The sequence below is a fragment of the Podarcis bocagei genome (genome assembly GCF_964188305.1).
Source record: "Podarcis bocagei genome assembly, chromosome: 10".
Taxonomy (NCBI): domain Eukaryota; kingdom Metazoa; phylum Chordata; class Lepidosauria; order Squamata; family Lacertidae; genus Podarcis; species Podarcis bocagei.
The window spans coordinates 70,901,221-70,973,150 of NC_138135.1; the positions used below are offsets into that span (position 1 = coordinate 70,901,221).

Below are 71,930 nucleotides of genomic sequence, written 5' to 3' on the forward strand. Positions count from 1 at the left end.
GTCCAGGAGTCAACCTGAGCATTTTTGCCTGGATGAAATGTGTCACTGAACCCTGATAATGCTTTTTGCTTGCCAGGACTGAGGACAGAGTGTGCATGGAAATTAGCCTGCATAGAGGAGAAATTTACATTAACTGCTCCACCCACTTTTGTTTCTGGCCCCACCCACCCTTGGCATGTCCCCCCTAGAAGGCTGTTCAGAACAGAATGTGCACCTCAAGCTGAAAAAGATTCCTCATTCCAACTGAGTGGGACCTGAAAGGCAATATGATCAGTTCACACATTCAGGTGCACCAGGCAATAGATGTATGCCCATCATGCTGCCCAAAGCATTTCATGTTCCCTTAAAAAGATAAGAAAAAATGGAATGAATATCCATCATACCTGAACTAGCTGCAAGAGATAATGAAGAACATCATCATCTTCTAAACCCTCCAGTTTTTGCACCGCCATCGCTCTCACGTTTTCATCGGAAAAGTTGCAGTCTAGAAGTTGCATTGTCAATCCAACATCCAAGGTGCTTTGATCCCAAGCATCTCTCTTGGATAATAATTGGTATGTTTCAGCTACTATTTCTTGCTGTCCCCATTTCACAGAGCTAAGCAGCTTAGGGTATGCCTTTGGGTGCTTTATACTTTCATATCGGAAATGCCACAGTAACTCTTTGTCTTCAGGGGTAAGTGGATTAAGCAGGTCAGTGGCTATGATCTCTTCAAGCTGTTTGCGCAGTTGGTTGGGCATTTCAGCTCTGGCCCTGTCCGCTTGTGGATCAGATGCTATCTTGTGCTTGGGCAAGGCTATGGGGTGGCAGTATTTGTCCAGGACAATGGAGACAGCCATGGAATTGTCTTTATCTGGATTTGTGGCTGAAGTAAGCTTATCAGCATTTATACTTCCCTGCTCTTCCCCTTTGCCTGGAAATTTCCACATATGAAGCACGTAGTCACCAGTCCGGAGCAGGGACCGGTGGTCTATCAACAAAATGTTTACATAATAGAGAAGCTGGGTTTTGCATTTAGCGTCAGAACTTGGGGAATCATGCAAATGGAGATTAGCCTTTGCAGACGAAGCTGGTGCTTTGCCACAATATACCTGCAGGGTCAGAAGTGCCCCTTTGGGCAAGTCTTTAATCTTGATATCAAACTCAAGCCAAGTATTCCACAGGACTTCTTCAGTAAATGGTTTAGCTGTAGTTCTTTTCTGTGAAAGGAGCTGCTGGCCATGTTGAATATTAGCCTCAACAAATACAGTAAGGTCTGTGTTTCTTGGAAGCACAGGGATATCAATGCCAATTATTTTGACCCTGAATTTCCTGTTGCAATCCCACAATGATATAGTGAATACTCTCTCATGATCCTTGCCATCTATTGTCAGCTGTTCATGGTATCCTGACACTCCAGTGCAATCATCCACTAAGGGCCACTCCTCTTTTTGCACCTCATCCTGGTTTGGGTCAGGCGGCTCATCCAGGACCAGGTGAATTTCATCCTCATTCTTGAGGCACTGCCTTATCCAGTGGAAGTTTTTGAGAGGTGTGTCTCCTACAATATACTCATCCCTGCCACTCACCCTCAGAACAAAGTTCAGCTCACTGTAATCTTCAGGAATATTCATCAAAGATTTCTTCTTTGCCATTTTGGTGAAAAAACTCTGAAGGATGAGATCTGGACTGTCATCAATAGGTACTTTAATCTTTTGGCTAGTTGTTCCTCTGTGTATATTTATTAAAATATTATTATTGACAATTTTACTAAGCAAGTAGTCTGGGAGTGGTTTGGATGTAATCCAAGGGTGCATTGAATACAATTTTGGATCTCTGCAGGTTACTTCAATTGTCCGTGGAGTGACTAACCTGCGTCGAGCAAATTCCAGCTCGTCATCATGAACATTACTGACATCAGTAACATCATAGCCAATCAAATAATTGAGTTGCTTTTGAAACTTCTGAACGTCCTCTGTGGGCTTCTGCTTTTGGATCACATGAATTTTGCCCACTTTCTTCTGTAGCACTTTCCAATACAATATACAGTCAAGTGTCTGTATTATTTGATGTTTGTCGTAAATTTCATACCACTGTCCCTTCTTTTGGTACTGAAGAACAAATTGATCTGGAGTGAATTTATGGTAGAAATCCGAGGTCTGATTCCTCTCTATTGCTCGCATCCAAACTTGTGCTTTCATCTGCTCTACTGTACAGTTGCTGGCTATATCTATTAGCATGTTGCTTGTAGGGAGAATGAACTCAATGGATATCAATTCAGTTGAAGACAAGTTGCTTGCTGTGGAGTGTGGCTTCATCCTTCTCCTTCTTCGTTTGTTGTCGTCTCTCATAACAACAGGTTGTTCACTGCTCACCAACTCCATACCACAGGAAGACTAGGAACACAAGAGAAAAGAGCAGGTCATTTTTAGTCCTTTGTTATCAGCATAGTTCTGCTTAATTTTCAGTTAATTTTTTTCTGCTGCATTTTCATTGAATTCAATAATCACCATCAGGTTTACATAAATGACAGCAGGCATTAGCCAGCCAAAGTTAAAGCATTTTTAAGTCCCTTTGAGTGCCTTCAATAGTATTTAAAACAGCTTAAGTTCAGGAAAAATTGGATGCAACCCAGCCAAAAAGGCTGGATAGAATGGGTTGTATCCGCACTAATCACAAGTGGAGTTCCACTAATGGATTTCTCCTCTTAGCAGCAGAGGACACAACTCTTCCTGATTTCACCTTCCCCTGCAGCCACCCCATGCCCTTCGGAAAGCATATCAGAGGGTGGGGTACCATCTGGCATAGGGTGGGAGTAGTACAAGGTGGGGTGGGGGCTAGCCAGGTTTTCTGCCCCAGATGAAGACTCCAGAGAGGTGCCATTGAGGTTCCCAGCCTGTGTGTGTATGCGAATGTGCATGGGGCGTGCCAAACTGGGTCTTTGTTTTGCCCCCTGGTGAAAGGGGCAGCTGAAAGGGAGCCTCTACTGAAGTCCCAATCTTTTTTTGGACCAACACCCCCTTGGTTCAATGCCCCCTATCCTATGAAATTTCCTATGAAAACCATTATTCCAAACAGCAGTTTGAACACCCTCCCCCCGAGGGAAGATAATAACCCAATAAAATTCAAACAGTAAACATTAATTTTACATTTATTGAAAATCCAGTGGAATTTTATATTTATTTTATCCAACAAAATTGAATTTAAACCAGTGAAACCAGCTCTTCAAAGTCTGGTAGTCATTTTTACTTACAGCACACACACACTTGCTTCCTAGTGCCTGGTAATCCCACTGCCCCCCACCTACTTTGGAAACCACTGATCTACTGAATCAGAATCCCTTCTGTCAATGAAAGGAGCTCTTCAATTTGCAGAAGGGCATGTCTAGATCCAACTCAAAGTAGGGTTTTTATATATAATCTATTGCCTCATAACGGCAGCAGATGACATATGGAAAAGCTTTCAGATTGTACCACAACACTACACTGATCTTCAAACTTCAGATTTGAGTCTGTGAACCCTAAACCTCAAGGTTAAAGAGATTGGTTGAGTGAATGCTTTCTATTTCATTTATATCATCAACAAACTCATATGTAGGCTTCTAAGCCATTTGCAAAGTATAAATGCAAGTTACAGAAACATTTAAATTGTTAAAATATATAGTAAAGCAAACTCATTAACACCACCACACAGCAACTAAAACAGAAATTCCAGATCAAGGAAAAGACTGTGTAAACAACGGAAGAACAGGATACTCATCCAGATATTGACCAGGCCAAAACCTGCTTAGCTTCAGGAATAGAACTTCATCTTGGAACCATTTTCTCTGCTATTCAGCAGCTTCAGTTATCTTTTTTTTTTAATTTTAGACTTTCTGCTTGGTTGGTTCTTAAATAAAACACAGTCAGCACTCAAAAAAGCACCCAAAAATGCCCCTTATAATAATGTTAAATTATAAATCGCAAGCCATTCATTCAAATAATGTTTGCTAGGCTACTGTGATAATTACCCAAAGTTAAAAAAAAATAATAATCCCCAGGGTTTGGTTGTGCTCAGCCACACAGTTTTTATTCTGGCTCCTAAAATACTAAAGCTGAAGCCTGGAAACTGAAAATATTTGTACAGCCCTGCATAAGAGATGATAATATTCTTTCCCATCCCATCAACACCACAATTTATGTCAGTTTTCTTTAATAGGAAATTAAGCACAACCTTTCCAAATATTTAAGTTGGCAACCTTTCCTAGATATGCCAAAACCCTAGAAGCACTCTTGAATTATCAGCCTCATGTTCCTGGATAACAATAATATTTAACAATGCCTTTACTCACTAATTGAATCAGTATGCAGATCAGAAAGTATGTACTTAATAATTTAGCTGTCCCATGTATATCTCTCTATTTTGACTACATTTACAATAAAACACAAGAATTGTCAAAACGATAACACAGGTTGTCAAAGAGAGGTAAAAAGACTCCACAGAAGATCGAAAAGCACAGGCAAGAGGGTTTTAAAACAACAACAACAACAACAATGTTAAGATCAGACCTAAAACCATCTAGTCCAGTATATTATTTTCAAGGAGCAGCCACAAGCAGAGAAGGTTGGATTCCGCCCCCCCCCCCCCGTTTGTCTCAAGTACATTCTGTCTTTCACCTTATCTGCTAATGTCCTTACTGTTTCAATACTGCTGCATCAAATGAAATGAAAGTTAACCAACCTAGACTATCCCTGGTTTAGTTTCCCCTTCTTATATAGAACTGTGTTGCTCAACAATAGCATTTTTTTCCAGAATGGATTTTAAATGCACAAACCTACCTGTCGGTAACCCCCTTCCCCGACTTTAACTCCCCAGAAAGCTTTCAAAAGAAAGATGGGAACACAACCAACCCAAATTGGGATGGCATAAATTACTGAACAGCATTCCTAGTTTTGTAAGAGCCAGCTGATAGGAAACACCATTTTAAAACACGGACGCAACATTTAACAAAACATTACCCCCAATTGAAAAACAGAAACTGAGCTCCTGGAAAAGACTCATCTGTACAGATTTTAAGTCTGGCTGCTTTAAAACGACAATCATTCACAACATGAAGAGTAGTTTGTGTAGGCTGTTCCGCTTTTCTTGTTTGTCTTCATAAGCAGATGCAAAGGAAGTGCTCTAGTAACCAGGAAGGAAGCTTTAACCCACTTGGTTATAGAGAGGATTGCAATATATATATATATATTTGATGCTTTTCCTGTTACGAGCCGTCAAATACATGCTTACCGTAATAGCAACTTTTAAAAGAGGAACCGGTTTTTCGCGCATACATGTGGAGACATATGCTAAAAGTTGCCCAAAAGAATAAATAGGAAATGAATTAATTCAGCATAAAGGAAAACAGCAGACTGTGAATCATATTTGGTAATAAACTATTCTAAGTTTAGTGGATCACCAACTGCACTGTGCCTTCCTGGGAGGCACAGAACACTTGGAGTGGATTCTATGAAGTTCCAGGGAGGGATTCGACTCTGAGGCAGGTGCAGCCTTCTTCCCAACAGCCACCAAGATTTAGCTGGGTTAAATGCCCCCTGACAGAGAGTCCTCCGTGATCCATGTTGGATCTAGAAGTCTGTCCCATCCCAATACATTTTGCAGAGTGCATCTGCTTTGTACTAATGGCACTTCCCTATGTGTGATTTAGGAGGGATCAGAGATACTCTGTCCTACTCTTTTTCTAATGCCAATGTTGGATTCATGAGCCCACCCATAGATCCTTGCACATAGCAGCAGGCTGAATGCACACAACATGCTTATGTGTAGAACAAATTATTGCTACTGGGTTGGGGAAGATAGATGTTAAATCAAGCTTAGAAGGGTGGGACCGAGCTCAAAAAGTCTGAGAAACACTGGCCTACTAGTAACTTGTTGATAATAACAACCAGTACAGTGGTACCTCGGTTTACAAACTTAATCCGTTCCAGAAGTCCGTTCTTAAACCAAAACCATTCTTAAACTGAGGCGCACTTTCCTGCCGCCAGTGCCCTTCCACCGTTCAGATTCCGTTCTTAGACCGAGGTAAAGTTCTCAAACCAAGACACTATTTCTGGTTTTGCAGAGTTTGTTAACCAATTCTTCTTAAACCGGACTCTTCTTAAACCAAGATACTACTGTAATTGGATAAACACACACCATGTTGTTTAAGCTGTAAAACTTTCTGGTTATTATTATTATTATTATTATTATTATTATTATTATCATTATTATTATTATTATACTAAACCAAAGCTGAGCATCACATTAATGAGCCTCAGCAAGCCTAACTGAGGTACATGCTCCTATCCCACACTGCTACTTATGCCCGAGCCAGGAATCCTGGTTTAAAACAAGCAATGGTTAGTTGCTAAACAAGCCTGCTTGATTACCCATACCTTTATGGCATGAAGCTGGCTTGGCTAGCAACTACTGTAACCACTGTTTGTTGCTAACCAGGACTCACTACACCAAGATTATTTGAAACTAAAAGCAAGCATGGCTCAGGGAGAGAGGAGCATGCAAGCCACTAGGGCTACATACAAACCATACATTTAAAGTACCGGTACATCTGCCCCACCCTCTTCCCAAAAAGAATCCTGGGAACGATAGTTTATCCTTCACAAAGCTACAGTTCCCAGGATTCCTTTAAGAAGCAATGTGCTTTAAATCTATGGTGCGTATGCAGCCTAAGTCATCCAAATAGTGTGCATGGTTTAGTGTTATATGAACCAATATTTCCTCTTTTAAGCAAGCAATCTAAGGAAGTCAACAAATGAAGGAACTGGGCTTGTTTTTGATATATGTTATTAGTAACAGAAGCGATGCAGAGCACCAAGATCATTGGAATAGTCTACAGACTACTGCTCTGGGAAATAAAAATGGAGGGAAGGTTTCGGGGCCTGCAAGAATACAGATGGTACACACCATCAATTGATGAGAAGATCTGCAGTCTTTTAATAAAACGATTACAGGTTCCAGACATGTGCTTTTTGATTGATGGGTACTAGTCTAGACCAAGACAGCTAGTCACCCACAATGACATGTACTGGGTTTTTGGTTATTCCCACCCAAATCTGAGTGCCCCCCCCCGAAATCTTGCAGAGGGCCCACTTGCAAGAAGATATTTTGCTGTCCCAAAATACTGCTGTCCTGAACTATGTAATTTGCTAATATCACTGAAACATTGTATTTTCCCAGAAGAAAAAAAGTGCTTGCTGTTAAGATGAACCAAGTCACCTCTAATGATTTTGTCAATTTGTACCTAATTCTGTCAGAGTCAAGAATGAGCTTTGAAGCTAACAAGCTCTGTTGGGGGGGGGGGGCAATCTTTGTGGTAGAAACAATTTGCCATATTCACAGAAAGTATTTTCTTGACATAAAAACCTGCAAGGGCAACTCTGTAAGGGAACAAAGCAAAACAAAACAAAAGACAATGTGCAGTCACAGCAGCGAATTCATTTGGATCCAGCCCACTTAGCAGGCACCTGACAGCAAGGGATTTCAGCCATGTTTTCTACCTTATAAGAGGTGGGGCAAGTAGCAACATCAGTAATTTAAAGCCACTCAACATCTCCCACTTCTCATTGAGCATGAACTCTGGCTGTGCCTTGAAGGAGGCAAGCATGTGGTGGAAAAGAAAATGAGTAGGTGATGATGAATGCTAAGTATCTCTTGCAATTGACAGGGATACAGAAAGATCCCGCGCTCAGCTACTAAGGCAGAACATCCACCTTCATCATATGAGTGATGCAATTCTTATCTAACCTGGGATGCTACTCTCATCACTGGTTAGCAGGTCCACACTATGCATCTGAAGCATATTCAATGCACCCAAAGGCCTGCTGGATCTCAAACACTGGAGGCTAGTTCTTTTCATCCTTGCAACCACCAAACTGCTGCACCAAGGCCAAGGAATCCTCACTGTCATAGCAATGCTTGTTTTCATCGTAAGGTGAGACAAGGCACTGACAAATCAATCAAGATACTCCATTGACAAGGGAACCTATAAACCAACATGTATTGTTTCCAGCTTTACCACCCAGGGCCCAACAATCTGGCACTTAAGCTGCTTTGGCTTTCAACCTGTTCATGCAATATTTGAATTGTTAAGATAATAGAACAGCGTGTAATAAAGAGAAGAGCCTTACTCATGGTTCTGGTTATATGAAACATTTGACAGTTTCACATGTGCCTGGAACAATAAGCCAGGGAATGGACGGACTTGCAACAAGCACACGGAACAAATTATTTATGTCAACATCCATCTCCCAAAAGCACTGTACAGTAATTGGAGATCCCTGGTAAAATAACTGCCTCCAATGAAAAACTAGATCTGTTCATCAAAAGAAGCTACTCCTCTCCTGCACTTCAATTCACAGGGCATCACCTTTATCAATTTCAATTTGCTTCGATTTGCTTTTTTGGTGACCTGAATCAACAGAGAAAAGCAAGGCCTTCAGGGAGTCCTTGCTCTAACTCAGAACACCTTGTTAAAACCACAGTTTGACTTAGGCAAGAAAAAGCACCTGCAAGGCACCTGTTTGAGTTGTGATAGCTTATACAGAGCCGCTGAACACCCCTATTAAACATGCTTTTTGCAAAACCACATTTCTCTTTTGTGCCTCTAATGTGCTATGAAAAACATTAATGAAGTTAGTATTGAACACTGGTAAGTGTGACAGACTGACCAAGGAGGAAACTGGTCTTCATTTGTAGAAATGAATGTTAAAGCACACAAATAACTTTGAATATGTTACAGCTCATTTGAATTTTTTTATTACTAAAATATACTTCCAAAAAACCTGCGCCTGACATCTCCTAAACACCAAGCAGGAGGAGAGTTGTGTTTCAAAAAGGCATTCGCCCATGCCCTAATGTATGCCACCTCTAGCCATGCAAATACTTATACACAGTCCCTTCGATAGAGCTTTTGCTTGTGTGAAGGCATTTCCAGGAACAGGAGCTTAAACCGGAGCCTAAAATAATGGGGTAGAGTTCGAGAAACTACCAAAGGCCTTAGAAACGCATGGCAAGAGTCTAAAACACTTTGTGCCCTTTACATTTGTAATAACTTCCAACACAAAAACACAGAACTACTCTCACAATCTATTTCTTACTCTCTTTGAGACCAGGGATAGCAGTGAAAAATGTGTGTGTTGGGGGGGGTGTGTCTTAATCAGCAAAAAGTTTCATTTACATCTACCAAAACCTCCGTGTGTGTGTGTGTGTCTTTTTGACACAATACCTTTCCAACTATTAATTTTTAGAACATCCATTTTTTTTATTTTCCCCCGAATTCCCTATTACAGCAGCAGCGCACCAGAATGAAACTAATTTTCAACACGAGACCAGCGAGAGGCCCAACCGATCATTCAACTTTCTAGCAAACTTTTCTCACTGCCGCGAGACGGAGAGACCCAACTACCCAAAGTTAGGGGGAGAGTTTTGCCTGCCGCTTTTCCTCCTCCAGGTGAGGAGCTGGATGAGCGGCAGGTACGACTTTATGGAGGAGGAGGAGGAGGAGGAAGTCGCCGCCAGAGAGAACCTCGGAGCAGGGCAACGAGCACACACGCGTCCACGCATCCACACATGCACGCTGCCCTCCTCCTCCTCCCGGGTTCCTCGCTCTACTTACTGAGGCCGCCAAGGGGAGAGCGAGGCCCGCCTGCCTTCCGCCGCGCACGCAGGTTGCCTGCCTGCTTGAGCCTCGCAGCGAGGGCTGCGCTTGTTTACATGGCCGGCGGCCGGCTCGGTTGCCCCCGCGTCCTCTCGTTGCCCCGGCAGGGCCCTTCCCAGAAACGCCTCTGAGGAGCCTCGGCTTCCTTCAGGCCGGAGGGCGGGAGCTGCCCAGCACCTGCCCAGGCGGCGGCGGCGGAGGCCTCTCTCTCGCCCCCTTCCTCCCGAAAGGCGAAAGGCAGCGCGGCCTAGGAAAGGCGGGAAGAGGGTAGGCCCGAGCCAGCGCCGGGCGGCTCGTTCTGAGGGGAAAGGATCCGCCAGAAGGGAGGCCGAGGCCGCAGGAGGGTCGCGTTCACCGGCCGGAGGCGAAGGCGCGGAGAGGCCGCCCAGGGCCACGGACAAGTTCGGCAGGAGTTTTCTTCCTCACCGGCCCACAACTGTCTGTCGCGGGGCGAAAAGCAAAGTTTGGCCCCCTGAAGAGTCCAGGGCAGAGTAAGGGCCGCCAGTCTGAGGCCCAGATGAAGAAACGAGCTAAATAAAAATGCGAACCCGTCGGAGAGCCAGGAACGGGTCCTCTCTTAAACAGAGGTTAAAAGGCAAAACGTTAGAAAGGGAACCGAATAAAGTTATGTGAGGCCTAAATAATAATAAAAACGCATAAAAACAAACTGAAGATTCCGACTCTTCCCTAGGAAGACACAGCACTCTTTCTTAGGGAACATCCTCACAATTGCCTATTTATCTTGTCCACATAACACATAAAACACATAAGTTGGCCTGTTTACCAGAAGTTATGCTTCTAAACTGTACAATTGTCTTAAGTTCTCTGGGCGGTTTACAATAAAGGGTTAAAATCCCCAAAAAACAAAAGAGGCAAAAACAAGGCAGGTTTCAAGTTAGTGGTCTCCGCACTGCAGCCTGGAGATGCCCTTCCTTGTCTCTTGAAACGGATGCAAACCAAATAATAATTAAAATTTATATGCCACCTTTTCAGCAGCCTGACCTTGTGCATGTTTAATCAGAAGTAAGCATTTCTACATTCCATTTCTTCCTCTTCTTCTTTGACGATCCCTCGTATCCAAGTAAGATTGTCTTCCATAAACATGGTTTTAACAATGAGTCCGTAAGTGACGGTGGAGGCCAATTCTGGATCCACACATCATTCCACAGTGGGGACGTTGGTTTCCGGGCAGGAGTTGATCACGGTGTGGATTTGCCAAGCGTGCCTTCTTGGCACGTTTCTCCCTTGCGTCCTGAGTTCGAGTGTCTTCAAAGCCCATGACACCTTCCATGTAACAACTTCCAGTCTAACCCGACTGATTTGGGAATAAAGCCCCTTTGAATGGGTATTCAGCCCAACCCATTGCATGGTTACTCAGAAATAAGTTTTTGTTGTGCTGAGTGGGACTTAGCAGTTGCGGATCTTGGGGCCTCAAATTTCAGTGGCACCTTGTGCAATGCCAAAATTTGGCGCACGCACACAAACACTGCCTCTTGCCTTCCATTCTACATCATAGTTGCAGGACCCCTTTAGTGGCCCTGAGGCTCCGCGCCCAGAGCCACTGAATCAGTAGCGCTCCACTAAATCCACCTCTAGACTTCTAACTAACGGCAAGATAATTTATTTTAGGATTGCAACCTTAGCTGCAACTAAATCTAAATGATTTCAATGAGACTTCATTCCAATGAAGGCTGCAGTCCTGTCCAAGTGCATACAGTGAGTCCCATTGAACATATATCTCCCTCCATCCATATACAGTGGTACCTTGGGTTACATACGCTTCAGGTTACAGACTCCTCTAACCCAGAAATATTACCTCGGGTTAAGAACTTTGCTTCAGGGTGAGAACAGAAATCGTGCTCCGGTGGCGTGGCAGCAGCAGGCGGCCCCATTAGCTAAAGTGGTGCTTCAGGTTAAGAACGGACCTCAGGAACAAATTAAGTATGGTACTTAACCTGAGGTACCACTGTATTCATTTAAATAGTACAGAAAAACACTGATCCCTCAATATGCTTGTTGAGTCAGTCTATACATATCTAATCAGTAGGGGCGAGTAAAGTCTTGTGCTGTAAGTGCATTGAAAGATCGGAAAGGTTTGTGGGGTTTTTTTACATAAGTTTGAAAAAGATTTAACTTAAGATGAAAATGACAGCTGTTGTTCAATGTTCAGCCATACTTGTGAATATTTGCTATGTGATTAATTGTTAAGTAACCGCAACTCTAATAGTGAAACTACTACAGTCAGTTGAGCAGTCTGCCCCATGGGGCCTTGCAAAGAAAAGGAATCCTGAGTAATTCCATCCCCCTCAATGACTGTGCAACTGGACAAATCAGTTGTAAGGTCTAAAAGGTCATTAATTCCATCAAGCTTCTGCAATAAGAGAATGTCTCAATCCCGCAATTTACGTGGGGGTTATGGGAATCACACCTAAAGCCAAAATCGCATATAATTAAAACACATTGGATTCAATGGCCAAAGTCTTTTTCCCGCTTTTTGCCCCCTTTCTTTTTATTTTATTTTTTATTTGCCAAGTGCATGAAGCTGAATGCACCCAAGCTAAATGGACTTGCAAGTTGTGGGCTTGCTGTGTTTCTTTTTGCTCTTGGTTTTAATGTATATATGGGGAGGCGGTTCTCTGTCTGTTAGTTTCTTTGTTGGTTGACAGGTCTCTTTGGATGGCCCTGGCCAAGATAAAGCGATAAGAAATTGAATGTATAATAACCTTACTGCTAGTATATTCACTGGGACACAACTGGTATATTCACTCTCAATCTCTACTAAACTCAGCTTATTTGCTGCCGAATTTGGCAGCAAACTTCAGTTTGCTTATCAACCCACTCTTACTGTATCTAATTTACACATGAACAATAAGTATAATGTGAATAATTTAAATTTTAGCAAGTAATAGCATATCTTATTTTAGTATTACAAATACAAATGATCAGACTTTAAAAATAGATACAAAGATACAGCACAGTGGAATTTGCAAGTAAGTACAGTGGTGCCTCAGGTTAAGAACTTAATTCGTTCTGGAGGTCCGTTCTTAACCTGAAACAGTTCTTAACCTGAGATACCACTTTAGCTAATGGGGCCGCCGCCACGTGATTTCTGTTCTCATCCTGAAGCAAAGTTCTTAACCCGAGGTACTATTTCTGGGTTAGCAGAGTCTGTAACCTGAAGCGTCTGTAACCTGAAGCGTCTGTAACCCAAGGTACCACTGTAATTACAAGTGGGTTCTACTATAACTATACAGTGTGTGGCTTGTCATACGTCAGGAAAATTCCTGATAGGTCCTGGTTTTTGGTGTAAAAATGGTGTTGGGGGGAATTTTGGCAGATCGGCAAAATGTCTAGGGAAAATTGGATGTATGGGAATGTGATGGAAAAAGCAGCGGAAACAGCAGTGAAAGCTGTTATGGGAGGAGATTTTCCCCAAAAAGCTCAATAATTTTACTTTTTGAAATATGGCAACCCTAATATATTGCAGTGTGGTATGCTTCAGTTCAGGATTCCTATTACTTCATTACATTGCCCCTCCTATCTGGTTTCCCATTCCACACACCCCAAACAGGCCATATGAATTCCAGAGGCTCAGTTCTAATTGCGGGGGAGGAAACCCTGAAAGGTGTTTTTTTTTTACTTCTGCAAAACTTGAGTCCCCCTCCACACCTATTGAGATCTCCCTCTTGTGTGTGGGTGCTGTCATTTTGGCTACGTAAGCCTAAACTGATGAAACAAAGTCTAAATGTCAGAAATTAGAGACAACATTATAACTTTTTTAAAAAAGATATTTATTAAAGTTTTTTAAAATATAACAATGAAAAAAATAAAAAGAAACAAAATACAACATAAAAACAGTTAAAAAACAAATAATTTTCCATAATATATCTTCCTTACGCTTATTTCCCCAGACCTCCTCATTCCTCCCTTCTTTGTATTCCACTTCAATTTGTTAGTTCAGCAAATCCTTACCATTAAGCTTTTACCCATTTATAAACCTTTTTTTCGTATCTCCTAAAGCATTACAGCTGGAAACCCCTTAGTTTCTATCCAACATCCTTCTAACATTCATTAATTTTACAATATTTCTGTAAATAGACTTTAAATTTCTTCCAGACAACATAATACCTTACTTGCGTCTCACTCTTGGGAGGTGCACATGATGTTCCTAAACAGTATCCAATTCCAAGTAATGACTCCGCCTCGGCCTACACATATTCACAGAGGAAAATGTTTGAGGCCTCTGTCCCTACGTTCAACCCATGCACACAAGAAATAGATCATAACAGTACAATATTGAGAAAAGTATAACTCCTCTGTTACCTTTTAAAGCTACTATTAATTTTAGTGCATATTGTTGTCTTGTTTTATGATAGAACATATGCCTAAACATAGCAGGGGGGAAATATAGCCAAATCTCCCCCATTTTATTATAGTCTGAATTCAATCAGCTGTGTGTTGTTGTTTTTTAAAAAAACACCTCCTATTAGTTTTTTTTAAAATAATCAATTTATAATCTTACTCAGGTCATAACATGGGAGCAGGCTTCTGGTCAGTTGGCACCTCAAACTCTTACAAAACTGCAATGGATTACTTCATATTTCTGTTGCCTTTTTTATCCAGTATTAAAATTTACTAGAATGATATTCACATGCTTTCTTAGAATTTTAAATAAATCCAATAGTGCTATCTAAATGCACAGATTAATGAAAGTGAAGGCCTCCGATTTGGTATTCAGATGAAGGAATTTTAATCAAAATTAGTCATGCACACAGGCAATCAATTTGCTAATATAAACCAAAGGAAGTGCAGTCAGGGTACAGTTATTTGCCCTGTATTTCTTTTGTGAGAATAATTACATGAGGCTTGTGATCATGAACTTAAATGGGAACAATGAATTGCAAGGAATGTGGCACTGTGATTTTCATTCTGGCAAATATTTATCCATCTCAGGCTCTCTCTCTTTAAAATGCATATTTAGCTCCCTAGCAGAAACATCACATTTGATGACATTTGCTGTAATGCAGTAGGGCTGCCAATTTTGTTTTTCTAACAAGGCTCTTGACAGGCAAAAATTTCAGCTGATTTTTTTCCATTAACAGACATCCAAGGCATGCAGTCCTGCCAGGGGAAAAAAGTTTTATTAATCCAGTGACGTGTAGCATCAACAATGAAGGCTTGATTTCCATTATTTTGTGTGTGTTTTTTCTAGCTTGTGCTCCTTACAATGCCAAATATATAAGTAGAGTTCCGCTAATATTATTACTAAAAACCAGAGGCAGATCTTACTCATAAAGAAACTATATGGTTTCTCCAGGGGTGTCACTTGATTAAAGAAACTGTACTGTGCAATTGTGTGCATGTCTGTGCAGAAATAAGTACCACTGAGTTAAATGGGGCTTACTCCCAGGTAAGTGTAATCCTATGCACATGTACCTGGGAGTAAGCTCCACTGAACTCAATAAGGTGTACTTCTGAGTAGATATGTATAGGACTGAACCATCAGGCTGAAAGCCTAACCGTGTCTACTTGGAAGTAAGGGACTTTGAAGTTGTATTTTGTTGGTTGATTACATTTCATACAAGTAAAAGCAATAGTTCTGAAGTCAAAAGCCTCATTTTGCTTTAAAATGGTAGACACATCTGCCTGCCTGAGAGCAAAAATCATAGAAGAGCCATTGATTTCTGTAGGAAATAAATTTGTAGGTGTTTTTTAAAATCAGCTACTTGATTAATAACTAATGAAACATTGTAGCCCTAGTTTTAATGGGAACATTTGCTCTTCTTCCAAGACAGAACAGTATCTGATTTCACTATTACTCATCCATGTTAAAACCATCCTCTTAAATTGCACTTCTACTTAATTATCATTTAAAATTGCACTTCTACCTCTTAAGTTTGATATTTTGTGTTCATAAAAGGGAGAAATCTACAATGTTGCCTGAGTAATGTAGAGCTTGCTTAACATATACTAGTTGCACAATTCCAATTTCTGAGCAGTGTGAGATTCCTGTGGGAGTTTCTGGCATTCACCCAATGTTCATGTTTCCTTTTGGGAATGAAGCACAGCAGGGAATGTGGAGTCTTTAGGATATACAGTTTATTTACACATATATACAACCTTAGCTATGATGAAGGGGTTCACGGCATCAACACCCGAAAAAGGTATTATTTCTCCCATAGCTGCAGCTCTGGATTCCAGCAGAAAAGCAAACACTGTGCCCTTCCTCTCCACCTTTTACAGCCTGTCATCTCTTCGCCCCTAGGCCACATCACAGCCAACTCTAAAACTCTACTTCAAACTCTGGCGTTTTCTTCTAACTAACTCATTTGCTGTCTGGGACAAACTCACTCTCTTTTTGGCTTTCCTAGACAGCATCATAAAAAGCAGAGACATCACCTTGCCAACAAAGGTCCGTATAGTTAAAGCTATGGTTTTCCCAGTAGTGATGTATGGAAGTGAGAGCTGGACCATAAAGAAGGCTGATCGCCGAAGAATTGATGCTTTTGAATTATGGTGCTGGAGGAGACTCTTGAGAGTCCCATGGACTGCAAGAAGATCAAACCTATCCATTCTTAAGGAAATCAGCCCTGAGTGCTCACTGGAAGGACAGATCCTGAAGCTGAGGCTCCGATACTTTGGCCACCTCATGAGAAGAGAAGACTCCCTGGAAAAGACCCTGATGCTGGTAAAGATGGAGAGCACAAGAAGAAGGGAATGGCAGAGGACGAGATGATTAGACAGTGTTTTCAAAGCTACCAGCATGAGTTTGACCAAACTGCGGGAGGCAGTGGAAGACAGGAGTGCCTGGCATGCTCTGGTCCATGGGGTCATGAAGAGTCAGACACGACTAAACGACTAAACAACAAGAATAAATGGTTCATCACCTTCATTTAATTTTCCTAATGGCCTATCAACCCTGGCCATTTTCTAAGCATGGGAGGCTGGGTTTTAGGATTATGAGTCTGGCATCCAGACCCTGAGCCCTGATTAGATGCTGACATCTACTGGACCCAGGAATTTAAGGGGAGTCTGGTAACCACAAACTCATAAAAATATATTGCAACAAAGATAGCTGCTGGCTTCTTGTTCCTTTTCACACTCTTATGACCAAAAGAAAGGCTGGGTCAAATCTATGCAGACAGGAATATGTTTAGCTTTCAGCAGCTGCTACTGGACTTCATTGAACTCTCTCCCTTTGCTATTGGAATATGTGGCATTGGGAGTACAGTCGTACCTTGGCTCCTGAATGCCTTGGGAGTCGAACGTTCCAGCTCCCAAATGATCAAAAACTGGAAGTGAGTGTTCCAGTTTTCAAACATTATTTTAGAAGCCAAACGTCTGACATGGAGCTTCCTGTAGCCAATCAGAAGCCACGCTTTGGAAGTCAACCATTCTGGAAGTTGAATGGACTTCCGGAACGGATTCTGTTCGACTTCCAAGGTACGGCTGTAATTCCCATAGATGAATCACAGTTGTGTCTTGATACAGCATGACCACAATTGCATGCCTCTGGCAGGTTCATGGTAGCTTTCTTTATTTTAGATCACCAGAGTTTGGGAGGCTTTTCACTAACTATGAAGTGTAAATGTGTGTGCAGTTGGCTGCTTTGTCCCATTTGCCTTTGAGAGAAAGCGACTGAAACTACAATCCTATACCTACATAGGGTAGAGATTCAATCCAATTTACAATAAAGGCACTATATAAAATTCACACTTGCTGAAACAATATGAGAACTAAAACACAGCGATTATTTAAAATTAATGCTAATCCAAATGTTGCAATGCAATTCCCCAACCAATGTTTTAACATATATATTTATTTGGTGTGCATAAAATGCATACATTAATGAAGATAACATACAAAAATACATTATATAAGAAGAAACTGGTTGCAAAACTGTGTTTGGATAAATTTGAACTAAAATGGTGAAGACTTTTCGTTCAGATTTTTTTAAAAATGGAATTGCTGCATAAATGTGGAGAATGGAATTAAAGATCTTAAAAATTAGAAACAGAAGAAAAAATGGCATTCCTACTTCTGAGTAATGTTCAGGACAAGGATGGGGAAGCTTTGGCTCTCCAGATGTTTGTGGACTACAAGTTCCATCTTCCATGACCATTGACCATGTTGGCTGGGCCTGATGGGAGGTGGAAACCAACAACCTATCCTTTGGGGTTACGCTTCTGGCCACCAAAGCAAAATGGGATTTTATAATATCAAGACATTCCTTTGGAATTCATTATTTCAGAACATTTTCATCAATGTTGATAGCTGTGAATATACACTTTTTTTAAAATCACACACTGACACCTGCTGGACAGGTAGAAAATAAATTTGCAGTTTCCTCCCTTATCTTTTAAAATCATCTATTTTTTAGATCTGAGATGTAAATAATGTTTGGGCATGTTACAACATTTGGGAGAGAATATTAATGGTGCAACTGCCATTTATTTTAATTCCTATAATTTTTTGTCTGATTTAAAGACTGTGGATGCTACACAATCCAGACTTGGTAACTATAGATTGCTTTTTAAAAACTGAAGTTTTAAATAAGTGTGGGTTGTATTTAATTAAGTGCCAAGCAAAAGAAAGTTAGCGCTGAACTTATTCGAGCCACTTCACTGTAGAGGATTTAAATTTATAAAGGATAGGAAAATAAAGGTAATTTAGCAACATGTCCAGAAGGCAAAGCTCTTGCATAATTGTTCTGCCATCGGATCTAGAATTACAGATGAACAGGAGAAGTTCTAGTGTTAAGATTGCTTCGCATTTACAAACTTAAAGAGTCTGGTTTAGTAAGACAACCAGATGTGATGCAAAAGCTTTCCCATCAATGCAAAATTCCATACTGAAGAGTCATTGATATTACTCCTCAATACTAGATTGTTTGGTGTTGTGCAGTCTCCATGTAAGCTGCCAGAAATAAAGAGGTGGTAAGATCTTTCTGAACGAACTGCCACATGCAATGAATTACTGGTAACTGGTTGTTTCAAAGCCTCATCAGCACAGAAGAGAAGGAATCTTGCAAATATTTTTGAGTTTGAGAGGTGTTAAGATGCTAACAAAGGGACGCGGGTGGCGCTGTGGGTTAAACCACAGCCCCTAGGGCTTGCCGATCAGAAGGTTGGCGGTTCGAATCCCCATGACGGGGTGAGCTCCCGTTGCTCGGTCCCTACTCTTTCCAACCTAACAGTTCGAAAGCACACAGTTCAAACAGATAAATAGGTACCATTCCGGCGGGAAGGTAAACGGCGTTTCCATGCACTGCTCTGGTTCGCCAGAAGCGGCTTAGTCATGCTGGCCACATGACCCGGAAGTTGTACGCCGGCTCCCTCGGCCAGTAAAGCGAGATGAGCGCCACAGCCCCAGAGTTGTAGGCGACTGGACCTAACAGTCAGGGGTCCCTTTACCTTTACCTTAAGATGCTAACAATAAAGTGAATTTAAGCTGGCCTCCCTAATTTCAGCCAAAATAGTTTAGTAGCTATTGCGCCAAAGGGCAGACTGCAGATCAGCTGAGATTGATCAGTGTTTTGCAACTGGGGGGGGGCATATGGCCCCCTGGGCCTCCCCAGGATATTCCATGGGGGCCACAGGTGAAAATCACATAAACAGGGGGCCACAGGACAAGACTAGGCAGCCACAGATAGACAGGCGTGAGAAGTGAGGCAGGAAGAAATTATTATTAAAAAAAAAATCCCGATTGACTGGCTATCTGTTTGGCCAATCACAAGTGGGTAAGGGGGCGGCCCACCAGGGCCTAATGGTCCTTTTTGCCACATACGTTTTCTTGGAGCAGTCCTGGATTGTTTCCAGTGGGAGAGGACAAGGGCTGAGGCTTCCATTTTGACCAGTAGAGCCTGCAATCCGAACTCCCCAGGTCAGGTAAGTGCGGTGGTGGGGTGGTAATAAATAAGTACGGTGGTACCTCTAGATACGCACACCTCTGGTTGTGTATCTTTCAGGATGCAAACATGGCAAACCTGGAAGTATTTTTTTATATATTCAGAGAATTATTATTATTATTATTATTATTATTATTATGTAATTAATTAATGCCCCGCCCTTCCCGCTTCAGAAAACCGGGCTCAGGGCAGCTAACAACAAATTTAAAACACTTAATTGATTCTACAAAAAACCCAGCATAAAATACAGTATCAAAACGTGAATAACAATAAAATCAAAAATCAAAAATCAATTTAGGGGGAAAATCCATCCAATAAACATTAGATGATCACCAGGGCTAGCTAGCTAAATTAGTCCTATTTGGGCCAGCGAGGAGAATTAGCTGTGGGATCCCAGAGTGGGTAATCTTCATAAAAAGGGGAGGGGGAGGGAAGGAAGGGAAATAAAAGATCAGGCTAGGTTCAAATTGAAAGCCAGGCGGAATAGTTCTTTCTTACAGGCCCTGCGAAAGGAAGTTAAATCCTGCAGGGCCCTGGTCTCATGGGACAGAGCATTCCACCAGGTTGGAGCCATCACTGAGAAGGCCCTGGCCCTGGTGGAGGATAGTCTAACTTCCTTAGGGCCAGGAACTATGATTATTCATGGACCTTAAGGTCCTCTGTGGGGCATACCAGAATGATGCAGATACTTCTGTTCTGATTTATCATGGCTGGTGTTTGGGCCAACCAAACTTCTGCATATTCCTTTAGCAGTTTCATTAGGGATTGCCTCCTTGCAATTCATCAGCAGGAATATGATATCATCTGAGAGGAGGTTTATAATATGAGACTGGCTGTAATTCCTTTAATTATAAAGTAGGCTTAGATGGCATTATCTGGAAGCTTTATTGAGATGGTTAGTAGAGTTGCCAAAATTTACTGCCTCCGAGTCCAGCACCTTAGCAGGAGCTCAGATCATACCTAGAAGATACCTGTGCTGTGAATAAATGTCACCTGCTGGTTTTTGCAGATCAAGCTGCTCTTAAATATATTGTTATCTAAGGAATTCTATCCTGCAATTCCTCTGGAAAGGTGTAAGAGGAAGTTTCAAGGTGAGTCCGATACTATCAAGATGAGTAATTCAGGAAGTATTGGGAGAACAGGAAACAAAGAAGCAGAAGGGCAAGAATTTGGAAGGAATAACCACCTCATGTACATAAGACAGAGTAGCTGAAAGCAATAATATCAGAGACTGCAATCTTCAGCATAGTTACCCAGAAGAAAATTATACTGAAATGAGCCTAATTTGTTTCTAGGTAATCCTGGTTTAGGATTAGTGCTAGAACCTGTGCCCCAAAGAAACATTGGTTTGAATGGGCTCCGTACAGTGGTGCCCCGCAAGACGAATGCCTCGCAAGACGGAAAACTCGCTAGACGAAAGGGTTTTCCGTTTTGGAGGTGCTTCGCAAAACGAATTTCCTATGGGCTTGCTTCGCAAGATGACAATGTCTTGCGAGTTCCTGCTGGTTTTTTTTCCTCCCCCCCTTTTTCTAAGCCGCTAAGCCACTTATCAGCTGATCCGATCAGCAGATAAGCCGCTAATAGCGCTAATAGCGCTAATCCGCTAATCCGTCAATGGGCTTGCTTCGCAAGACGAAAAAAACGCTAGACGAAGAGAATCACAGAACAGATTCTTTTCGTCTTGCGAGGCACCACTGTATTTGCTAATTTTCTGGGAAAGTCCATCTGTTTTCTGAGGCTGCATCCACACTAGTGTGTTCATGCGTACCTGGGTCACTGTTTCTGTGGGATGTGATACATAAGTAGCAGTCAAGTACAACATTCCTTGTTTTCCTAGAGTGGACATGCGAGGGAATGTTTGGTACAGCCAGTCGAAAACTTCCTGTTTCCTCCTGGCTGGGACATACTTCCTTTGCATGTGACTAGAGGGGGGCGTGACCTTACCTGTCCAGGTAAGAAAAAGACAGTGCATACAGCACTCTCTCCCATCTTTCTTTCGTCGTGTGAACTGCAGTGACTGGTAGCTTGCAGCCCCTGGGATTATTTCCCCATATGGGGTAGATCCACATGCGTATATTACTTATAACTAAGTCTGCATTGAGGGAGCCAATAGAAATCTTTTATTGACTTTAAATAAGATTGCTGTGTGTTTATTCTTTTAAGAGGGATATAAGGCATCTTAAAAGGTAAAGGTAAAGGGACCCCTGACCATTAGGTCCAGTCGTGACCGACTCTGGGGTTGCGCGCTCATCTCGCTTTACTGGCCAAGGGAGCCGGCGTACAGCTTCCGGGTCATGTGATCAGCATGACTAAGCCACTTCTGGCAAACCAGAGCAGCACACGGAAACGCCGTTTACCTTCCCGCCAGAGTGGTACCTATTTATCTACTTGCACTTTGACATGCTTTCAAACTGCTAGGTTGGCAGGAGCAGGGACCGAGCAACGGGAGCTCACCCCGTTGCAGGGATTCGAACTGCCAACCTTCTGATCGGCAAGCCCTAGGCTCTGTGGTTTAACCTACAGCGCCACCCGCGTCCCTATAAGGGATCTTACCAGGAACTTAATAGTGAGAGGCTTACACAAGCCTGCAACCAGCTACCCACTGTGCATTTAAAAGGGGAATGTAAAACTCTGCTAAGTAAAAGAACTTGATAGCGCAAGTTAGGAAGCATATTAATAATCAATATATCCTCTCCTGCCTCCCTGAACATTCCCCCAGTTTCTATGTGTGCATTTGTGCATCTTCAACAACGCAGAAGTGCTTTCAGTTCTATGCCTCCAAAATCTCAGTGTTTCCTATCCACTTTGGTGGATGGTATGTGATGGGACATATTCATGCTGTGGGTTGTTCTCCACTCACTTAATCCTTTCCTATCCACCATAAGTTCCTAAAACCTGAGGTATATTATAGACATGCACATGGGCATTTGTTTACCTGTGTCTGAACACCTTTGATTTAATATATATTTTGAATAAATACAAGTTATTTTAAATACCATGTTTGCACAAAAAGGATTTCCATTCACTCCCATGAAAGACAGGTATTTCTTTTCCTTTGCTTTCTGGCCTCCTATACCTGCAAGGATGAATTTTATTTTTAATGCAGCTGTTTTGTGCTAGAGGCCTTTGGCACAAAGGAGCTATTAAAAAAATTTAAAATACTGCAAATGTGCCTTCAGCAACAGCTACTTGTAAAGGGAAGGCTGCGTCATTTCCTTTGTGTGAAATGGAAGTGGGGGTGGGTTAATGCCAATGGATGGCACCCAACAAAATGTTACAGCACAAGTTAAAAAGACACCCACATAATTCTCTTCAGTATGTCCACAGTCAAGCAACATACACATTTATATTGGGCTTTCTTGCTGGATTATCCATGGATCAGGAATATCCAAATTTAGCAGGGGGAAAGTATGGACTGCCATTCTGAGGAAGACGATGTGTGGATGCCACAAAAATATAAAAGACAGAAGAGGTTTCAAATCCACATTAAACTTCAATGTGGGTGAGCCCTGCGGATTTTCTCTTAGCTCATAACATTGCCACATGAACATTGATTCTGCAGACCAGTTGAATTGTCATATTTCCGGGCGAGTTTACTCTTTCCTGCAACACTGCACAGCACCAACCAACTTTTGCAAGAAGCAAATTTAAATAGGGAGATCTTATGGATCCAATAGAGGAGATACCAAACAAAAGGCTGCACCATCAGGTGGTTTGATCATATAGTTCATTGCAATGAGCAAGAGTTTATTGGCGTATGCAGCTGTCTTAGACTGAATAATGCCTGCCCATCTATCTAAAAAGCAGCAATCAATGAGAATGTTATGAAGAATAAGGAATCAACATTAAAGAACTCCTGTACATGTGCTTTGAGCATCTGGTCTGCTGAGCTGTGTATGCTCGGTATAAGGGCATAAGAAAAGCTTGATGGATAATAATAATAATAATAATAATAATAATAATAATAATAATAATAATAATAATTTTCATTTATACACCGCCCTCCCCAGCCAAGACCGGGTTCAGGGCAGCTAACACCAGATATAAAACAATTGATTAAAATACAACTTAAAAACAAGATTAAAATACAACATTAAAATGCAGCCTCTTTTCAGTAGAAACTCAAATCAAAAACTTTTTGGGGATGAAAATGTCAAATCTTCACCAAGGCCAACTATCCAGACTGGTCCTACATGGGCCAGAAAAAAAGCCAGGGAAGTCCCCAAATAGGAGTTCCATCACAGAAGGAAAAAGGAAAGAGGGGGAGGGGATCAAGTTGATTCCAAGCCAAAGGCCAGGCGGAACAACTCTGTCTTACAGGCCCTGCAGAAAGAAATCAGATCCCGCAGGGCCCTGGTCTCATGAGACAGAGCATTCCACCAGGCCGGGGCCAGTGTTGAAAAGGCCCTGGCCCTGGCTGAAGCTAATCTAACTTCCTTAGGGCCCAGGACCTCTAGAGTACAGTGCTACCTCGGGGGGCCACCAGGTGGCGCATTGGAAGATGGCCGACAATAACATCTCTCCGACTCACACGAGGTAATTAAGAGGCTGCTATGGGACATATGCAGCCTTCCCGCCCCCCCCCAAGGAGATGGGGAGGACTGCCTTGGCAGCGGTGTCCATAACGCACCCCCGGATTCGAAAGAAGGGGGTGCCGGTCACTTGGCACAAGCCCTCGATGAGGTCGGCTCTTCCTGACGCTGTCTCCAATCAGCACGTGCTGGTTCGCTTTAGCTCGAAAATATAATTGGAAACATATAATTGGAAAGAAGCTAAAGCACATACATCAAGCAAAGTTCGGGAGATAAGACTGCTGATTAATGGATCTCTGTGACCGGAGCGACGGATGGGACAAATAAATCAAGTGATGAACCACCATTAAGAGACTGGTATGTTTGGAGTGAAAAGAAGGGGGGTGGAGGAAAAAACTTTTCTTTTCTTTGCCTTATGTGAATATTAATAACCCTCCACCCCAGAAAGAAGATCGTTGCATTTTATTAATCACAAGCAGGAATTCAAGAACTGTGTGGAGTGGATTATAGAATAAAGAGATGATTGGTAAACAACGGAGAACGGAGGAAAATTTTATGACGCAGCTTTAAATGGCGTCTCGCTAAGACAGGCTTGTCTAAGAAAGACGGGGGGGGGGAGGATCAGGATAATCGGAATGTGAATGATGCTTGGAATGTGATCTTAACCTGACAGAGCCTCCTGATATACTTGGCAAGCCTGAGAAAATTAAAGGACAGACCGAAGATAAAATTTTTATGGAAGGGTGGAATGGCGGCTGTCCCTAAGTGATATGATCTTTGGAGAGTGTAAAACCCACACAGAGGATGTCTGTTTCCAACCCGCTTGTGAAGATTATCAGAGACCGCAAAGAAAGGAATATATGATAACAAGAAGATGAAGAAAGTAATAAAGAGACTATCTGGATAGAACTGGATAGAACTGTTTAATTAAAGCAGCAATATAAGTGATGCTTGGACCCCCGTTCGGAGCTTGATGTCTGGGTACCCCCAACAAAATTTTAAAATCTGGCTGTATAATTTGGAACTAATGTGATTTGGAAATAATGTGATTTGATTGGCCTGTTAATAAAAGAATTGTTTTTTAAAAAATAGAGTACAGTGCTACCTCAGGTTACATATGCTTCAGGTTACAAACTCTGCTAACCCAGAAATAGTACCTCGGGTTAAGAACTTTGCTTCAGAATGAGAACAGAAATTGTGCTCCGGTGGCGCAGCGGCAGCAGCAGGAGGCCCCATTAGCTAAAGTGGTGCTTCAGGTTAAGAACAGTTTCAGGTTAAGAACAGACCTCCGGAACGAATTAAGTACTTAACCCGAGGTACCACTGTATTGCTTTTATGGTACTTAAGGTCCTCCGTGGGGCATACCAGGAGAGGCGGTCCCGTAGGTACGAGGGTCCTAGGCCAGTAGCCGACCTAGACCAGCATCCTACTCTCACAGTGGCCAACTAGATACTCTTTCCTCCTGGAGTTTCTAGCAAGTGGTATAAGTTAAAGGTAAAGGGACCCCTGACCATTAGGTCCAGTCGTGGCCGACTCTGGGATTGCGATGCTCATCTCGCTTTACTGGCCGAGGGAGCCAGCATACAGCTTCCGGGTCATGTGGCCAGCATGACTAAGCCACTTCTGGCAAACCAGAGCAGCGCACAGAAACGCTGTTTACCTTCCCGCCAGAGTGGTACCTATTTATCTACTTGCACTTTGTGCTTTCGAACTACTAGGTTGTCAGGAGCAAGGACCGAGCAACAGGAGCTCACCCCGTTGTGGGGATTCGAACTGCCAGTCTTCTGATCAGCAAGTCCTAGGCTCTGTGGTTTAACCCACAGCGCCACCCGTGTCCCATAGCAAGTGGTATAGGCAGCCCCATTTACACACATTCAGTATGTGTGTAACCATGTATACGTGCATCATGCTGAACCCGAAAGTCATGAAGACATCACTGAAGTGTCACAAAAAAGTGTGGAATAGGGGTGGGGGGTGGGGAGAGGATTATACATGATTTCATGCACTGGGAGCTGCATGAAGATCCCCGCCCCCGCCTTATTGTACATATTGCTGCTGTTGCTAAATATGTATTACATTTTATAGTTTGACCTGAGATGAATAGATCATATTGCATTTCACAGAAGGCGGAGTTATAGAGTGCATTGTTGTGTTGACATTGTGAATAATTTGACGTTGCTGCTTATGATGAAGTTTCCTCTCCTGGACAGTTTTTTTTGGTATTTATATTTTATATTGCATTTATATATTTTATGGATAGCACTATGTACATTATGTTGTCCTTATATTACCATATTGCCAACCTGCCAGTCGCCTTTTGACAAAGGATGGTATATAAATTTCTTCAATAAATATAATGAAGGATAATTATGCACATGGGTGTTACAGAGAAAATGTAGAGGTTGGAGTCGACAAAATGAAATACAAAAAGTACAATCTGTGACTTAGTACTTAAGCGCATGCAGAATAAGAATTGCACCAATTGCTGAAAAAACAATCAGCATTGCTGAATAAATCCACAAATGTATTGGCACACAAAATCATTTACTTATTTATTACTACATTTATATCCCACTTGTCGTCCAAGGAGCTCAAAGTAGTGCACATGGGTCTCCTGCTCACCATTTTATCCTCTCAACAACCCTGAGAGGTATATTTGGCTGAGAAACTATGTTTGGCTCGAGATCACCCAGTGAGCTTCATTGCTGAGTGGAGACTTGAACCCAGTTCTCCTAGTGCAATGCTCTAGCTAAGGTACGATAATACGATACAATACGACAATCTTTATTGTCATTGTCCCATACAGAACAACGAAATTGGAAAAAATCTACATCAGACATTCAAAAACCAACAAGCCTGCTATCCCAGCTATCCCAACCTGGTTAGCCCCCTAAAAACTCTGATACCCCATTTTTAAATACAATATACTCCAATAGAGACTCCTTACACTGCGTTTAAAACCAAAATCACATTTGGATAGAAACTCTTTCTCAGTCAGCTAGTCCTAGTCTTTATAACCCTGTACCTTCTTCCAGAAGGTAGAAGCTGAAAGAGATCATTTCCGGGGTGCGCACTATCCTGCACTATCTCTGCAGCTTTCGTATGGCACCTGGAAGCATAGATTTGTTCCAAGGTGGGAAGAGTGCACCCAATTATTCTCTCCGCAGTCTTTACAACCCTGGACAGCATTGTTTTTTCCTTGACCGTGCAGCTCCCAAACCACACACACAGACCATAAGTTAATACACTCTCCACAGTACAATGGTAAAATGCCATCAACAGGTCCTTTGAGAGATTGTTTTTCCGGAGGATTCTCAGAAAATATAACCTCTGCTGTGCTCTCTTCATCAGGTCTTTGCTGTTTTCTCCTCAGGTTAGGTCATCTCTCAGCTCCATTCCCAGAAATCGAAACACCGAGACCTGTTCCACGCACTTCCCCTCAATAATGAGTGGCTGTACTAAACTGCCTTTTTCTTCAGAACCAAATGCATAAAATTTAACTTCTTGATAAACTGTAATTCAGTAGTTTCCACATTGGAGTTTATTTCTGATGAAGTTCCTTTGTTCAAGGATGGCTGTCTTTTGGTCAATCACAGAGTGTTCTGGGTCACTACAGGAGTTAATTGCTTTAATGCTCTCTGAAAATTTATTTGTTTAAGCTTTCACTGAGGTGTGACTCAGCCAGTTATAAAATATTATTTGTGTGACTGAGAAAGTTGGTGGGATTTTTTAGTTTGTAAGAACAGGTTTTTGGCTTTTAGAGCTTGTAGGAATCGTTTTAATTGTTTTTAGAATTTGTTCCATCTTATTTGCAGTCCCACTCTACACCGTTTTGATGGCCACGGGCTGTGAATGGGTTTATAAATTATTGAAATAAATATATCATTAGTAAAAGAAATCATCATTCCACAGGGTTGATAAAATCAATACACACACCAAGTGTTTGTCAGTCATCCCAAAGCCTTTCAATAATAATAATAATAATAATAATAATAATAATAATAATAATAATAATAATAATTTATTATTTGTACCCCGCCCATCTGGCTGGGTTTCCCCAGCCACTCTGGGCGGCTTCCACAGAAACAAAAAATACACTAAAATACCACACATTAAAAACTTCCCTGAACTTCCTATTCACTGGAAGGTGGAATATTTGTGAAACCCTTTCATTCCTTAGCATCTGGGTAGATACCCAAAGAAGGCAAAAATAAGATACTTCCCTCAGACACAGCAAGGTTTTCCTGCACAGAAACCACTGGAAATGGGATTGCACTCAAATGTTGGGATTCCAAACAAAATCAGACTATGTTTATCAAAACAGAATCCTTTTCTGGAACCCACCAGGATTTAAGATTTCAGAGGTGCAAGAATAAGCACCCAAGTGATAGCTCCAAAAACCTGGGCAGAGTGTCTACCAGCAATATTGAGCACAGGGAAGGCAAATCATGGAGGACCCAAAGGGAAACTTGTTGAGTTCTGGGGTTCCAAGGCAGCTCTAGTCTTTGATTACTTTGACTCAGGGTGATCCTGGAATGTGCACAAGACCACCAGGAACACAAAAGAAAAACCACTGTCTTGTTCCAGTTGAAGATGGAGTTTGAAGATGTACTCAGAATCTTGGAACTCTTCATAGCTAGCCAATGGGAGATCGTGTTTCTTTGATTAGATTAGGAACTGGAGAATGGGTAAATAATCCCTATTGATTACATTAAGAGGTCACTCCCGAGAGAATAGTGGGTGGGGACATTTCCTTGTCCATTTCAGTAGAGCGTTTCCACAAGGGCAGTTTATCCCAGTTTGCAAGATTCTTTCCAGACTTGTTGACCATTTCAGACAAAAAGACAACCTTTTCAGCAAGGTACTCACATGAGCACGCAAAATGGTGGTGGAATGGTGTTGCCCAGCAACAAGTTATAACATTAATACATTTGTTGATTTGTGCATTGTGTGTGTGTGTTTAAAGCATAGAATATTATAGATGTCAGATGATAAGCCAAATAGCAGCTTGCTCAGGACCATGAATTGCAAATAGGCAAAGCAGAGTGGTACTGTTCCAGTTTTCCTTTGGGGCTGGTCCTACTGTCTTAACACTGTAAAGCACTTTAAGCCATTGCAGACTGATGGCAGTGGAGGAAGAAACTTGAACCATGATTTTTTACAGCAGTAGATGCTTCCAAAGCCTTTGAGAAAGAGCAGTCTCTCTGCTGGAATTTCAGCAGCAGTGGGTTGTCTCCAACTAAGTTCTCTAACTTAGTTATGCCTATTAATTTCAGTGGGTCTGCCCAGAGTATGACAAATATTGGGCACAACCTGGTACTATAAAAGTCCACAAGGACCCACCTTTTTCTTCAGTGCGAGTTCTCTAGCCTGGGCAAGGGGACTGTGGAATTTGGAGCTCAGCCCTGGATGTAGACATAACTACATTTATATCCTATCTTTCTGGGATAGGATAGAAGACTCACACAGTTGTGTAATGACGTGTGCATTCAGTAGCAAGTAGGATTTCACATTCAACACACATGACGTAGACAAGAGCAAAGGGATGACTACAGCTCATGGGTGGGAGAAACCCCTCTGGAACAATATCTCACCCACTTTTTTCTCTGCCTATGACTACAATGAGAAAACATGTGTCTGCTAAGATTTCCCCCTCTGCACAAGTAATTAAAGGCCTGACTCCCCCTTGTTATATAACCCAACAGTTCCAAATGCTCACACACCAAGCTAACAATGTAACCTCATGATATTTTCAGCAAGGACAAATGTTCATCATTACACCCTTGCATGTCTAAGGATGACAGCATACTACTAAAAAATCCACTTTTTTCTTTTCTGAAACATCCTCCCTGATAAAGAACTGAATGATCCAGCTCTGCATGGGAACAGTGACCCAGTACTGACAACCATATGACCACGAGGTCGGGCTTCTGACCATATAGTTTTTTGATCAACTAGAGTAATACGTACACCGTCCAATCTTTTGTCTGCCACAAATGTGTGGTAAAAGTTGGGAGCTTTAGCAAGTGTTGGCACATTCCCAGGTGACTTAATGGCCATATGACGTAGTAACTTAGTCTGATTATGTTGAGTTGTGGAGGTATATACCCATACTAGAGTCTTACAACCACGGTTGTCCTTTAAGGAACAGCTTATCTTTTGTTTTGTTTTTCTTTCCATGGTTTTCAGATCTCAAGCAGCAATACAGTGGTACCTCAGGTAACAAACACTTCAGGTTACAGACTCTGCTAACCCGGAAGTAGTACCTCAGGTTAAAAACTTTACCTCAGGATGAGAACAGAAATTGTGCAGCGGTGGCAGCGGGAGGCCCCATTAGCTAAAGTGGTACCTTAGGTTAAGAACAGATTCAGGTTAAGAACAGACTTCCGGAACAAATTAAGTTCATAACCAGAGGTACCACTGTACTACTTGTCTGCTCAGAAGTAAGCCCCATTGGACTTACTCCCAAGTAGGTATGCAAAGGTCAGTGGTTCAAATCCCCGCGATGGAGTGAGCTCCCATTGCTCAGTCCCAGCACTTGCCAACCTAGCAGTTCAAAAGCACGTCAAAGTGCAAGTAGATAAATAGGTAAGGTGGGAAGGTAAATGGCGTTTCCATGCACTGTTCTGGTTTCGCCAGAAGCGGCTTAGTCATGCTGGCCACATGACCCGGAAAAACTGTCTGCAGACAAACGCCAGCTCCCTCGGCCAGTAAAGCGAGATGAGCGCCGCAACCCCAGAGTCGTTCACGACTAGACTTAACTGTCAGGGGTCCTTTACCTTTACCTTTTTTAACTTTTACTCATAGTAGACTCATGGAGATTAATGGACCCAATTAGTCATGTCCATTAATTCCAATGTGTCTGTTCTGAGAAGCATTAACATTGATACTCGGAAGTAAATCCTATTGAATTTAATAGGGCTTACCCCCAGGTAAACCACGTTAAGATTTAATCCTTAGTTCAGAGTAAACATGCACAGGATCTGCTGTCTATTTTTTGTTCCAAACCTTATTTTGAAAGATACAGTAGTTATCATGAGGTAGTTTTAAATATTCATGGGGAATCTAGTCTGGTTACTTATTTTTAATGGGAAACTGTTGCCATAGCTATAACATTACGGTTCTGAATAGAATATGAGAATGTGTGCATTATATATATTTACAGTTGCAATCAAAATTATTCAACTCCCATTGCAAATTGGGTTTATTATCAAAATTTGCAGACTTTCAGCTGTTTGCAATGAGCAAATCAAGCAAAAGCAATTGAAATAGCTAATGTGCTGGTCCCGGGGGTAAGGTACCGTGAGTGTAGCAGAGTCCACACGAAGAGGGGTGAGGTCCGATGCAGAGAGCCGGGCGGGGAACAGGAACGCTGGAACAGAAGGCTGAGCAGGTAACAGGAACACCGGATGGTCAGGAACAGGAGGCCGAGCAGGGAACAGGAGTACTGGATAGTCAGGAACAGGTAGCCGAGCAGGGAACAGGAGTACCGGATAGTCAGGAACAGGAGGCCGAGCAGGGATCAAGAACACAGGAAGGTCCGAAGCCAACAACGACGTTGCTCCCGCAACCTGGGGCCGGGATGACTGGGCTTTTATCCTCTTCTAAGGTCAGGGGCGGTCCCGACCCCTAGGAGCCCCGCCTACTCTGGCCTTAAGGCGAGCACTCCTCCTGGGGGCAACTAGTTCCCTTCGCCTCTCTGCCCTAAGCCTCTGCAGATCAGGAGAGGCCGAAGGGTTACTGGGCCCTGGAGGAGGCTCACCTGTGGCCACTGAGTCATCAGGCCCCTCTGGGGCCAGGAGGACTTCACCTGGGGCCAGCTCCTGCTGCACTGCCACAGGTGCAGGCTCTTCAGCATCTAGGCCTTGCCCCAGTTCAGCCGGCCCTGGAGGCGGGGACTCCTGTGCAGGCTGGGATTCCTTTGTTTCATCCTCCGAATCGGAATCCCAGGCCATCACACCATCCCCCCTCCCAGCCCCCCCCTCAACCGAGGGTCCGGACCCGGCTTGCCGGGGTACGTCGCATGGAACTCTCGGAGGCAGGCAGGTGCGTGGACGTTGGCCGCTGGTTCCCAGGAACGGTCCTCCGGTCCGTACCCCTTCCAGTCAATGAGATACTGTAGCTTTCCCCTGCGGTATCGGGAGTCCAGGATGCGTTCCACCTCGTACTCAGGCTCTCCCCGAGCCAACACTGGCTGCGGTTGGGGACGGTTCGGGTGGAACTCGTCGGGTGGGGCCACAGGACTCAAAAGGGACCTGTGGAAGACCGGGTGAACCTTCAGGGTTGCGGGTAACCGGAGACGGAATGCCACAGGAGAGACTTGGTCCACGATAGGGAACGGGCCGGTGAAGCGGGCGTCCAACTTCCGCGAAGGTCGAGAGGGGTGGAGATGGCGAGTGGAGAGCCAAACCAGGTCACCGACGCGAAGTTCCGGCCCCACCTGGCGGTGGCGGTCGGCCTGGGCTTTGTACGCTTCCTTGGCCTGGTGCAGTTGCTCCACCAAAAGCTGTTGCTGGGACTGGAGCTCTTGAAGCCACTCCGTCACTGCCGGGACCGCGGATGCCGGCAGCACCTCTGGAAACAGCCGTGGATGATAACCATAGCTGGCCTGGAACGGGGTCTGCTGGGTGGACGCATTCACCGCGTTGTTATAGGCGAACTCCGCCAATGCCAGGTGGTCGACCCAGTCATCCTGCTGGTAGCTGCAGTAACACCGGAGGTACTGCTCTAGCACCGCGTTCGCCCGTTCCGTCTGGCCATCGGTCTGTGGGTGGTAGGCTGACGAGAGGCAGACCTCTGTCCCGAGGGTCTGGTGTAATGCTCGCCAGAACCGGGATGTGAACTGAACGCCCCGGTCGGACACCACGCGCTCAGGTAGTCCATGCAGGCGGAAGACATGCTGAAGGTACAGCTGCGCAGTTTCCTTGGCTGTGGGAACAGATGGACAGGGAGCGCAGTGTACCATCTTGGTGAAATGGTCGGAGAAAACCAGAAGGCAGGTACAGCCACGAGACGAGGGTAAGTCCACTACAAAGTCCAACGAAACCGTGTGCCAAGGGCGCGGTGGAACTGGCAATGGCTGAAGTAGGCCGGGGGGTCGCCCGGTAGGACCCTTGGCGCGATGGCAGACATCACAACCAGCAACGTAGCGAGCCACGTCAGCCTTCAGGCGGGGCCACCAAAACTCCCGACTGACCAAATGGGTGGTCCGATACCGTCCAAAGTGCCTCGCTGCTGGGGCATCATGGGCCATCCGGAGAACCTCCAGCCGTAGTGGCCCTGGCGGGACGTACAGACGACCGTGGTGCAGCAGCAGGCCCTGATGCAGGACCAGCCCCGGATATTGTGGACTGGACCCTTCAGCCAGCTCCCGGAGACGATCCTGGGCCCAAGCGTCGACCCGCTGCTGTTCCCGCACCCGAACCTGCAGTGGCTGCGCCTCCTGGGTGGCCAGGAATGCAGCCGGAGGTAGGATCGTGGTGGGTTCTGCTTGCTGTACCGTGTCTGCGTTGTCTTCAGGTTTCCGGGACAGGGCATCCGCCTTCTGATTCTGAGAGCTAGGGATGTAGCGGATCCGAAACTGGAACCGGGAAAAGAACAACGCCCACCGGATCTGTCTTTGGTTCAGCTTGCGGGTGGTCTGGAGGTACTCCAGGTTCCGGTGGTCGGTTCTCACCTCCACCGGATGTCGTGCCCCCTCAAGATGGTGGCGCCAGACCTCAAAGGCTACCTTGATGGCCAGTAGTTCCCGCTCCCACACAGTATAGTTACGCTCCGCTGGGAGGAGCTGGCGGGAATAGAAGGCGCAGGGTAAAAGTGGCGCTTCCGGTCCGTGCTGCTGAGACAAGACGGCACCGAGAGCCGTACTGGAGGCGTCAGTCTCTACCACAAAGGGTCGAGAAGGATCCGGATGTTGCAAGATTGGCGCTCTCTGGAAACAGGCCTTCAACCCTTGAAACGCCTCCTCCGCCTCCTTGTCCCAGGAAAACGGCGTCTTGGGGCGCAGTAGTCGGGTCAACGGGGTGGTGCGGTGAGCATAGTCCGCAATGAAGGTCCGGTAATAGTTGGCGAACCCCAGGAAATGCTGTAGGTCCTTGCGGTTCCGAGGTGCCGCCCATTCTCGAACCGCTGCCACCTTCCCAGGATCCATCTGCACCCCACCTGGTGAGAGTCGGTGACCCAGGAAGTCCACTGACCGCTGATGAAACTCGCACTTGCTGAGCTTTGCATACAGACGATGCTCGCGCAAGCGCTGCAGCACGGTCCGGACATGGCCTTCGTGGCACGCCGGGTCACGGGAGTAAACCAGAATGTCATCCAAGTACACCACCACGTACTTGTCTAGCAAGTCCTGGAACACGTGGTTGATGTACCGTTGGAACACAGCAGGCGCGTTGCACAAACCAAAGGGCATAACCAGGTATTCGAACTGTCCGTACCGGGTCCCAAATGCGGTCTTCCACTCATCCCCGGCGCGGATCCGAATCAAGTTGTAGGCACCCCGGAGGTCTAGCTTGGTGAACACCTGCGCCCTTTGCACCCGCTCCAGTAACTCCGAAATAAGGGGCAAAGGGTACCGGTCTGGGATGGTGATTTTGTTCAGGGCCCGGTAATCATGGCAAAGGCGGAGCTCCCCACATTTCTTTTTAACAAAGAGCACTGGCGCAGCAGTGGGCGAGGTAGAAGGCCTAATTAACCCACGCTCCAGGTTCTTGCGCAAGAAGTCCTGTAAAGCCTCGCGCTCTGGCTCTGTTAACGAGTATAAGCGACTCACCGGTGGAGGCGCTCCGAGCTGGAGGTCTATGCCACAGTCAAAGGACCGATGCGGCGGCAGCTGGTCTGCCCCCCGTTCCTCAAACACGTTGTGATAGTCCCGGTATTCAGCGGGGAGCGTTGCAGCAACCTCCTCAGTGGGCGCAGCTGCTAGCATCTCAGTCTCAGCAGGAGAACTGGGGTCTGGGAAGTGTACAGTCCGTTTGACCCAGTCAATCCGCACATTGTGAGCCTCCAGCCAGTCCATCCCAAGCACCAGGGGGAACCGGGGCATGGAGGCAATATCCAGAGTTCGCATCTCACGGTGCTGCTGGAGGCACAGGACCAGGGGCTGGGTCTCCTGAGTGACGGCACCCGAACGCAGGGGCCGTCCGTCGATTGCCTCCACCTGCACCGGTTCTGGCTTGTTCCGAAGTGGCACCCGATGCTGGGCAGCAAAAGCAGCGTCCATATAAGAGCGGGTTGCGCCCGAATCCACCAGCGCATGGGTAAGAATCCATGGCCCTCCTGGAGGGTATAGATGTACCGGAACCATAAGGTGTTGCAATTCAATTGGTGCGGCCCCATTCTGTGCTGTTTGGGACCCCAGGTAGCCAGGGCCATCAGCTACTGGGGTTTGGTGGTTTCCCTGCGGCTGGCGTTTCTCAGGACAGGACCTTGCATAGTGTCCGCTTCCGCCACAATAGAGACATAGATTCCCCTCCCGACGCCGCGACTTCTCTGCGGGGGAGAGGCGTGGTCGCACTGCCCCAAGCTGCATAGGTTCCTCCAATGACTTAGCTGGGCCCGTGGGGCTGCTGGTAGACACTGGGGCCAAGGACTGGAGGTGCCGGCGGTCCCGAGCCTGACGCCGGTCCTCTAGCCGATCGTCAATCTGTAGACTCCATTGGATAAGGGTGTCTAGCGTGGTGGGGCGTTCCATCGTGGCCAGCTGGTCCAGTATCTCATCTGAAAGCCCCTCGAGATACTGGTCCCGGAGAGCCGAGTCGTTCCAGGTCAAGTCCTGTGCCAGCAGCCGGAATTCTGTGGTGTATGCGGCCACCGTGGACTTGCCCTGTCTCAACCGCCGAATCGCCCGGTTGGCTTGACTCCCTTTCTGGGGGTTGCCGAACGCGGCCTCCAAACGATTGCAAAACCCCGTATAGTCTGCCAGCAAGGGGGAGTCTTGCCTGAGTAGCGGCAACGCCCACTTGGCCGCCTGGTCCTTTAACAAACTAATCAAAAAGTGCACCTTGGTGCGGTCGTCAGGAAAGTTCCGGGCTCGCCCCTGAATATACAGCTTGGCCTGGGCCAGGAACATGGGAAAGCTGGCCGGGACTCCATCAAATTTCTCAGGCAAAGCCACTGGGTACTTGCCCGGAGCCGGGGCGTCGGCCCCAGGAGCAGGTAGGGCTTCCAAGCGTTGCTGAAGTGCCACAACCGCGTCACTGAGCTGCTGCACGGTGTGAGTCAAGGCCTGGTTCTCCTGGGCCAAAGTCACCAGTGCAGCCGCCTGGTCAGCCATGGCCTCTGGCTCTTCCCGAACGCACCCCTACGAAGGGGGAGTGCGGGTGTGGCGGGAGCAAACTGTGCTGGTCCCGGGGGTAAGGTACTGTGAGTGTAGCAGAGTCCACACGAAGAGGGGCGAGGTCCGATGCAGAGAGCCGGGCGGGGAACAGGAACGCTGGAACAGAAGGCTGAGCAGGTAACAGGAACACCGGATGGTCGGGAACAGGAGGCCGAGCAGGGAACAGGAGTACCGGATAGTCAGGAACAGGAGGCCGAGCAGGGATCAAGAACACAGGAAGGTCCGAAGCCAACAACGACGTTGCTCCCGCAACCTGGGGCCGGGATGACTGGGCTTTTATCCTCTTCTAAGGTCAGGGGCGGTCCCGACCCCCAGGAGCCCCGCCTACTCTGGCCTTAAGGCGAGCACTCCTCCTGGGGGCAACTAGTTCCCTTCGCCTCTCTGCCCTAAGCCTCTGCAGATCAGGAGAGGCCGAAGGGTTACTGGGCCCTGGAGGAGGCTCACCTGTGGCCACTGAGTCATCAGGCCCCTCTGGGGCCAGGAGGACTTCACCTGGGGCCAGCTCCTGCTGCACTGCCACAGGTGCAGGCTCTTCAGCCTCTAGGCCTTGCCCCAGTTCAGCCGGCCCTGGAGGCGGGGACTCCTGTGCAGGCTGGGATTCCTCTGTTTCATCCTCCGAATCGGAATCCCAGGCCATCACAGCTAAACACAATGGATGCTTCAAGTGGTTCCCCCAAATTCAGCTGAAACTGGAACAGCAACACAAATACAACAGGTGTTTCCTCAAGCACACCTGATGCAACTAATCAAGGGCTTCTTAGATGTGCTTCAGCTGCAACACATGAAATATCTGAGCTGGATTCAGGTGTCAGAAGCAGGGAAAATCTGGACATACGGAGTGTAGATTTTGCCGAATTCGCTTAAAAATAGGCCCAATTTCTTTTGAGATTTTGCAAAAGAAGTTCAACAACTTTGGCAAGACTAAAACTAAAAAAAAGTTCAACAACTTTTGTGTCCGGAGGTTTGTGGAGTGTCAAATTTGACTGAATGTCAGAAATATGGCCAAGTCAAGAGCAGTGTTAGAAACAGAGCTATGAAAGCTGGGAGCTAAACAGCACCTTAAACCTAGGTTATGGGCGCCACAACGGAATGTCTAAGTGCGCTTGTTTATAACAAGAATACAGTGCTGAAAATGAATGTACCTCAGCTAAAATCTTACAATTTTTTACATGGTCTAGTCATCATCTGAAGACTGCAAAAAACAAAGCCATGCTTCCCCCACCCACCCCGCTAATATTCTTAAAAGGGTCTCTTCTCCAGTCTTCAAAGGAGCTGGAATTGGGGAGGCAGAAAAAGGCCCTCCTTTCCTTCCTCTCTGCACTTTACTCTGAACTCTTAGGGGCAGTACTGCTCTCAGAGCTCAGAAACGGCTCGTGCTGATGAAATTGCCTGTCGCAAAATGCGCCTAGAACAATGGGAGTTTCGAACACTGGTCAAGACAATGGTCCAAGAGATAAGAGAAGAGATAATCACCCTTCATAATCAAGGAGCAGGATACAAGAAGATAGCGAAGACACTGAATGTTCCTAGAGACACTGCTGGAAGCATAGTTTGTAAGTTCAGAAGAACAGTGGTTACGCTACCTGGACAGGGCAGAAAAAGGAAGCTATCTGTGGAAGCAACCAGATTTCTGAGAAGATGGGCTGGGGAAAGCCCTCAAGTGACTTCAAATGAGCTGCAGCAAGACTTGGAGGCAGCAGGCACTTAGATTTCAATGAACACAGCAAGCCACAGACTAAACATGTATGCCTTCCATGCCAGAACTCCAAGACGTACACCACTACTAACCCAAAAACACATAAAAGTAAGTTCTAATAGGCGCAAAATCATATAAATAAGCCACAGAAGTTCTGGGATTCTGTTCTGTGGAGCAATGAAGCAAAATTGGAATTTTTCAGCCCCATGGATCAATGTTATGTCTGGAGCAAGAAGAATGAAGCATACACTGAAAATAATACAATGAAGAATGGTGGAGGCTCAGTGATGCTCTGGCGCAGCTTTGCATCCTCTGGCACTGGAAACTTGCAGTGTGCAGAAGGCAGGATGGATTCACTGAAGTATCAGGAAATCCTAGGAGGAAATGTCATGCCATCTGCGAGGAAGCTGAAGCTTGGGTGTCATTGGACCTTCCAACAGGACAATGCTCCCAAGCATCCCTCAAATTCCACCAAGACTTGGTTGCAGAAGAAGTCCTGGAAGGTTCTACTACAGTGGCGATTTCAGTCACCTGACTTGAACCCCATGGAAAATCTCTGGTGGGATTTGAAGAAGGGGGTTGCAGAACGCAAACCCAAGAATACTGCTGAACTGGAGACCATTGCTCATAAGGAATGAGCTAAGATTTCTCAGGGACTCTGCCAGAAGCTGCTGTCTGTCTATGCATTGCGTTTGCAGCTGGGCATAGCAGCAAAAGGCTGCTCCACTAAGTACTAAAGATGCTTGCCATGAAGGGGTTGAATAATAGTGAGATTGTAGAAGCCAGGACAAATTCCAAGTTCAGCTGAATTTGGGGAAACCACTTGAAGCATCTGTTGTGTTGAGCTATTTCAATTGCTTTTGTTTGATTTGCTGATTGCAAACAGCTGAAAGTCTGCAAATTTTGACAATAAACCTGATTTGCAACGGGGGTTGAACAATTTTGATGGCAGCTGTATATATACATTTTTTTACTTGGAGGTGCAAAGCGAATACTATTTTTTAAGTTTTTCTTGCTTAAAAATTATTTTCATTGTGCTAGTGTTGCATTGTGCTATTTTGCACATGCAAAATATGTGCATAATTTAGAATTGAGAGTGAATGACTCTTGAGAGTGAATGACATCAAAGAGGGGGAAATGTTTTATTTACCTGTTTCCCCATACTGCTAATGTTACTGCTCCAAACTTTAAAGTCAGCAAGAGCAGAAGAAACCATAGAAACAAACAAGCCAGGAAATAGTGACATAACTGTGCAGCAATGCATGGAGGGATAGGCAGCGTTTGAAATTCGCCAGGTGCCAGGTGCATTTTGCACCGGGCTACCAGCCACTTGCGACCAAGTGAAGATGCCTGGGCGCCCGGATGCTGCCTGATGTCTCCCCCATCTGCAGGTGCATGCCTGGGGATCTTTGCACTTGGACTGTTTTCACACACTAATACCCCATCCTGTAGAATTATATCCATTATATTTTATCTGCACAATCAGAAGGAATTTCAGGAACCAAAAAGTCATAATGAAAAATACAACTTTTGAACTATCTGGTCCAAAAATGGCAACCAGGCATTCCATTTTGGCGACTGTAACCCCAGTGTAAGGAGGCATTTGGCACCTAGCTTATATATCTGAATTTCTAACACTGTGCCCAGAGTGGCTGGGGCAACCCAGTCAGATGGGTGGGGTAAATATTATTATTATTATTATTAATTGCCCCCCTCTCAGACCTCCCCCCACCAGCTCAATTGCAGTGCTCACTTGCCAAGCTTTGTGCTCCATTGAGTTGCATACAGACACACTGCACTTTTATATGTTTAAAAACAAAAATATGCACTTTTATCAATTAAAAAAGAGCAGAGTTGGAGTATAAATTCTGTCTTCTCTGCTAGTCCTGCCCCCCTGGCCTGGCAAGGCACCCAACCTAAGCTAAAGTAACATTTTTTTTATTTTTCCAGCTGATTACAACAGACAGATCTCACATCCTGGGCTGGAAAGAGTCTGCCAAAACCAGGAAGTTCAGGTTGTGAGTCTACCTATCCCTCAATGAACTGCTGCACAGCTTTGTCACTACTTCCTGGCTTGTTTGTTTATGTGCAATAATGTTTATGGACTACCTGTAATTACCTATGACACCTTTGGGCAAAGAACAACTATCTAAGATAATAAATAAGTAAATAGGTGTTGCCTGAAGAGCTCATCTGCCTGGAGCCTATTGCCATTTGGTTTTATTAGATGAGAGGTGTTCTACTGTTCTTGGCCAATTATAATTTTCTAAACTTTTGTTACCTTTCCCTCTCTCAGAGATGGGTAACTGTGGAACTCCAGAAGGTTCTGGACTCCAGTTCCCATCATCCCCGACCATTGGCCATGCTCTTGGTCTGGAGGGCAGATTCACCATCCTTGAAAGCCATCTCAGTTCTCTGGTTCCTTTCTGTAGCCCCCAAACAGGACCAAGCAGAAGAGGGAGCTACCAGGCTCTGCTTATCTGGTTGGCCACTGTGAGAACAGACATGGCGATCCCAAGGCAAAATGTCCCAAACAGCCTAATAGGGACTGAATGTGCTGAATAGCCCTGGAATACTGACTGACTTGGGGGTGTGGGTGACCCCCAAAAAATGATGTAGGAAGGCAAACAGAATGGAGTATCACGGAAGGCATGATTGACTGACTGGACCATTTTGGGGGCATGCCCTCCTTACACTATCTGCTTTTTAACCAATATTATTGTACCATTATGTTTTCCTGTTGGTAGACTGCCTACCATTGATGATGAAAGAACAGTTTATTTAAAAAAATAAACCAAATAAAATTAAAAATGCAACAACCTTTTAAATTTTGCTAGAAATTTTGATCATGTTGAGATTCTCCATTCTGCTGAGCCACAAAGGTTAAGAATGTGGCACAAGAACCTCTGGACATACCGGTCTACTGAGGCAAACCAATGCAATTATTATCCTTTGAGGGCACGCATATCTCCAATTATCATCAGATTAGTATAACAATGAACGCTTATAAGCTATGTTGCGGGGTTGTTGTTTTTTTAAATATTTAGTTCTTCCTACATCTTAAGGGCAAGCTTTTGAATTTCCGCGTGAATTCCAACCAAAGAAATATAAAATGGCACCCAATTTTCCCTCAGATTATGTTGTTCTGGGAAACCATCACTGTTTGCTTCAAGGAAGTGGGGACCTCCTTAAAACCTTATAAGAGGAGATTATATGCAAGGAAGCCTTCTCTTCTTTTGTGGAACCAACAAAGGCAACAAGAGGATGCCCGATTGGAGTGTTACAAATCCCCTCATCCTAAACTGGGAAGCAGACCCCCCTTCACTGGTTGAGCCTTGAGGCCACCAACTCAAAGTCTCTCCCAAGCGACACCCTCCCAGACGTTTCCGCGACGGCCGCGCACCCCAAGCGGGGCCTGGACGGGGCGGGCCTCCGCCGCGTGATGCCGTTCAAACGTGCCAATGGGAGGCCGCGGAGGCGTGTCAAGCGCGCCCTCCCCGCCAGGGGCTTTAAAAAGAGCACCATTTTGTGCCGGCTAGTCCGGGAGGCGGCGGGATATCGATCGGCGTGGTCCGCCTTGGAGGGGGGGGGGGAAGAAGTTGCGCCCCCCGCGAGGGGAAAAAAAAGAGCGAGGCGAAGAAGGGGGGGCGGAGGAGGAGGAGGAAGGCGCCTCCTGCTCCTCCTCTTTGGGGAAGAAAGAGGCAGGCGGCGGCGGAAGAGAGAAGCCGGAGCTGCTGCGCGCAAGTCCCTCGGCCGCAGTAGCTGCTCGACGGCAGGCGGCGGCGCTGGAGAGACCCAGTGGGAGCCGCCGCTGCCGCCGGCGCGGCGCGAAGAAGGCGATGAAACCCCACGGAGCTGCCGCCGCCGCCACCGCCGCCGCCGCCTGTCCTGCCCCTCGGGGCGCGGCGGGCTCGGAGGCGGAGAAAGTGGTGCACTCGCGCTCGCAGGCGCTGCTCCGCTTCTTGGGCGGCGGCACGAAGGCGCTGGGCGACGCCTTCAAGCTGCTGGTGCCCAAGTCGACGGAGTTCATGAGCTCCGACGCCGAGCTGTGGAGCTTCCTCTGCAGCCTCAAGCACCAGTTCTCGCCGGTCATCCTCCGCAGCAAGGACGTCTACGGCTACGCCTCGTGCCGAGCCTCCGTGCCGGACCTGTCCCGGGGCTTCGCGGCAGCGGCGGCGGCGGCGGCGCAGGGCAGGAGGGAGCGGCCGTGGAGGAGAGCCGCCGCCAGGGGGAGGCGCCTGCGGGTGGCCGCCGCCGCCGCCGGAGGAGGAGGCGCGAAGAGGGCGGCCAAGAAGCGCTGCAAAGAAGAAGCCGAGGTTGCCCGCTGCGCTCCCGACGGGCGCCCGGAGCAGCAGCAGCAGCAGCCGCCATCGCTTCCCGGCCCGGCAGCGCCGCCCTTGCCCGCGGGGACTCTCTTCGAGGGCAGGTCCCTCGAGAGCATCTGGCAGGCGGCCACCCCCCGCCCGCCGGACTCCTTCCCCTCCGTCAAGGTGCGCGGCAGCGTGTGGAACCGGCGCAGCTTGGAGGCCGCCCGGCGGAGGGCGCGGCGCCTCCTGGGGGTCGACCTGGAGCCCGTCGTGAGACTCCGCCGCTTGCCGCTGGTCGGGCGCAGAGGAGCGGGCGCCCCTTGAAGGACCCGCACCAGACTTGGGGGGCGGAGAACCGGGTTTGGGGGGGGTCTCCTCTCCTCGCCAGCCTCGACGTAGCGAACAAGCGAAGGGAGGCGCGTGGCAGTCACCTGTTTACAAATACTTTGGTCCGGATCGGGTCGTCCTTACCATTCAATGAACTGCACTTTAGGGCGAAGTCTTGGGAGGACTGTCGCCCCTTTCCCAGCCCCATTTTCCCCATCTGGACTGGGAGGCCGCCCACAGCTGGCTGCTCGCCACGCGATCTACGGGGGAGCCTTTTCTACTTACCTTGATAACCTTGGGCTGAAGAGGAGGCAAGAGATGCAGTCTGGATTTTCCTTTCCTTTCGAGTCACTTTTTCTTTCTTGCCATTGGGCTACCTCACTCGCGAATTTGGCAAAGAGATCACTTGTTGCTCCTCCCCCCCCCCTTTCCAAAGGAACTTTGCTATCAGTTTAATGCCAATTCCCCCTCTTTAAGAAGTAGCCAATGGACTATTATGTATGACTTTTGTGCAATTGCACTCGATGCTCAGGGTTACTTGAATATGCTAAGTGTTTCCAGTTTCAGATAACGGGACTTAAGCTTTTGACCAAGGAAGCTCAAGGAATGAAGACTTAATTAACAGCTCACGGCTGATTTGAGGGTGCAAAAATGTTTTGCTCCTTTTTGCTTTGTACATGAGTTGGACTTTGTGATAACAAACTTTCAATATAATAATGGTTGAATGTTTTGTATGTAATAAAGTTTTATAGTTGAAATTTAACTAGTATTTCTAATAGTTTCTAAAAATGAGAAATGTATTGGATACTTCATTTTATATAATCTTTACTTTAGAGAAGCTCTCAAGCTAAGTGAAAACTAATAAAAGTGTAAAAGTAAGAATTTGCTTCTACAGTTTAATTTATTAAGAATGTTTGGCCTGGACTACGAGGTGTTAAGGTTCATTGAAAGTGTTCAGGGTGACAAGTTCAAAATCACTAAAATACAGGAGCAAGTAGGAATTTTAGATTGTTCACTACCTTTAAAAAAAAATGCTGTGGTTATTCAGAATTGCTGTTCTGGCCACCTTCTATTTCCCTTGAAATCTGATTGGAAATACAAAAGCCATTGATCTTCAATATGCTTACAGTTTAAAATAATCTGTGTGGCCTTGGCATGTGTTAACTATTTGGCATACAATACAAGCTGAAATAGTGTAGTACAGAAAACTACTGACTGCTGAATCCTAACCACATCTATTCTGAAGTAACTATTTACTAAATTCAGTGGTGCTTGCTCCCAGGTAAGGATTGCCGTCTAAATGCTGAGCTCATTGGGAGCATTTCTATTTCAAACGACTTTTCCCAAATTTGTAGACGAGGGTAGAAATGCAGGATAATGGACCAGCAGCAGCTTTGTCCAAGCAGTAAATAAAACAGGCCCATTAGCCAAACTTAAAATGCCGATAGCTGTATTTTAGTAATGGCCATGTGTTACCTACCACAATAAATGTGCATTTGTTAGGGCAGGCATAGGCAAACTCTGGCCCTCCACATGTTGGGGACTACAACTCCCACTATCCCTTACCACTGGTCCTGTTAGCTAGGGATGATGGGAATTGTAGTCCGAAACATCTGGAGGGCCAGAGTTTGCCTATGCTTGTGTTAGGGGATCCATATAAAGCTTTACCGACATATAATGGTGGTAGTTAAGCGAGAGATGAGCTGCTCTCATTTGGGTGCATGGCTGTTTGCATGAGTTCATACTGTATCTTTCTTATCCGTGAGTTGGAGCCTTCTCTGCTCTCTCTCTTGCCTGCTTTGGAGCAACAAGGCTTTTGCAAAGCTCCAGACTGGAACTTCTTTCGTTATAACAACAGTTGGAATCAACTTTTGGGAAGAATATACATCTGTACTGTATTTATAATGCACCACCCGTTGAGGAGAAAGCCGGAACTGGTTGCAAAGAAGAGCAAAGCCCCAAGATGAGTTTTGGCATGAAGGCAGTCCAGACAGAGAGCGTCATCCTTTTGGCTGCCAGCTGGTCTAGTTATTCTGAAGAATCTCCTCAGGACACAAAGCCCTTCTGAGCAGTGTGGCTGTTTTTGGGTCATACTAAGAGTCATTTGCAACTAGACTTAACTGTCAGGGGTCCTTTACCTTTTAATCTGCTACAGAACGGAAGTGCGAAATGACCTTGAGGTAAGTAGGGAAGTCTCTTGTAAGGGGCTACTTTTCCTTCTTGGTGAGTCCATTCACACCAGGTGTAAGGAACCTTCAGCCCTTCAAATGTTGCTGAACTACAACTCCCATCCTGTCCCCAGCAAGCATTGCCAGCGGCCAATGATGCTGGGAGTTGCAGTTCAACAAGGTCTGAAGGGCCACAGGTTCTGCACACCTGGAACTTGTCAACTGATAAAATTGGTTCTAGGTCAAGGGTTTTGAAACCAAATTGCTTGGCCAAGGAGTCCAGCTTAAAGCCAAGGCCTACTAGCAATGGGAATAGCTAATCTTTTGCTTCTCATCTGGCTCACAACAAATTAATTTTCTCATCTGGCTCCCAACAAATTTTAAGCTTTAAAAATGGAGACCATTTGGCTTTACATACAGCAGCATGTATGCATTAGAGCATGAGTAGGCAAACTAAAGCCCGGGGGCCGGATCAGGCCCAATCGCCTTCTAAATCTGGCCCACGGACAGTCTGGGAATCAGTGCGTTTTTACATGAGTAGAATGTGTGATTTTATTTAAAATGCACTTCTGGGTTATTTGTGGGGCATAGGAATTTGTTCATTTGCCCCCCCCCCAAAAAAAAATGTAGTCTTGTGCCCCATAAGGTCTGAGGGACAGTGGGCCGGCTCCCTGCTGAAAAAGTTTGCTGACCCCTGCATTAGAGAGTGGGCAGAAACCATAAATCATCTGGTGAGTTGGGTTGCTGCTGTCCACATTTCCCTCCACTGCTGGGCAGTGAAGTTCTCTCAAAATGGTGCCCACCTGTTCTTCCTTCTGATATAACCCAGGGTGATTGTATCTCCATAAGAGCAAGAATTAGATACTGGAGAGAAGTATCTAATTCTAGTTCTGGAGAGAAGATACCTTCTCTCAGAAACAAGGTAAGCTGGAAACATGAGGACTCAGGGTCCTAGAGTTCCTCGTCTCCTTCCCAAAGTCCAGTTAGTGCTTGGCCAGCTTTGGAAAGGAGATGGGGAGGGGACTGTAGGACCCTGCCAGAGCCTCACATCTGCTTCCCAAAGCCTCCCCTCACTTACCAGGCTTTGGGAAAGCAGCATGAGGGCTGGTGTGTATCAAATTTTGGCCTTGCTCTCCCCTCCCGCATGACAAGGCCCACGGGTTCCATGTTGAAGTACTCTTGTGGCATGAAAAGTTGGACTGCGCTAGAATGTTAAAGCTTAGGAGCAAAGCAGGTTATTTCTGTTCTCTGAAAAGACCCAAGGAGCCAGGGACAGTTTCCAAGAGCAAGCATAAAAAAGCCTGTCAGCTTCTCAAAGCCTCATGTTTGGTGGCTACAGTTTAAAAGAAAGCCCTCAAGAATTCATGGGTACCTTAAGGCGCTCCCAGATGGATAGCCAGGAACCAGAGCTGCACTGGTTCCTGGCCGGGGACAAGGCAAAGGGTCTTAAGGGACAAATTCCACCAGTCCCAACCCCCACAATTGCTCTGTACCAGGTTTTCAAATAATTTGGCCTTAAGGCAGCATTTCTCAAACTGGGCCAGGGATCACCGGTGGGCCTCAGGTTTGCAGGCCATTGCCATTATTCCCCTGCAGTCCAGGCTTTGGGTTCGACTGCTGCCTACAGCTGCTCCTCTGATGCACAGCAAATGGGCTTTGTGGGAGCAGGAGTTGCGCACAGAGTGAGGCTGTGGAATGCAAAGCTGGAAGGAAGGAAATGAGCAATGGCAGGACAGAGTGGCCCTTTGTGAGAGAAGGAAGAGACAGAATGGGAGACGAAAAAGAGGAGGTGTGTAGAGCTGCTGTGCCTTCCAGCTCTTCTGCCTCTTGCATGTACTCCTACCTCAGCCCTCATTTCTTCCCCCTTCATCTCTTTGTTGAGCCCAAGAAGGCCTCTTTTCCTCCTCTTGAAGGGAAAGAGCCTGAGGGCGCACTGAGCGAAATGAGGAATATTTAAAACCATTCAAATATTTAAAATTAGCAGCCTCACACTCGGAATTCTAAGAAACAAACCAGCGCATTTTTAAAATTAATGGTTAAATTGGCACAGCTTTGAAAGGTTCAGTCCACCATCTTGATTTAAAATGGTGTCCAATTATGTCTTAACATGGATAAAAACCTCTCCTTGGTATCAGAAACCATCATGCCAAATTGGGTTATGGTATCGTAAGAGGTATCCAAACTTTTTTTTTTTAATCTACATAAGTAAACTGTGTGCAGGTCTGCAGAAGAGCTAACATGGATAACATGCCTTTCTAAAAGGCATTTATCTCTCCATAACCCTTTAGAGAAGATAATGAAAAGGTAGAGGAAAGGACAACCAAAACTATCTAGCGGCTGCAGCAGCTTCCTTTTGAGGAAAGAGCACAATGTTCAGAATTTTTTAGATTAGAAAACAAGGCAAGTGTTGGGGGACATGATGTGTTAATAAAATTATGCATAGCGTAGAGAAAACAGTTAAGTTTTTCTCCATCTCTTAACGCTAGAAGCAGGCACTATCCATTGAATACAAATGTTGCAAGATTTAGGCCCGCCAAAAATCACATGAAGCAGGCATTGCCAAACTTGGCCCCTCAGATGTTTCGGGACTACAGTTCCCATCATCCCTGACCACTGGTCCTGTTAGCTAGGGATGATGGGAGTTGTAGTCCCAAAACATCTGGAGGGCCAAGTGTGGCCATGCCTGACATAAAGCATGGAATTCACTGCCAGGAGATCTTACGATGGCCACCAACAAGGATAGCTTTAAAACAGGGTTATACAAATTCTTGGAGGATTAATCTGTAAATTGCTACTAATTCTTATCGTGGGCTACTACCTCTGGTATCTGAGGGAGGTTGTCTTCCTGAGGGGCTTACTTGGTATCTTACTTGGCCACTGCATGAGCAGAATGTTGGAATAGATAGGCCTGTGATCTAGATGGACCTGGGCTGGGGCTGCTCTTACAACAGAAACAGAACAAATATTTTTTCTTCCTGTCCTCATATAAGAACCTGTCCAAACCCTCTAATAGTTCCTTATGTCCCTTAAGCAGACCTTTAAACTTAGGGTTTATCTTTGTGGAGCTGGTGATCCTCACTGGAGCCCGAGGAAAACATAAGTGAGGGTGAGGAAACCCAAAAGAGACTTAGATGTGCAGTGGGGCTTTGTTTACACTGCTCAGCCTCCCCACCTAACAGCTGGTGTGTGGGGTAGCACAGCCACCATCACTTCCCTACATGTGGCAGAGAGGGTGTCCAAAGCAGGGTTAAGAGGGTGCTCCCCACTTTACGTGATTTCACTTATGAGCTTGGGGCCTCTGAACGTAACAACCCACATAAGTGGAGAGTCATCTATACCTTTGAATGCCCAAGCAGCAGCCTTGGGTTCTGTGCTGTGAGGTAGTAAAGGGTCTACTCTAGAATGTAGGTTCAGTCTAGTTAGCAGAAGGTACACTCTTGGACTCCTCTCAAAAATGGATGGTATTTTATGAGATCAAGGGATAATAAAACAACTTAGCATGACAAAATCAGCACAGCTAACATGGGCGCCAACTCCCAGGGTCTGAGGGGTCTTTGTTCCCTTCTCCTAAAATATTGGAGGGGGCCAGGCCCCCCCCCCAGGTCAATAGGCATTGCCATTCAAATGGTGTTCTTACTATCCCCCCATATTTTATTCAAGTTGGCACCCCTGATAACTAATTTATCCTCAAAGCAGAACTGAAGCTATACTTTACAAACCTCTCATTGCTTTCGCTCCCTCCCAGCTATCCACTACTACACCATAACTCCCCCACCCCAGGATTCTGTTCCGTTGCCTTGGTAACCAACCACACTCACTCCGATTCCACTCCTTCCCAACTAGCCCTTCCCTTTTTCTTTATTACAGGATGTTCTCTGCTGATCCCTTCATCTGTACACAGATGCCCATGATGGGATCTGCACTAGATTTGCAAGAGTGCTCACATGGAGCCTTTTGAGTAAAGGTCTAATTGCATCCTTGCCTGCTTCTAATGTATTTTAATATTTTGGTTTTTAAAATAGCCTTTATGCTTTTCGTGCTACACTCCTTTTTTACCTTTTGCATTTCTTATTGCAACCTCCACCAAGGTTTGTTTTTTGTCCTCCTCATGTGGGGAAGATTTCCATTGTATGAAAAAAAAGCCTTCTTGCCTTTGATAGCTTTGTTGACTTTTCCCCCCATTCATTCAATCTTTATTACGGTCCAAAGACCCAACAAATCATTACAAAGCAATACACAATTCATACAGCCTACCTCCAGGTTAAACAAGCATTTTGTTCAGAATATAGGGATTATTTGTTCTTGCAACCACCAATAAAAACTTTGCCACTGCTAATGTTCTAGCATTTGTCCAGTCTTCCAGTAGGAACCTGACATAGTGAGCCTCTGATTTTCCTGGGAAAGGTACCAGCAAGGGTAGTATCAGTTCAGCCCTGGCTTGCTCATATTTTGCACAGTGGAGCAAAATATGTTTTATGGAATCAATGTCTTGAGCACACGAGCAAAGTCTGTCCTGGTAGAGAACTCCTCTCAACCTGCCATCCAACACTGCAGAAAGAAAGACGTTTAGTCTGGCTTTGGTGAAAAGCCTTCGATAGTTTGGTACTGTCAGGTTTTTAATGTAAGATGTTAACTTAAAGACATGCCCATATTGTACTCCTACTGCCAGCGGACTACAGACTGCGTGTGATCGAGATCGCAAGTCACTGTGTGCATTATCCCATAATCTTTGCTTTAACGTCTTTAGAGCGCCTTCATAACCCAGGTAATACAGTTGGGGGGGGTGACAGACCAATAGAGGTGGCTTTTTTAGCCATGGTTTTCTGCCATTTGCTGACAAATTCCTCATTGGTCAGGTGTTGGTACAAACCCTTCCCTAGATCAAACACTGAAATCCTGAGACAATGTTTTAGGGCAGCCCACCATGCTTTAGTTGAAATTGGGCTTTCACCAGCTTCTAACAGAAGTATGGAGTTTTTTTTTTTAACCATGCAGGCATCCTCTTGTACCTAATGGTGCATTTTCTGATCTGCTGTATTTTCTGGTGCATTTTCTGATTCTAGCGGGGTTTTTTAAATAGTGGCTTTAAATATCTCCCACGCATACTGGAGAGATTTGATCTTCTTGACTTTTCAACTTCTTTTCTACCAGTTCTCAAATTTTACACACTTCCCCGGTTTGTGAGGGTCTTTTAAGTTGTCCATTCCTGCAACCATTCCTCCTTTGAATGCCTCTTGGATTCCATTCTCCATCTCAAGCCCTCGGCTTTTGTTTTTCAACAGCCAAGCCCTGGACCCCCTCCTTTTGAAAATTTTGATATCTCTATGCCAGTTTTTATTATGTGAATGGCGTTGGAAAAACCCCTGGGTGGGTAACGTGGACACCCTGGGGTCTGTGGACCACTAATTAGGAACCACTGCTGTAGAGAAGTCCACCCCTTTTGGGGTTTCTTGTTCGACTCTCTCCTCATTGATTTACAGATAGACACCACCCTAATTCCTTCCTATAGTGATGCCCTCTTTCAAAGCTGCAGGCTCCAGCTTGCCCATCTTGGCTCACCTGTTTCTAGCACTGGCATATAAAACATTTATACATGGTGCCTCTTTTCAAATGTATCTGACGTATGTTTTTCCCTGCGGTACTTTGAGCTTTTTTCTTTTTTTTAATGGCTACCATGTCCACTTGCATTGCCTACTTCTATCCCCATTCCCATTTAGATAAAACATCTTCATTCTCACCTCCTCAGCTCCTGACAGCTTTTCACAGCTGTCAATTTAACAATTACTCTGAGGTTCCATACCTCCACACCAAATGTTTTAACTACCTTCATTGAAAAAACGTGCTGTGTTTAAGGAGGCATTTCATGAAAAGATAGATCTGTGCAGTGATAGGTCTGTGATGGCTCATTCATGCTGTAGTCATCAAATGATGGACAGCAATATATGGAAGAAGGACAAAGTTATGGGTACTTAAAACCAACATTATATACAGTGGTGCCTCGCAAGACGAAAAGAATCCGTTCTGTGATTCTCTTCGTCAAGCGGTTTTTTTGTCTTGCAAAGCAAGCCCATTGACGGATTAGCGGATTAGCGCTATTAGCGGCTTTTAGCGGCTTATCTGCTGATCGGATCAGCTGATAAGCGGCTTAGCGGCTTAGAAAAAGGGGGGGAAGGAAAAAAAAAACAGCAGGAACTCGCAAGACATTGTCGTCTTGCAAAGCAAGCCCATAGGAAATTCGTTTTGCGAAGCACCTCCAAAACGGAAAACTCTTTCGTCTAGCGAGTTTTCCGTCTTGCGAGGCATTCGTCTTGCGGGGCACCACTGTACAGTGAAATCTAGGTTGCCGAACATAATTTGTTCTGGAAGACCATTCAACTTCCGAAATGTTTGACAACTGTCGGCAAAGTTCATTGAAAAAATTGAGAAACGCACCTCGAAAGCCGTTTTAGACTTCCAAGGCACGTTCGAAAACAGAGGCACTCACTTCTGGGTTGTTGGCGTTCAAAAGCCAAAATGTTCAACTTCCAAAGCGTTTGGCAACCGAGGTTCCACTGTACCCTGCTTCTCTCTCCCCCCCTCTCCTCTCCCCCAACATTATGTTGTCTGTTAGTGTCTCACACATCAAATATAACTGATCTCTAGAAAGGACTCGATGAACTGAAACCAGAGATGCTGTATGTACTTTTGTAACCCAATAAAATCTTAATAAAAACATTTTAAATATAAAACCCCACCACCACCTTAAAGAGATTGTTACAGTACTTCAGAAACTGAATAATTATATATTTTTAATCTATTTTTTAAAATATATATGCTTCATTTTGTCGAAGGTTTCAGACACTGTTTTGTGACTCTAACATGTAAATGCATAAGACTGGCAATGGAGTCCTTTTACCATTTCCTGGCAGGACAGAGAGCTATGGCTAGTCCTAGGCAGTGCTTTTTTCCTTGGGGGGGGGGACGCAGGGTTACGTATACCCCTAAACATTTTGTGAATCTTTGTACTCTTGTCCATTTGCTGTGCTTATTTTTCCCAATTGGAACTATTAAATGGTGATTTTCTTGAGTCAAAATGAGAGTACCCCTAAATATTTTTTTAAGAAAAAAGCACTGGTCCTAGGCACTGAATTTAGGAGACTATTCATTGTTCTTTTAGGGGAGATAGAAGAAGGGTGTTCAGATAGTCGTAACTTTGTAAACTAACTCTCACTAACTAGGACATTTTTTTGGGTGTGGGGAGCCACTGAATTATGATCGCCTCTCTTACTGCTGAGTCATGACACTAAAAATAAGCTCCCTGGCTAAGTCTATAGGATTCCTGGCTCCAGCGAAGCCCTGGATCTTTGGAACTGATCCAGTCATTGTTTACTTCTGACTGATCTTACGGCATTATGAAGAGAACTGTGGTACACATTATCCTGTAGAAGGAACATTTAAGAAGATTCCTGAAATCTAAGCGCTACTGATGACAAATTGTTTTTAATGTCCATTTATTAATTACAGTGGTGCCTCGCAAGACGAAATTAATCCGTTCCGCGAGCCTCTTTGTCTAGCGGTTTTTTCATCTTGCGAAGCAAACCCTATTAGCGGCTTAGCGGCTTAGCGCTATTAGCGGTTTAGCGGCTATTAAAGGCTTAGCGGATTAGCGGCTAAAAGGCTATTAGCGGCTATTAAAGGCTTAGCGGCTTAGCGGCTAAAAGGCTATTAGCGGCTTAGTGGCTTAGAAAAAGGGGGGGAGCGAAAAAAAATCGGAACACTTGCAAGACGTTTTCGTCTTGCAAAGCAAGCCCATAGGGAAAATCGTCTTGCGAAGCAGCTCAAAAACGGAAAACCCTTTCGTCTAGCGGGTTTTCCGTCTTGCGAGGCATTCGTCTTGCGGGGCACCACTGTATAGGCATTGCTTGATCTGGCCCTATTCATTGAAATCAATTCCAGCCACCATTTCCCCCCTGTTGGCAGAGCAATCCCAACTCCCTTGGTTCTTGGCTGGAATGGGTGGAATCGTCAGAGCTGTTTGTCCACTCCGACCTGCTGCTCTCCCTTCTGCCTAATGAACACAGGATTCTGAGCCCGTCTCAACGTTACACATTACGCCTGTCCGCATTTCACACAACTCCCCAACTACTCTACCAATATGTTGGAGAGGTTCCTTAATCACTGGCATGTATGTACATATGTGGTGGACTTGCTCTTGGGTTCAGCAATTCTGGACTTGTATTTCTAATGAAATTCAGAAAATTACGATATACCTCAACATTCAATTATGAATCCACAACTGGCACTCTTAAACCTTTTTTCTTTATAGGAAAGTAGGCGTCTCTGACAAGGGTCTAATTGGGCACTTCTTAATGGCCGCAAGACTAACTATCACAAAACGCTGGAGGAACACAACTGAAGCTACACTTCCATGCTGGTACCACAAAATGTGGTATATCGCTCTTATGGAGAAGCTAACCCCCAAATTGAGTGTCTTACATGGCACTCTGAAGACAGACAAATTTACTTCAACTCGGAGCTCTTTTATCAGTTAATAATACAGAAGACAATTCACAACCTCCTCCCCCATACTATGCAAATTAAGAACGCTTAACATCTATATTTATGTTTTAGCACTGAATTCTCATCTTGTTCATTGCGCTGACTGACGGTGATCTTGTTCTTTTATATCTTGTCATGTAAACAGTTTTCCTGATCTTCTTTGTCTTCCACTCGCAACAGAGTTTTGCAAAAGTGTTATTCCGGAGGAGGCATTGTGTGTGGATTGCTAACAAATATAAAAATCTTATTGGGTGTGTGTGTTGTGGCAAGGTAAATAGTTGTTTGCTCTTTTGTTACTTGATGTACTGGATTCATCAACCTTTGCAATAACAGTTATTGACTAAAAATGGCAAATATCTGTACTGTTGAAGACATTTTAATTATTCTGTACCTCTAATTTGTGTATGTGTGTGTATATACACGCACACACATAACACAGAAGAAAGCAGAGGGTCATTAGATACTAACTTGAGTGGAGGCAGAAAAAAAGATTGCCAGATTAAAATTTTATAAAGCAAATTTGCTGGTGGACTGATTTTTTGAATAATATGACAAAACACACTTGATTATTTTACTCATTGGAGTGACTGGCAAGAAGTTTATGTGGAAACCAGCTTTTGTTTAGATTTGTGATATTTGGCACCTTTCTTATAATTTTGTAGGGAATACCTTTATCAACGCTAGGCTCCATCCTGGGTAATGTGGCAACAAAGCTATTGCTGCCACCTTCTGAAGTTGCTCACGAGGTACCGGGGATTGGATGTGCTCCTGTGAAAGGGGCATTTGGAATAGTCCAGGAAGAGGGTCCCAAGCAGTGGTCGAGATTCAGGCAGTCTGCCACGTTTCTGTGGATTTGCCGCGTTTCTGTGGATTTGCCGCGTTTCTGTGGATTTGTGCTTGAAGATGGGAGGCAGCATCTCACTGAATACCCATGTTGTGGTGGCGTTTTATATTTTTATTTACGCATTTATGTATTTTGTTGCGCAACTTGAATACTATGGAATTCAAATGTACAATATGCAAGAAATAAAGGAAGCAATAAAAATACAATTGCATTTTTTACAGCATCTAAAGCAGCGCATTACAATTGCTAAAACAGGCAGAGAAAATAATTAAGTGGTCCATCAAGGCTATCTTTGAGATTTTCAAATGCTCTATGGGGCTGGGAGTGGGGTGGGGAGTTTGGGAACCATTGGTCCTAGCCAAATGAACATGCATGCAGCTATAATGTAGCTTCCCTTCACTCCCCTCCCCTAATTAGGAACTAAGAATGCCAGGAACTCGGCGTTGCTTTTTTTCCTACAGTGCAATGCTGAAAGTTAAGGTTATCTATAAGACTGAACATTCTCTTTATCTTAAAGAAATCTTGCAGGGTTTTGTCATTCTCTCTCAAGAGGTACTAGAAGAATGAAAGGATGTGTGCTCCCTTTGAGAAGGATCGCATGAAACATTCTACATGACCTTTTTGTAGCATCTTCCAATGTATCACTTAGGCAGATTGCTCAAGGACAACAAACTTCAAGAAGGGAAGGCATAGGCTGACTTAATTAAACAACCATACTTGAATTTATTAAGGGGTGTTTACAAAGAGATGAAAAGAGAGCCCTTGAACTCTTAGCCTGAATCTTCTGAAGAAGGTTTAGTGTGTATGTACACACTAGCGGCTTGAAACATGAGGTCGTTTCTCCCCTTTCCGGCAGTGAAAAATGGAAAATCAATTATATGTTTAGCCCGGTCAATCTGTTGTGAACAAGTAATTGAGAGGAAAATAGCAGAGGGTTGCTTCACAAGTTGCCTTTTGTATTTGGTAACAGATTCTTTCCAAAATCCATACTCTTAAAGCCACGTATGAACAACATGTACAAATTGTTTTGCTGTTATTGTAGGGGAGGTTTTATTGCTTTTAGAATTTGTTGATTTCATTGTTTTCAAACCTGTGTTTTTGTGTTTCATTGTGTTTTTATCTTATACATCCCTGTGATGACTTTATGCTGTGAATAAATTTGAATGATGACGACTTTTGGCTATGTTGCAAACCAGCAGCCCCAGCCCTGAAAGGGACATTTGGTGGCATGTAGTTGTTGTTGTGTGTTACATTTTATGTACATACAGCATAATGCATATGTCTACTACTATAGTATTATTATTGTTGTTGTTAATTAGATTTAAATACTGCTTTTCATCATAAAATCTCAGGTGGTTCACAAAATAAAATTTAGGACAAAAACAAGTAAATAAGTACAGTGGTACCTTGGGTTACATACGCTTCAGGTTACATATTCCGCTAACCCGCTAATAGTACCTCAGGTTAAGAAATTTGCTTCAGGATGAGAACAGAAATTGGGCTCCGGCGGTGCAGCGGCAGCAGGAGGCCCCATTAGCTAAAGTGGTGCTTCAGGTTAGGAACAGTTTCAGGTTAAGAACGGACCTCCGGAACGAATTAAGTACTTCACCTGAGGTACCACTGTAAATCAAAACAGCAAATCAATACCCCCCCTCCCCACGGATGCATTTAAAGGCTGTGAAACATTAATCCGCAAAAGACCTGGTTGAAGAAGAACATTTTTGCCTGGCATCTAAAAATATGTAATGAAGGTGCCAAGCAAACTTCCCAGGGGAGAGCGCTCCACAAATGGGGGGCCACTTCAGAAAAGGCCCGTTCTCATGTTGCCACCCTCCTAACTTCACGCGGAGAAGAGCCTCAGGTGACGAACATAGTCTGGGATGGTTTATATGGGGGAGAGGTGGTCTTTCAGGTTTTTCAGTCCTGAGCTGTTTAAGGTTTTATAGGTCAAAGCCAGCACTTTGAATTGGGCCCGGAAACCAATCGGCAGCCAGTGTAGTTGCCTCTATCCCACGCCTAAAGAGCGCAAGGTGGCATACGTAATCGCTTTATAATAACAAACCATGAGGTAGGTTCAGCTGAGAGCCATTGACTGCCTCAAGGTCACCCAGTGAACTTCATGCCTCAGAAGGAATTTGACAAGAACTTCCCAGAAGAATTTTTGTCATCTTGAAAATGGTTTCAGAGCACAAGGGGTCATGGAACTAACTCTAAGGTATCCAGTTGTGTCCCTCAGAGGAGGGAAGGTTCTTTTATCCCACAGAAGCTGCCCTTAGCATAAAGGAAGCATGGAGGGGGGAAATTTGTAACTTTCCTTCTTCCTTCCGTAGTCCCAGCCATCCAATCTGTTCCTATTCCCATCACCCGCAGTGCAAATTCTAGGAAATTAGTATTGCACGCACTAAGCTTCGCTTCAGAATGAATGCATCAAGAATTGGGGCATAAATCATGTACCCCTAAGTAAATTTCAGAATAAACAAGCATGGCATAGAAAAGGGTCAATTAAATTAGGAGTTTTCAGACACCAGGGGTGATAGGATCAAAGGTCAACTGTCTCTCTGTGTCTGTGAGTGAGAGAGACACTAATCCTTTGATCCAATCAGAGATTTGGATCAGATACTGCAATTGTATTAGCTGGAGAACAAAATAAGCATATCAGAGTTTATTTAGATGCTAGTGAGGTTGCATGCAAGACAAAAGGCATGGGTAAGGGGCAGGCTTGAGTGAAGGAGAGAGTTGTTGCTAGAGCTTGTGCTGGAAAATGCAATCATCCATGGCAGGAGCAAAGAAAGCTGGCTTGATAATCATGTCTTATAATAATAATAGTAGTAGTAGTAGTAGTAGTAGTAGTAATAATAATAATAATAATAATAATAATAATAATAATGTTATTATTTATACTCTGCCCTTCTGGTTGGGTTTCCCCAGCCACTCTGGGCAGATTCCAGCAGAATATTAAAATACAATGATTCATCCCTTATCAAAAGCTTCCCTAAACAGGCCTGCCTTCAGATGTCTTCTAAAAGTCTGATACAGGTAGTTGTTTATTTCTTCGATATCTGATGGGAGGGCATTCCACAGGGCGGGCGCCACTACCGAGAAGGCCCTCTGCTTGGTTCCCTGTAACTTTGCTTCTCGCAGTGAGGGAACCACCAGAAGGCCCTTGGCACTGGATCTCAGTGTCTGGGCAGAATGATGGGGATGGAGACGCTCCTTCAGGTATACTGGGCCGAGGCCGTTTAGGGTTATTTACTAGGTATGTGTACTAGGGTTGTGTTCACACTGTACCTTTAAAGCACATTCTTTTTTTAATTTTATTTGTTTTGCTACATCAAACATTAAAACAAACAAAAAAACATACATCACACATACAGACAAAAAAGAAATACATAAAAAAGAAAAATAATAATAAAGAAAACAAAAGAAAAAACATCTCCTAACATAAGATACCAACAAATTAGGTTACATTTACTAAATAACACACAACACTAATTGACTTCCCTTCATCTCGGTTTCAGAATATATTATATGATTTTTTATCTGCAGTTTCTTTTCCTTAAAAAACTCTTTACATCGAGCACATTCAAAGCACATTTCCCCCCTCAAAGAATTCTGGGCTCTGTGGTTTGTTAAGAGTTGCTGGGAATTATAATATTGTGAAGGGTAAGCAACGGTACCCAGAATTATTTGTGGGAAAGAATGTGCTGCAGATGTGCTTTAAAATAGCCTATTATAACTCTTCTATTATTACAGCATGATCAAGTGAAATGAAAAACAAGACGTGTTTGATATATTACATGTTTGCATCATTTCTGCTAAAATCTCCAGGTGATGGGTAAGTTACTCTAGTAAGTTACTTTTAAGACACCGCTTAGTCAAGTCACTCTCAAACTGTGCATTGCAAAAGAGAGTGCCGCTGTCAAATCAATTTATTACAGACTCCGCAGAGGAGGCTGCTTGTGACATCTCTGAATGATTCCCTGGTCTAGTCTTACCATGCTCTCTGCCTTGGGTGTGCGACTGGATGATTCCATCATTACCAATGGAAAGATGAAGCAGAACTGTAAGCTCTCAGGGGAGGCTTCCCTTTCCACCTCTGCAGGAGTAGCTGCCCTGCACTGGCCTCCTTCCAATAAGGAGACATGCTCAGAATAGGACTTTTTCAAGTCAAAACACAGAGGATGGGCTCCACTGGGTAGACTAATCTTAGTCTCCATGCTCCATCCATGCTCCAGAAACAAACCCGTCTGGGGGTGAAGGCTGCCTTCCGTTTTCAACCCATTTTAAGAAAATGCCTCATTCTTCAAAGCAACTCCCATTACGGGGACCAGGCTTTAAACTTGGAGAAGTTCAGACTCACCATTTGGTATCAAGGGGAAAGCTGTGACTAAAAGGATTGCGATGCTGTGGATCTATCAACACGTTTTCCTGGATTGTGGCCAAAGTGCACATAGGCGTAACTGAGGAAACAGAACTGGGTTCCCTGCTTCCAGGGCTGGATCAGCCAATAAAATTATTTACGTGTACTGCAAGAACCGTATCGGAAGAAGTGTGCATTGTTAACGGAGAAATCTGACGGCTCCCTTGGACAAAAAACAAGGACACCAGCCAGGAATAGCAGAGCAAAACAGCAGTCAGTAGGCTTGGTCTTTACTGAAGACTGTCGCAACAGGACTCCCACCTGCCACAAGGTGAAACAAGATGGAAGCCCCATACAAAAGAGAACCCAAACTTTTATTAGCTGCTAATCCCCGTGTTACACCCCACCCTACACAACATCACTAAAACATCGTGGTTACATCATGAAAGGGGAGGTCTGGTGGCAGTAATCTGAGCATCCTGGACCCTGTCCCATGCCTCCCCTTGCCCTCCACCAAACACCCATCAAGTGTAACAAAAGAGATATTTGCATTTCCCTGTTTCCCAGCCAAGTTAATCACACCCTTTTGTCTTCATCTGGGCTTGTTATTTCTGGAATGGCTACCTGTCTGGCACTCAGGTATCAGGATGCCAGGGATTATCACTCAGGCAGAGGGGCTGCTGAGTACCTGAGCTCACATGTCTATATGAATTTCTGAAGTTTTCCCAGTGAGCCAGAACATAGATATATTTATCAGTGAATTGTTACATTTGGTATTGTGCAGCAGAGGCCCTTTGAATAGATAGGAAGAAACTGTGATGAAGTGTTTTGTGGGGACAAGCCACAAAAGTCACAAAAGTGATTGTGCTGATTTTGGTAGCGGGCTGCGTGTGCATGATATCTGCTGGAGGGGCAACCCCCCCCAACCTATACATAAATTCCTGCAACAGCATACAAATGAAAGCTAATACCAAGAACAAACTTAGTTGGTCTCTAAGGTGCTACTGGACAATTTATGTTTTTTATTTTTGACTGCAAGAACCTTGTTCCCTTTGCAGTTATACCAGGTGTTGGTTAGTCTATCTTGGACAGTATGCGGAAGCTTCTTAAATCTGTCTTCTATCATCTGGTGATGTTTGTGTGTGTGAATTTTAATTTTCTAAAGAGCCATTCAGTTTCACCGTAACGCCTGTGTGTACTTAGACATGCATGGCTTAATCTTTGAGACAAGCATATGCTACTGGTAGGATCATAGGGTAGGTCATAGTCAGAGCCACGCCACACCCCGGGGCTGGCCCATCGGCTGGGGGCACGCTGGCGAGAGGCACACGAACAAGAGTGGAGCCGCCCCAGCTCCCCACGCGGGGAGAGGCAAAGGGGGGCCCTGGCATGATAGACGGGAGGAAACCTCTGCTGTGGAGGCTTGGTCAAGCGAGGATGGAGCGAGACGCAGTGCTGCATTGGAGAGGGCGAGTGCCATGAAAGGGTTACGTTGGGCACCAGAATGCCGGACAGGTGGGGAGGCGTCCACTCCACCTGAATGCCGGTCAGCAAGCTAGCCTGCAGAGGGCACTCCCTGACACGACCGTTGGGGCCAAATCATTCTGGTGGCATTTTGCTGTAGGATTTCTTGATCAAATGTATGGACGCTGCATAGTATGAAGAAATTGTGATTTCTTCTAAGACCATCTATGAGTGTTACGGCTTACAGAGTCTTCGTGCACAGAGTCTGTACTGACCCTCTTCCAGGGACAATTTTGCTTGTGGCCAAGCCCACCACTGACATGTGCCCCCCCCCCCAAGTTGCCCAGAAGGGACTGTGTGGCCCTACAGCTATAGAAGGTTCTCCATCCATGGTGTGCAATATTGCTTGGTTAATTCTTCCTTGCAAATATAATTTTGATTGTTTTGCCAGGCCTGTTTAAGTATAAGTACTGCATAAGGTATAAACTTATAGACTCAGATTAAGTGCCGACGTACACTTTCTATGCTGAATTTGTTTATGGCTTTCCGTTTTCTTCACCCACCCTGTCAACTTTGACTGTTCAGCAAAACTGTTCGGCTGGAAACAAAACCTCGCTGAAACTGCTAGATGCCAGGAAGTTGAGTAATCTGAAACCTTGCCCTATGAATCTGACACCCTGTTTTCCACCATGGCGAGATCCCAGCGAGAGTCGCCACTGCCTGAGAGAACAGTCTGCTCCTAAACATTCATCTCAGTCATATTGATAGAAACTCTTGAGATAAGTCATTTGGGTGTGGCCAACAAATGCATTCCCTAGTATGCAGCTTGCCCTTGGCTCCTCCAGAAAATACCTGGAGATGATTAAGAGAAGACACACCATGGCGACTAATTTTTATTGTAAAAACCAGCTTGCCTTCCTTTGATCCAATAGCAAATGATTAGTAGTACATCTCAACAACTCAACCTGATTAACAATGGTAAAGTGGATAATCTGTCAGCTTTTCGTAATATGAAGATAGTTTTAATATATTCTTAAACACTATGCAATCTGAGCCTAAGGTGGAGGTGCTCACAGCATTAACACCCCAACAGAACTGGCTTCTCCACTAGTCACAGCTTTGGGTCTGGCATAAATCAAGCATGTCTCTGTTTCCTAGGGTCTCAGCCTCCTTTCTGTTCAGCTCACACACAACTGCCCAGGTTTTTGTCCTTCTAACTACCAGCCCACTCATTTGCCATCTGGAGCAGAGCAAAGTATTTGCTTATATGAATGAAAGCACTTAAATGGCAAGCTAAGTCCATTATCTTATAATTGCCTAGTTGGAAACAGAACCCTCCACCATCTTTTAAGCCTTACTGAGTACAGGACCCCAAGAATTAAAGGTGACTCACAGCATCACACAGACAGACCCCACCTCAAACCTACTACAATATGTACAACCATTTACTAATCCTAAACATGTTTACACGCAAATGTTTCAATGAATTTAATGGGTTTGGCTCTCCCATGAGCACAGGACTTCACTTAAAATAGCCACCACTGCACTACAGTACACTAGCAGCTTACATCAGATAGGGTTGCCATATGTCCTGGAATTCCTGCACATGCCCCTCTGGGGGAATTTTACATTTAAAGCAAATGTCCTGGATTTGGGGTTTGTTTATTAAAAATTGTGCGCTGGTGTCTCTGGTTCAGGCTCTGGCATGTGTGGCTTGGGCTTGGGATTGGTTGCAGTGGCAGGGTTATCAGGCAATTGCCCTGAAAAAGCTCAACAACTTTTAGTGTCCAGATTTCCCCCTCTTGAAATACAACAACCAACTCTACATCAGCAATAATAAGAACAATTGGAAGGGGGAGCATGAAAGTTGCACCTACTATATTGATTTCAAGAGACCATCACCACCAAACATTTACTGTATATATGTCACACTTGATGATGCCCTCATCTTAGTGTGTTGAAGGCACGAATCAACACATGACAAAAGTGGAAATACCACAGTTACCTTATTTGGCCCATTCCACATCCTCTCTCCCATCCTGGGAGTCAGCAGGCTCATGGAGAAGACCAGGCGTCAGAAGACAGGCGAGTTGGCTGGCATCTCCTCGCTCTCTTCCCTCCTCACTCCCTTCCTCCTCCCATGTATACCTCAAGCCACCAAGTCAATGGCCGCAGGAGACAGGCATTGACAAGTCCACCGCCTCGGCTCCAGCGGGGAAATGCACCCCCTGTGCGCAAGGGCTCCTCTTGAGGAGGGTTCCCATTATAAGCACAAGCATTATAAATAGCAACACCCTAGTGGTCCCGGGCCCTAAGGAAGTTAGCTTCAACCAGAGCCAGGGCCTTCTCAACACTGGCTCCGGCCTGATGAAACGCTCTGTCTCATGAGACCAGGGCCCTGCAGGATCTGATTTCTTTCCGCATGGCCTGTAAGACAGAGTTGTTCTGCCTGGCCTTTGGCTTGGAGCCAATTTGATTCCCTCCCCCTCTTTCTTTTTTCTTTTCCTTTCTCCTCCTGCGATGAGGCTACATTTTAATATTTTAATGTTGTATTTTAATTTTGTTTTTAAGTTGTATTCATTCAACTTATTTTTATTATTGCTTGTTAGTTGCCCTGAGCCCGGCCTTGGCTGGGGTATAAAAAATTATTATTATTATTATTATTATTATTATTATTATTATTATTATTATTAGAGAGGCTCTGTGCTGGCCATTGAGGAGTGGCGTGTTCCACCTGCCTTGCCCCACCCAGCCCTAGGTGCCTTCATGAGGGAGCTCCTGAAGGGGATACTTTGACCTATCGGTAAGCTATATTCTTACTTGAACCTTTGTGTATGATAAACGAGCTGTTCCTTCTTTATTGCTACGTTTCTGTATTGGGTTGCAGCAAAATTATATGTCTCGTGTAGCGTTTGGAGTTTTGTGTGTGTGTGCGTGAGCCGCTTTTGAGGGCAGATGGACTTGCAGGAAAGGTGGGATATGAACAAACTGGCCATTTCAAAAACAACCCCCCCAAAAACCCAAAGACAAAACCGAAACCAGTCTTCCTGCCGAAATACTCTCTCCTACGCAAGTGTATAAAAGTCAGTCAATGTTTCTTAGGCAAGCAGCCTGCATATGCAGTGGCGTAGCGTGGGGGGTGCAGGGGGGGCCGGCCGCACCGGGCGCAACATCTGGGGGTTAGGGTTAGGGGGCGCAAATCCACGGGTTAGGGGGCGCAAATCCACGGGTTAGGGGGTGCAAATTACTTGCCTTGCCCCGGGTGTTGACAACCCACGCTACGCCACTGTGCATATGTTGAGAGGCCTGGTTTATCTGACCGCCTCTTGGAGGCCCTTTGGGCTCTATATTGTATTCAGGGCAGGGCAGAGTATGTTGCTTCGTCATATGACAATCACACAACCACAAACACACAAACAAGCTTTGTGCTCCCTCAATACCTCAGTCTCAGTTGTGGGATTCCCTCCCCACAGAGGTATATCCTGCATTTTCACTATACAGTGCTACCTTGGTTCTCAAACGTAATCCGTTCCGGAAGTCCATTCCAAAACCAAAGCGTTTTAAAACCAAGGCGCGCTTCCCCATAGAAAGTAATGCAAAACGGATTAATCCATTCCACACTTCTAAAAACAATCCCTAAAACAGCAATTTAACATGAATTTTACTATCTTACAAGACCACCGATGCATAAAATGAAAGCAAGAATCAATATACAGTACTGTAAAATAAATCAGACGGTATTGTAGATGATAAAAATAAAAAGTAATTTTTTTTCATACCTGCACTGATGATAGCCATTGTTTGAATGGGGGGCTTTTATCAATTTCCGCAGTCAATCAGTCAGAAGCTGAACTGGGATCTACACAGTCGCAAAAACAAATTAACCGAAAATGCCTCAAAACAAAAAAGGCAAAATAAATAGCAAAAACAAAAGCACCAAATATAAGCTCCAAATATCACCTCAGAATGCTGCAATCGGAAACGGAAGGCTTGAATTACAAGGGGGGGGGGGCACAATTTAGCAGCACAACAAGAAACACAGGGGGATTCAAAATGGAGCCGTTTGGCTTTGGAGGTAAAGTTTGAAAACTGGAACACCTACCGGTACTTCTGGTTTTGCAGTGTCCGGGTTCCAATTTGTTCATGAACTAAGCTGTTCAAAAACTGAGGTCCCAGTGTACATCTCCGCCCCCTCTCAATTCCCAAATGTTCCTCATAAATACCATTTTATAAAAAATAGAATCAACTTCCCATTCCATTTCCCGTGATGTTTTTCTTATCCCCTCCCATTTGCTGCACCCCCCGTCTTCCCTCTTTTAAAATGTAGTCATAGCACAAGAATCTTTCATTGTTCTGTCGCTCTTAGTTCAAAACCTGCATTCGCTATTCAACTTTTGGCAAACGCTGAAGACGCACCTCTTTATCCTGGCTATCGTGTGTTTTCAGACGCAACTATTAATCTGTTATTGCGACGATAATCTGTTTTAACTGTTTTTAAAATTCTGAATTTGATGTTGCTGTAACCTGCCCTGGGACTTGCTGGTGAAGGGCTAGTAAAAAAATTGACCCAAAATTTGTAAGCCCACAGCCTCTCCCATTCCATCTGCTGACCTGAGTGAAAGGCCAGAAGCCCTCTTAATTGCATGTTGTTGTTTGTTATGTTGCTTATTTTTTTAAAAATGATATTTTATTAAAGTTTCCAAATTATAACAAAACAAATGGGGGGGGGAACAGAAAAAAACATAGAAAATAGAAACAGTTAAAAACACATTAATTTTCGTAACATATCTTCATACACTTATTTCCCCAGACCTCCTCATCCCTCCCTTTTTTGTATTCCAGTTCAATTTGTTAGTTCAGCAAATCCTTACCGTCAAGTTTTTACCCTATTCTAATCTTTCATTACATTACCTTACTCTATTCTCCTCGTTGTCTTATAAAAAACCTTAACCTAAATTTTGATTTTGATAACTTCTCTTAACCGTTATATTCTTTCCTAATCCCTTAAACTTTTATACCAGAGCCAAGCAAGTTCATTTCATGCATCCTTCTAATATTCATCAATTATATAAAATTGTCCTAATAACAAAAGATAAAAGTCTTCGTTCAACATCCCTTCCCCCAGGTCCCGGGTTTGTCAGTCCATTTATCCCATTAAGCTGGCACATTAACCTGGTGGTCTTATATCCGAGGCTCTTAAATCCCTTCCATGTCCCTTCCTCTGTTTTTCTTCATGTTTTCTTTTCACACATGTGGTCTCGAATTTAATAATGCTTTTACCTCCTTCCAACCAAAAGGTCCCTTTTCCACAGTCCAAACTGAACTCCATGTAGTACTTAAATGCATGTTTCAAAGTCCCTCCAAACTTTGGGATCCCCATATCTCCAAGCCTCTCACAATCCACTACCACACTCGGAAAGTCCATATGTCCCTGTTCAGGGGGGTCAAGCCAACCCCCCATTTCCAGTCCAGTCGAAACTTCATCTTTCCGAGTCTGATTTTTACGAAAGCCAATTGCCAATTCCAAAGGTTCATGTGTTATGTTGCTTATTTGTCCTCTGTCTTTCAAATGAATTTTTACTCGGGTGGTTTTACCACACACACACACACACACACACACACTCCTACCAATGGGACAAAATCACACATTTGTCACCAGACATGAAGCCTGTGGGCTGAGCGGTCTTTGCAACAGGTCTCCCCGTGGTTATTATATTATGATCCCCTCCTCCAGGAGAACCCTGCAAAGTCCACAGGTCTCAGGGCAACTTCTAACAATACAAAGAAGTAAAATATAAAAATTAACCCCACTAGAAAATATTAAAAATTATACCCACACATATAACAGCCCTGAGAGATTGCTCAAGTTGGTGGAGCACGGGACTCTTAATCTCGGGGCTGTGGGTTCAAATCTCACCAAGGGTGAAAGGACTACAAATCTGTGAATTTGTGATTTCAGAAATCACACCCTCTAGAAGATGACAAGAAGTGACCACAAGCCAATTCCCATCAAGCACCCCCCCAGGTACAGCAGTACTGTCGCCATTAAAACACTGAACTAACAAACAAAAAGATTGTGTACTATTAATTTAGCAGAGTCATAAATTTTCAGATTAGGAAGGAAAATGGAATAGAATAATTATATATGCTTACTGTTAATGCGATAATGGAATCAGTTCTAAATGTTTTGCTCAGCAAGAATTTCAGATATGACTGAGACATTCTGTTTCAAACCATTATCATTTTTTCCTAAAAGCTTTGAAACTTGTACTTCTGCCTTGGAGACATTCCAGAAAGAGAGATTTAGCTTAGTAAAACAGAATGAGGCATCTTGCCAGAGCTTCCGTTAGGAAAAAATATACTGCAATTCCAGATGCTGTGTTCATCAAGGCTGTGTGACTAGTGTTGGCACCTACTGGCTAGCGCCTGTAATGTCAATAGTTATGAGGAGTGTTCACATAACTCCCCACCCCACCATTTTGTGCTCTTTTTACATAGGTGCAATTATTATTATTTAGTTTTAAGATTAGGCCATGTGCGCCCTTAAGAGTGGGAATACTCATCTTGCTCTTTAGACAAACAAAACATGGCAAAGCTCTTTTCTCTCTCTCAATAGTTTTTTATTACATATTCTGTTTTACATTTTAGAATATTCATTTAAACAACCTTAAAATATCAATGACTTCCCTTCTTCTCTTGCCATGGTTCATTTTGCATAACATACATCCCTGCATATTATATATAAACTAAACCATTCAGTATTCCATTATTACATCCATCAAAACTTATTTACACCGTTGAATTCATCTTAATGCTGCCCACGTTTTCAAATATAAACAGTTTTCCTCCATATATTCAATAAACATTTTCCAGTCTTCTTTAAACGTATGTTCTTTTTGTTCTCTTATTCTATTTGTTAGGTCCACAAGCTGTGCATATTCCATCAGTTTAAGTTGCCATTTTCTTTAGTTGGCACTTCACTCATTTTCCATTTTTGGGCTAACGAAACACGAGCCGCAGTAGTGGCATACAAAAATAACCTTTTCTGACACCTGGGAATTTCCATCTGAATTATCCCCAACAAGGAGGACTCTGGGTTTTTTTAAGTACTTTTAAACATTTTTTTCAATTCATTATGAATTATTTCCCAATACTCTTTTACCCTTTTACAGGTCTACCACAAAAAAATGGCAAAACTCAACAAGTCGACCCCCACCACCTCAACAAAGTCCTTGCCTATTCCATGGCTTTCCCTAGAGTTTCTATGGCTGTCTTCTACATGCTAGTGGTCACTGTGGGAGCACATACGGCTTTGGGCTTTGCCAATGGACTGCGTTTGTGCGATGGCACAATTTGTGTGAACCAACACTTATTAAGCCGCTGACATTGGGGCTTGTGGGTTTCTGACAGGCACCTAGTTGGCCACTGTGAGAACAGAATGGTGGACCAGAGGAGCCATTGTTGGGTTCTTATAAACAGGAACATCTCTGTGTATAAAAGGATCCACACAATTTCAAATAAATGGGGCTTCGGAGCTGTTGGGCAGATCCACACTTCAAGAACATTCAACACAGCCAACTTCCCCAAAGAATCATGGGAACTGTAGTTTGTTAAGCATGCCGCATACTGTAACTCTGTGGGAGGTGGGACTACAGTTGCCAGGATTTTTTTTTTGGGGGGGTGTCTTCATTTGACAGCTAGCTGTCAAGCAAATCAGAGTTATGGTATGGTTATCAGATTTTTTTTCAATGAATCCGGGGACACTTTTTATTATTATTATTTTTTAATCTTTGCTTCCCCTCCTTCTCCTGCAGGAACTTCCTAGATTCCAGAAACCGTCTGGCCTCCCTGCCATTGGAGTCTCCCCTTGGGGGCCCCGACCCAGGGGCAGAGACCAGTGCCGACCTCCTCCGCTTTCCTCCCCCGCCCCCGCCATGACACCCGCCCTGGATCCGCTCCCTCCCATCCGTCCTCCTTACCTTGGGGACCCTCCCCTATCCCAGCATCCTGCACCTGCCCTCTGCAGGCTCCCTGCGCTGCCTTCTCAAGGCCCAGCAGTCCTCGCTAAAAAACGGCAGCCTTTAAATCTTTGCTTCCCCTCCTTTCCCTGCAGGCACTTGCTGGCTCCCTGCCCTTGGCGTCTCCCCTGGAGGCCCAGGATTATTATCATTTTGGGGGGGGGTCATCTGCTTTACATGTGTGGTGTGCACAAGCATGAGGTCACAAACGCCCCAGCAACCTTGCTAGCTACTCTGACTGCTCCTGGGTGTCTTCATTTGACAGCTTGCTGTTTATAAAGATGGTAAGGTTTTCAGATTTTCTTTCAATGAATCCGGGGACACTTTTAAAAAAAAATCTTTTTAAATCTTTGTTTCCCCTCCTCCTGCAGGAACTTCCTGGATTCCAGAAACCATCTGGTCTCCCTGCCATTGGAGTCTCCCCTTGGGGGCCCCGACCCAGGGGCAGAGACCTGGGCCAGCCTCCTCCGCTTTCCTCCCCCGCCATGACACCCGCCCTGGATCCGCTCCCTCCCATCCGTCCTCCCTACCTTGGGGACCCTCCCCTATCCCAGCATCCTGTCCCTGCCCTCTGCAGGCTCCCTGCGCTGCCCAAAGGCACCGTTTTTCGGGCTTCTCGAGGGCTGGCAGTCCACGTTGAACGGCAGCCCAGGATTATTGGGGGGGGGGGTCATCTGCTTTACATGTGTGGTGTGCACAAGCATGAGGTCACAAACACCCCAGCAACCTCACTAGCTACTGTGACTGCTCCTGGGTGTCTTCATTTGACAGCTTGCTGTTTATAAAGATGGTAAGGTTTTCAGATTTTCTTTCAATGAATCCGGGGACACTTTTTTAAAAAAATTCTTTTAAAATCTTTGTTTCCCCTCCTTCTCCTGCAAATCCTCTGGCCTCCCTGCCCTTGGCGTCTCCCCTGGGGGCACCTGACCTGTGCCGGTTGATCTGAACTTGTTGGGATGGCAAGGCAGAGGGGGCTACAAGGAGTAATAAATCGAATAAAAAGAAGGACTGGCATATGCCTACTGCTTCCTGGCTGTTCAAAGCACTTCATATACCTACTCAGTCAGTACTCCCAAGAACAACTCTGGTAAATAAATCAGTATTAATGACTTGCCTAATTTGCCACCAGGAAAGTTCATAACAGGCATGAGACTCGAACGTGAGAGGCCTCCAGATTCACACCCAGACACTATAGAACACTGGCCCTCTAGCAAACTTCTTGCTTTTGTAAGAATATCCATCTGCCAAATAATTCCTTCAGTGAATGTGCACTAATGCACCAATGCACAAATATAAGTAAGAGGGCATCAACGAGTCTCACAGTAACAACCGTGACCAAACAAAGTGTCTATGCACCTGTATGCCAGCAGAGGGCAATGTTGAAGTGATTATGCTGCCATTCTCTTTATCTAAAAGAAATCATAAACTGCCAAGCAAAGGCTGAACTACCACAGTGTTTGAGGCCTGTAGATCAGGGGTTGGCAACGTGTGGCCCACAAAGACTGTTTTACCAGCCCATGGGCTGCCGTTCTCGATGCAGAGAGCCAGCAGGATGGAGCAGATCGTGGACGAGCCCTTCCGGACGGTGGTGGCGTTCCCACTGGGCACCAGCATGAAGGAGCTGTAGGCGCAGCTGATGGAGATGACGCCGATCGAGGCGTGCAGGAGCGTGCGCTGGCAGGCCTCCAGCAGCCCGAAGGATGGGGCCTTCTGGCAGCGCAGGTAGCCGGCACAGTCTCCTGCGGAAGAGGAGGATCTCCAATGAAGCGATGCCCGAGGCCTCGTTGGCCATGCGTGTGAAGGGCGCCACAAAGCCAGCCGGCACACCGCCCCCAGCAGCGCCCCCAGCAGGCCCTTCATGCTCTCGGATAGGAGGGAGCGGTTCCAGGACGGGGGTCATGGTGGGGGAGAGAAGCGCAGGAGGTCAGCCACGGTCTCTGCTGCTAGGTCGGGGGGCCCCGGGGGAGACGCCAAGGGCAGGGAGGCCAGAGGATCGCCAGGAGCAAGTACCTGCAGGACAGGGAGGGAAACAAAGGGGAGTCGCAAGTGAGGCCAATTGTCTCTGTTCGAGCGGCATACCTCTGCCGCCAGCCTTTCTCCACCAGCTCGGTTTCTAAACAAGCCCACCTTGGGGGAGTGTTGTGAGGCGGGAAGTAAGTTGCAAATAAGGAGAGGCTGGGGCTGTTTTAAGTGAAAACTCACATTTCCCAAGCATCAATTGATGGTTTTAAGCCAGATTCCCCAATTGTAGTCTCATGAATCTCCAAACCTGCTTGGTTGTCTACTCAGATGGGCAGTGAGTCTCAGAAATGGAGTCTTAGATAACCAAGCAGTGGCGTAGGCACAGAGACGTTTGCCCTGGGTGCAAATATCTTAGGGGCACAACATTTCCAAAGGAAAAAAAATAAAAAATTGTAATAATAAATGAAAAAATAGCATGCCCTCCCCCTCACACAGAAAATATCCCAGTGTTTGTGTGGGTAGAATGAGGAGTGGCTTTGGGCAACAGTCGGGTGCAAGGTCACCCTCTGCATGGGCTTTGGATAGATACCCGCTCCTGAACATTCCCTCCTCCTGTTCTCCACTGTGCTGAATGCTCACAGGTGCTGCGGCTGCCAGTCGTGTAGGTTGCAGAGCTATTGGCCCTTTGTTGCAGCCTATTTATTGGCAGGCAGTGCTGAGGATCCTTGCCTTGCCCCGGGCCCTGGCAACCAATGCTACACTACTGTGTGTGAAATTAAAATTATTTATGTAGTAAGGAGAGTTGAGAGGACTGTTTTCAAATGTTAAGAGCATTAGAACAAGCTTCTGGATCAAGCTTATGATCCATTCAGTCCAGCCTCCTGTTGCCACAGTGGCTATCCTGTGGGAAACACACATGAGTCATCTAGTCCGACCCCCTGCAACATTGTGAGGTAGGTTAGACTGAGAGACGGGGACAGGTCCCCGAGGTCACCCAGTGAGCCTCACGGCCAAGTGGGGTTCGAACCCTGGTCTCCCAAGCCACAATCTGACACTCTAACCATTATACCACATACCCAGCGATTCTCTTCGAAGTCTACCTTTCCTTTCTTGAGCTCAACTATCTGCCTAATATTCCTGGGGTGGGTGGAGGGAGCAGTTTCAAAATGTTTATTCGGCTTTACGCCCATCATAAAGCACAACACACAAAACAAAACAAATAAAACAGCGGTCTCGTACAAGCCGCAAGTAATATAACACAATTCACAGCTCACAAGGACAAATATTGGCAATTCAAAAGAAAAATTTAAGATTAAGATTAAAAATTTAGACACTCCGCTAAAATCAATATCTGATGTCATTATCGAAAATTCTTATAACTATCAATAATCAGCTAACATTCCATTCCGTCTCTTGTACGAGAGGACGGCTGTTAGGAATTTAGCAACCTGTAGGGTAATATAAGGATCCACATCTTGAAGAACCCAGGCAAGCTGTAGGTCTACTGGTTTGTCAGCCATAGGCTGGATTATGGAGTTTAGTATACTAGCACGAACTGAACTGTACATAGGGCAGATAAACATAACATGATGTAGATTCAGATGTTTTCATTTCACAAGCACACATTGAAGGGACTTGGCCCTTAGTGAATCTATGTCTCAGCACGTTTGTTGGAAAAACATTGAACCTAGCTCTAATGAAGGCATATCGGTGAGATGCGGCCATAAGCGATGTTAAGTAGGACGGAGCACGGTAGATAGGGGTTATGCCGAGATTTAACGGCGAGCAGGCTCC

At 44.9% G+C, this 71,930-nt stretch overlaps 2 protein-coding genes and 1 long non-coding RNA gene across 5 annotated transcripts in view; 1 reads left to right on the plus strand and 2 right to left on the minus strand.

The window, feature by feature from the left end:
• Positions 1-9,992, minus strand: part of PIK3CG (phosphatidylinositol-4,5-bisphosphate 3-kinase catalytic subunit gamma) — a 31,631-nt gene extending 21,639 nt beyond the window's left edge. The window contains exons 1-2 of one of the 3 annotated variants that reach the window (XM_081211490.1): positions 9,632-9,992; positions 384-2,375 (exon numbers count right to left, since the gene is read on the minus strand). In XM_081211490.1, coding sequence (XP_081067616.1) covers positions 384-2,363 — 1,980 coding nt within the window. In that variant the 5' untranslated portion in view covers positions 2,364-2,375; positions 9,632-9,992. Of the gene's footprint in view, positions 1-383; positions 2,376-4,976; positions 5,129-5,247; positions 5,421-9,631 lie in introns of those variants that run through there. The other 2 variants (XM_081211489.1, XM_081211491.1) reach the window with 2 other exon arrangements.
• A 29,485-nt stretch (positions 9,993-39,477) lies between these two features.
• CCDC71L (coiled-coil domain containing 71 like) lies at positions 39,478-43,664 on the plus strand. The gene has a single exon (XM_081212155.1). It carries the CDS (start codon positions 41,988-41,990, stop codon positions 42,777-42,779), a length of 792 nt encoding a protein of 263 aa, XP_081068281.1. The 5' UTR covers positions 39,478-41,987; the 3' UTR covers positions 42,780-43,664.
• Positions 43,665-69,204: 25,540 nt separating this feature from the next.
• Positions 69,205-71,930, minus strand: part of LOC308596376 — a 2,780-nt gene continuing 54 nt past the window's right edge. Inside the window, exons 2-3 of the long non-coding RNA XR_014012501.1 lie at positions 71,209-71,273; positions 69,205-70,184 (exon numbers count right to left, since the gene is read on the minus strand). This is a non-coding gene — a long non-coding RNA (uncharacterized lncRNA). The remainder of the gene's footprint in view (positions 70,185-71,208; positions 71,274-71,930) is intronic.

What these genes read in the sequence shown, in the direction of transcription:
- CCDC71L (XM_081212155.1), top strand. Translation starts at nt 41,988, where the DNA reads ATGAAACCCCACGGAGCTGCCGCCGCCGCCACCGCCGCCGCCGCCTGT.